Consider the following 71487-nt stretch of genomic DNA (forward strand, 5'->3'; position numbering starts at 1 on the left):
AAGGACTGTTTCAGCTTACAAGTCACAGCCCATCAATGAGAGAGGTCAGGAAAAACGGGAAGAACAATGTTTGCTGGCTTCCTCACAGACCCATGCTTAACTACCTAGCCTTCTTTTCTTTTTTTATAAATAAAAATCACTTTGCTGTAATACACTCAGAAATAAAATACACCGCACAGCTAGATCCAAGTAGTCACTTAAACAAATGCTTGCCCAGTCACAAACTCCATACATCTCAATGAACTTCTGTCTAGCTAGAATGGCTGTTTGGAAGATATGGAGTTCTAGTTAGGGTTTTACACTTTCTCTATCATTTACTTTTTATACACTTACCAACTACAAAAAACACTGTGACAGAGTTGATATCCACCTACAGAATAATGAAATTAGATTCAAATCTCTCATCTTATGAAAAACTCAGTTGGAAATGGATCAAAGATATTAATTTAAATCCCCAAATGCTCACACTTCTAGATGAAAGCATAGGCATCACTCTTTGTGACACTGGGGCAGGCAGGACGCTCTGAGCAGAGCATCAGTAGCACAGGGACTTGCCCCAAGTGCCGACAGACAACTTGAAGGAAACCATCAGCAGAGCAAACAGACAGCCCAAGGAATGGGAGACAGTCTTTACCAACTACACTTCAGACAAAGAACCGAGATCTAGAATTTACATATAGTTAAATGCCAAGGAAGAAATGAAATGCCAAGATGTTAATAATAATCCTCCTCAATCATCACATGAACTGTTTCAAAACAAGAAAAAAGAAAGTAGCCAATAACTGTTCTTGAAAGAGTTCAACATCCCCAGTCGTCAGATAAATGCAAATTTAAACTACTTTGAGACCACACCTCACCCTAGTCAGAATGGCTGTCATCAAGAAATCTGACAGCAAATGCTGGAGAGGACATGGGAGAAGAGAGTCAGTGCTCTGTCAGCTTATTAGAACTCTTATTGGAATTCCTATTAAAACTGATCAATGTTAAAACTCTGAACTTCAGAAATCTTAGCGTAACAATAGCATAGAGAGGGAAAGAAATAGAAATATTTTTTATTTTATTATATGTCTTACATTATTTATGTCTTTCTAATTTGTACTCATACAGTTTATGTTATTTTTATTATTATTTACCAGGAGACACAGGTGATTGATTGCTGAGAGCAATCATTGTTAATTGAGTTCCTTTTAATAAAAGAATGAAAAAAAATTACATTGAAATCTGTTTTGTGAGCTTATGTCTTCTCTAACTCTGGTAACAAGGTAAACTGTGTTTCTAAGTCTAGCAGTAGGAAGGAGAGAGAGAAAAAGAAAGAGAGAGACTTCTGCCCTGAACTTTACATACAAAGGGAACCGAGAAGGCAGCCAAAACCTGACAAAGCCATCATTAGCCTAGTCATCAAATACCATCAGATTTCCGAGAAGGATTAATTTTACCTAAATAAATAGACATACAAATCAAGTAGCTCCCAAATCTATTTTAAAAAAGACTTACTGTGTATAGGAGGGCTACTGACTTTTTGGAGTTGATCTTGTATCCTGCCACATTACTAAAGGTGTTTATCAGCTGGAGGAGTTCTTTGGTAGGGTTTTTGGGGTCGCTTATGTACACTATCATATCATCAGCAAATAATGAAAGTTTGACTTCTTCCTTTCCAATTCGAATCCCCTTGATCTCCTTATGTTGTCTTATTGCTATTGCTAGAACTTCAAGCACTATATTGAAGAGGTATGGAGAGAGTGGACAGCCTTATTGTGTTCCTGATTTTAGTGGGATGGCTTTGAGTTTCTCTCCATTTAATTTGATATTAGCTGTCGACTTGCTGTATATTGCTTTTATTATATTTAGGTATGAACATTGTATCCCTAGTCTCTCCAAGACCTTTATCATAAAGGGGTGTTGAATTTTGTCAAATGCTTTTTCAGTTGAATTTTGTCAAATGCTTTTTCATCATCTAATGAAATGATCATATTTTTTTTCTTTCAGTTTATTCATATGATGAATTACATTGATAGATTTTCATATGTTGAACCAGCCCTGCATCTCTTGGATGAGGCCTACTTGATCGTAATGGATAATTTTTTGATATTTTCTTGGATTCGGTTTGCCAGTATTTTATTGAGAATTGTTGCAACGATGTTCATGAGCAAGATCGGTCTGTAATTCTCTTTCTTGGTTGAGTCTTTGTGTGGTTAGAGTTACCCCGTGATACTTTATGCTATTTGTGGCTATCGGGAAAGGTGATGTTTCTCTGATTTCCCTCTCTGCTTCTCTATCATTTCTGTATAGGAGGGCTACTGATGCAGCCCTGGGAAAAGGACCCTGTTGGGGGACCAGAAACTATTATGGAATACGTAAGATATAACATATAGAATTTATTTCATTTATCAAATATCTTATTTATTAAACATATATTGCCATTCATCTAGATCCTCTAGAAGCTTGGTGTTGAACACTTGGCAAAGACACAAGTATTTAGGCGCAAATCTCTAAGTCAGCTTTTGTTAAGATAAATAGATCTTTATAACTTTAAATTTTTAGCATCACATAGAGTATATTTTAGATCAGAGTTGAATTATATATTCAGTATGTTGTAATAAATCTAACCTTATATTTTTATTATATAAAAGTATCAACTTCAAATATCTGAGATTTGTTATTTCCTTAATTTAAAAGGAGACACAATGAGCAGGAAACTCATTAGGACTAAGAAGTGTCATGATATTTATTCTCTAACTTTTGCAAAGATGGTGGCCAGCCATGTGGCCGCCTACATCCTGATGAGATCACCAGCCAGGATGGAGGAGAGCCATGTGGTAGCTATTTAAAACATGTTTTTAAAAATAATAGTTGGATCTAAGTTATAAGCACATATATGTAGAATTAAATCCAGCTTATATCTATCTATTTAGATATATATATAATATAGAGAGTTAAATTCAAGTAATATATGTGCATATATATATCTTAAACAGGAGTTGAACCATATATGTGTGTGTGCATATATATATCCATGTATATAATTTTAATTATAAATCCTTTGTTGTAAGTTTAAAGCCAAATTTTGTTATAAATTACATAGATTTTATACCATACCCAAGGAACAATCTACAAGTCCTGAGATAAGAACTTATAGCATAATCTTAAGATATTATTTTTTATCTTTATATAGTGTATTATAATGGAACATAACAATTCTCTGCATGACTCAGTTCATCAAAATAGTTATAGCTTAAAAACGCTAGCAAAAACAAGAAGGCTAGGCATATATTTCTAAGTCAGTTTTTGTTAGCATGAATAAACCTTAACTAAGGAGAGACATTTCCTAAGCCAGTACTTTCAAGTTGTCAGATGGCTTGGGTTACCATCTTTTATTAACTTTTAAATATGTTGTATAATAGCTCAAGTATCGGACAATTAGTTATCTTAGTAAATTTCTAAGATACTTTTCCAGTATTAATAAAATATAATTTTTAAAATGTTTCATAGCATTATAAACTTATATGTTAAAGTTATTTCTTTAAAATATCTAGTTTTGGTTTTTATTTATTTATTTATTTAAAGAGGGGAAACAGAGCACAGCCTCAACCGACATAAGGCAAAACCAAGCTCCAAACGTGCAAACAATCTGCAGCTCTGTGCCTGGGATTTAGTCAGTCTTTTGGGTTCTCTCAAGGGACTTGAGAGCACCTCTTTGGTCCCCTCGGCAGCAGCATATACATAGCCTGCCTTCTAGATCTCAGCCTGTTCCCCATGGTCTCTTTATGCCTTTAAAACCATTATCACCTGAGTGATGCTTAAATTACAGCGTTAGCTGCCAGAGCCAGGTATAGTTTTGTATATAAAAGCATAGAGATGCAACCTTAATATCTCATCAAATAAGCACTGTTTTAGATCCTATCTTTTTATGTCTGTCTTTTTATATTTGTCTTAAGACAGGACAGGAATTACACAAAAATCTTATTCCAACTTTAGAGCCAGTTCTTTAACAGCATAAAACAATTTTTGACATTTGGATCCTTATTACATCAGATCCAATTACCAGAGCACCCCAGAGATAAATTCTGAGCTTGGGCAGGAAGTAAGGGCTGCAGCCAGAACACATTGAACGTAGTTGACTCATACATTTAAAGACAAACATTTAATGGCCATATTCATGCATTTAAACCAAACGAAACTTTTCTTATTTTCTCCAGCTGGTATTTCAGGAAGTGGGGCCCCGGGCACCTGAGACAGTGAGGGGCAGAGAAGGCTAGCAGAAACTACGGTTGAGTTCCTGAAACCCTGGAACAAAGAGAGAACAAGATCCAAAGGAGCCTGAGGTTCAGAGGAAGCTTGGTCCGTGGTAGACATTAATTTATTGACAATTACCATAAGGAGACTGACAGTAGACAACAGGACAATAAAACAAAGTTGATGAGACAGATGGAAGGAAGAACGCTGCACACAGGACCACGTAATCCCAAACCAGTCCCGAAAGGCCACAGAATCCCGAGTGACTCAAAGACCTGAAGAGGGGTCAAAGCATCCTCCGTTGCCCCTCTGGCTCAAAGCTCAACAGTGCGTTCACCAGCTCTCTATTGCGCCTCCTGTTTGTCCAGACACCAGATACAGAAACCAGAGATAAACTTACAGACTGGCCAGAACCAGCCGAAAAAAGTTGCCAGTGACTGAGGTGTCTTTCCAGAATTGTGCACAAAATGTTGGGTTCTAGAATCGCACAAATGACATGGAGCAGACCACTGAAGTCTGTTAACCAGAAGCAACTTGGTTAAAAAACACCACAGGGAACAAAACTTCTAACTAGTTATGGCCACAGAGAATTATTTGGTTCTGTGACCCCAGTGAGAAGCTACAAGTGTCTTTTTAAAGTCCAAGGTTATACAGTTCCATGAAATTGTCATAGTTGCAGAACAAAAGAAAGTCATAAATCAAGGCATTTCCTAAGTACATGGAGGGTTGTGTTTCCCTCGAATTTCCCAGAGCTCACTCTGTTGTGGCGCCAAGGCTTCGATTATCTCAGAGTCCTTCCGAGGGTTGTTCAGGGCTCTGTGGGGAGTGCTGGGTCCAGCAGCTGCACAATTCAAAAGATCAGTGATGAGTAATAAGGGTTTAGAGAGCCTTGGGATCCGGTGGGGAAGAGCACTGGCCCTAGGCTGTGTCGAAAGGGGACCTGCACACCTCTGGCTATTCTATGGAACTAGGAACTAGGTTCTAAGAAGAGGTGCCAGGTTTCACCTCTGACCACAGCCTTTCTCAGTCCCAAGGAGCTCTGCAGGAGCTCATGAAGTCAAAATTATTTTCATAGCCATGTCAGACCATGAGTTGCTTTTCTTTTTCCACTGGCATAGTTGGCCTGGATCAAAAGCACTGGTGGTTCAAGCTGCCATGGGCCTGGCAATCTCAAAAACTCCCTGTAGCCACCGGATTCCACTACACAGAGGGAGCAAACAGGAGTGACAGCTGGTTTTATGTAATGTCCGCAGGGAAATTGTTCGCACTGCTCATAGTATGAACTCACAATCCAGGACCTGGAGAGATGCCTCAGTGGGTAAAATGCTCGTAATGCAAACATGAGAAGCTGAGTTTAAATCTTCAGAAACCACATAGAAAGTGAGTATAGCGCTATGTTCCTTTAATCCCAGAGCTGGGGAAGTGGAGACACGATCCCCAGGACTTGCTGCCAGCAAGGTGAGCAGAATTGGTGATCTCTAGCCAGGGTTTAGTGAGAGACCCTGTCTAGAAAAGTAAGGTGGTGAGTGACTGAGGAAGACAACTGAGGTTGACCTCCATTTTTTTTTTAAACACACACACACAGCGGGGAGAGGCAGACATGTTCAACTACACACACATATACATCACACACACAAAACAACCACAGGCCATGGTCACACATCTTTCTAGGACTACATGTAACAGAATGGAAAGAAGATTGTCCTAGGTGGGGTTATTATGATGAAACACTATGAACAAAAGCAACTTGGGGTGGAAAGGGTCTATTTGACTCCTATATTCTGAATCGCAGTCCACTGAGGGAAGCTAAGGCTGGAACTCAAATCAGGCAGGAACCTGGAGACCGGAGCTGATACAGAGACCATGGGGAGGGTGCTGCTTACTGGCTTGCTCCTCATGGCTTACTTGGTCTGCTTTCTTATGGTGCCCAGTACCACCAGCCCAGGGATGGCACCACCCATAAATGACTGAGTTTTCCCACTTCACTAATTAAGAAAATTCCCCATCTTACGGAGGCAATTTACCAGTTGAGGTTTCCTTCCCTTAGATGACTGCAGCTTCTGTCGAGTTGACAAAAGGAGCCAGCACAAAGGTGCCGAGCATTTCAGAGTGCATTCCAAGTTTTTTGTATCTGTTGAGGGTTTGTTTTGTTACCTACTGTGTATGTTGTCAATTTTAGAGAAGGTTCCATGAGGTGCTGGGAAGAAGGCATGTTCTTATATATTTGGATGGAATGTTCTATAGATGTCTATTAAGTCCATTTGAGTCATAATATCTGTTAGTTTCCTCATTTCTCAGTCATTTCTGTCTGGCAGTCCTGTGGTGAGAATGGGGTGTTGAAGTCTCCCACTATTGGTGTGTGGGGTTTAATGTGTGATTTAGTAGTGTTTCTTTTACAAATGTGGGTGCCCTTTTATTTGGGGCATAGATGTTCAGAATTGAGATTTCCTCTTGATAGATTTTTCTTGTGATGAATATGAAATGTCCTTCTTTATCTCTTTTGTTTGATTTTAGTTTGAAGTCTATTTTTTTTTTAGATATTAGGATAGGTACACCAACTTGTTTCTTAGGTCCATTTGACTGGAAATTCTTTTTCCAATCTTTTACTCTGAGATAAAGTCTGTCTTTCAGGTTGAGATGTGTTTCTTGTATACAGCAGAAGGATGGATTCTGTTTTCATATACAATCTGTTAGCCTGTGTCTTTTTATAGGAAAATTGAGTCCATTTATATTAAGGGATATTAATGACCAGTGATTGCTAGTTCCTGCTATTTTTGTTGTTGTTGTTGACATTGTGTGTGTTTTCCTTCTTTGGTATTTGCTGCTATGAGATCATATATAGCCTGTGTTTTGTGGGTATAGCTAACTTCTTTGGGTGGGAGTTTTCCTTCTAGTACTTTTTGTAGGGCTGGATTTGTGGATAGGTATTGGTTAAATCTGGTTGTATCACGGAATATTGTATTTTGTCTGTCTATGGTGACTGAAAGCTTTCTTGAGCAAGTCATGATGATTGTAAATTCTACATTTCCCAACCCTCTCTTGTCTGAAACGTGTGTGTGTGTGTGTGTGTGTGTGTGTGTGTGTTTGCATTTACTTATTTATTGTGGGAATGGACTGAGCACATGTGTGGAGGTTAGACGAGGCAGGGGAGGGTGGCAACCACCACTTTCGGAATGGTAACATCCAACCTTCCCTGCAGCATACAGAAGTGGGTTACTTCTGTGGGCATCCTTTTCCTTCTGCTTAGACACGCTTCTCTTTCTCATTTTGCTGGGCCAAGGTCAGTGGAGAGATAGTGAAAGGCACCTGGATTCCTCAACCACAGAGAGCCCCTCTGTGTCCCTTGCAAATTGAAATCCAAAGGTCTTGGTTCCAATAGTTATAAATAAACATGACGTCATTGGTCTGAGCACCCTACTGGACATATCTTTTGGCTTCCTGCTCTGATCTTAAAGCCCACAAAGCAAGAGCGGTTTACAATGTATCGTGTCCTAGGAAGCCACAGTAACACTCACCTCCTGTTGTCCTGCCTTGAGGTACCCAGTGTCCCCTGCTAGAAACACCCTTCCCCCCTGCCCTGTACCTACCTCTGCCACTGAAAACTGCTCCTCCTTTCTATTCCAGCTTTTTCTTTTGTCTTCCCTGATTTCATTTGGGTTTAGAGATGAATCCATTTCCATTGTAGTTTTTGGATCCACTAATTTATTTTTAAAAGTGTGTGTGTGTGTGTGTGTGTGTGTGTGTGTGTGTGTGTGTATGAACACATAGCTGCCTGCCTGTGTTCATGAGTATGTAGAGGTCAGAGGGAAACCTGCAGAAGTCAGTTTTCTCCTACCACGTGATGGGCTCCTTTACTCGCTGAGCCATCTCACCCTTGCTGTGAATTGTATGCTTCCTGAAGGCAGGGAAGTTGTTCCATCTCTTCTCTTCCCGCGGAGCGACTCCGAGATAGCACACTCCCAAGACTCCTGCCACGAGTGGAATGGAATCTGGAAACCAGACAAAGCTCTATATGTCCAGGGGCATCTTGTGCTGTGGGAGACTCTCCACTAGAGGGTGCCCTTAGCTGATGCCAGAATCAGTTCCCGCCCCTCTCTCCCTCTGGGCTGGGCGGGGTCTCACTGTGGGAGGGGCCTGGTTCTCTATGGCTTCCAAAGTGCCACAGCAAATGTTCCTTCAGATGGTAGGACACTCATACTGGAGGGAGAAATCCTCTCCATCACACAAGTGAAGAAACCAAACTAGAACGGAGAGAGCGGAAAACCTGAAAATGCCATCGTATGGGGCAAGGTTGGAATCAGTCCCTTTCTAGATCCTAGGGTTCAGCTTAGAGACTGGAATAATCCATTCCTTCATTCTTTCAACAAAATTTATTTAGCAGCTACTGTGTGTTCCAAGGGGAGCACATTGGTGAGCTAACCACACACAGTCCCAGCCTCCTCCTGAGCATAATTCTTTGTCTCCCAGGCAACCTAGTCCTCTCCACTCCGGCTGTTTCTTCCCTGAATCTTTTCCTTACCCAGCAGTCTCTCCCCGTGGCCATCTGCTGAAAACTCGCTCATCCTCTCATCCACTTCTCGGGCCATGAACAGCCAGTCCTCAAAGGTGAGGGTTCAGATTCCATATCACCTCTGTGCAACTACCACCTGGGATGGGCTTGGGTCCTTGCTTCTCAAAACTGCATCCCAGGACTGGAGAGATGACTCAGTAGTGTGCCATGGAAGCAGGAGAACCAGATCTTCAGAACCTATGTAAAAGTCCGGCAGTCATGCCAGGACAGCCTCCTGTAAGCCCAGAACCTGGGAGGCAGACATGGGGACCTCCAGGAGAAACTGGCTAGAGAGACCAATGGAACTGCGAGCTCTGTGTTCAGTGAGAGACCCAACCTCAAAAAATGAAATGGAAAACAACTGAAGAAGGTTCCCAGCATTAGCTTCAGCTCCCCTGCTCGCCACAAGACACATCTTACACACACACACTTGCAATGTACACACATGCATGTACACACACACACAATGCACACACACTCACAATGCACATACACACTTGCAGTGCACACACACACGCACACGCACACACACATGCACACGCACACACACACGCACGCATGTGCACACACACACAAGTGAAAAGTGCATTAAGATGCTATCCTTCTGCCTCTTCATCACTACACCCCCAAGGAAAACACAAACCTTGGAACCCCATGAGAGCTGGATTCTGTGGGCGGGGCAGCAGGGGGCCATGAATTCGCTCTTCTACTAGCACTCTTTGCTGGACACCTCTGGAAGGAGCTGTCTCTCGGCTCACGGGAACAAGGCACAGCCTCTTGGTCTTTCTTGGAAGCCCCCTGGGGATGTGCACATTGGACACGTAATTGGGACTCTTAGGGGTTCACCTGGGTTGGTGGGCTTATGACAGGCAGCCTGGGTTCCCCCACCCCACCTCTTGTAACAACAGACCTGGCTTCCTGGCGACCAAAACCACAAGCAGAAAGTAGAGGTGTAAGATACTCACGGCAGGCTGGGCCTGTGTGTAGGAGAGAGAGAGAGAGAGAGAGAGAGAGAGAGAGAGAGAGAGAGAGAGAGAGGCACAAAGGAGAACAAGAAGAGAAAGGGCAACGCGGGTGAGAGAGGCCACCAGGGCACGGCTGCCTCCCCGCACCAGGATGGCACTTCCTACAGGCAGGCGTGTGTAGCAGCTGGAGAAGGCACCAGACATGTGGCTCCTCGTTGGGATCGCTGGACTGCTGACAGCGGCTCTCTCAGGTAGATCTCACTTATGCTAGAGGGCCTGGGTCCTGAGAGCTTGACCTCTTGCTAGCTGTTTCCTCGTGGCCACCTTTGTAGAGCCTTTAAGTTAAGACCTTAACTGGTGTTAAGACAACACCTTGGGGCTTGAGATGACACGGGGACCCCGTAAGGGACCAGAATGGGCTGGATGGTGCTCTCATCCTGAAAGGCCTCCTGGGAGTGAGATGAACAAGCTTTGTGCCTGACTAGGGTCCTAGGCCTGGGGAGGGGAGCACACCACCACCCACCCGTAGGCTCAGGAAGTCCCCCCATACGCCTTCTTACCATTTCACAGGAAGGAAGGAACCACTCCTTTGAGAAACAGGACCAACCGACATCGGTTAAGCCCCATGTTAAGCCCCAGGGTAGGGCTCCCCGGGACTGGAGGCAGAACCCAGGGAGACCCAGGGGACCCTTAGACTGTCATTCTTGGTGACTTCAGTTCATCCTCTTGGATTAATTTGAGATACAAGTGATCAGGAAGGCTCTTGAGGTCCCAAGTTATCCTCTGAGTGCTGAGGTATTCTGGGCTCCTGGGCCAGAGTTCGGGGGCAAAGGCCTGGAATCACCAGACACTTGTGAGGTACAGTAGAGAATGGAGGCCAAGTTACTGGAACAGGCAACAGTCCAGAGACTCAGAGTTCCTGCACTTTCTGGGACTTACATCTGGGGGAGGAAGATGGTATAGAAACAGATTTACGGCCTAAGGAGTTAGGTCTGCCCTACAGCAGGGGAGCCCGGGCAGAGCCGTAGTGATAGCCGGCTGGCTTCAGAGGTTGTGAGCACTCAGGGATATCCAAAGAATTGTCTCTTCTCTGTCTGGATCTGTGGCCATGTTCTCTAAGCTTCCTGGTGTCAGATTGGCTTAGGGAGAAAGTCATTTTACTCTGGAAGAGGGACTTTCACATCTTGCACAGGTGGGGCCTGGGTCTGGCTGTCCTTTCTTGACCAGCCATTCCCAAAGTGCTTACTCTCGGGACTCAGCTGCCCTCTGCCCAGGCGGACTGCAGCTGGTGAAAGGCCTCCTGCCTCTTCCTGTCCGTCAGTGCCACCATCCCTGACCTTCCTAAGAGGCCCGGTACAGGCTCAGGATTAAGTCCTAAAGCAAAAGGACTGCTAGTAGCCCAGACTGGGGCTTCAAACGAACCAGCTCCTTCTCTTTCCACTGCCTCCCAGTAGGAGTGAGGGCTGGGGCTGAGCCGGGTGGATACAGGAGCCCTTTGTGCTGAGGCTGAGGTGGCTGGTCCTAGGTCTGAGGAGAAGGGTCCAGGGTGATGCCCATGGGAAGGCAAGATCTCCGCAGCAGGCCGGTCCAGAGAGTCTCCGTCGGTGTGTGCTGTGCCTGCCTCCTGCACGGAATCAGTACCTCCAGCTCCCTCCTGTCCCCCTGTCCCTGTGTCAGTGTCCCCCCAGCTCCCTCCTGTCGCCGGTCCCTGTGTCAATGTCCCCCTGGCTTCTTCCTGTCCCCGTGCTGATTGCCGATGTCAGTTGACTTTCTTATTGTTACCAATACAAGTTTAGTTTTTTTAAAAAACAAACAAACAAACAAAGCAAACCACTCAAAAAACTTTGTTATGTTGTAAGTGGAAAACTCTTAATATTCACCAGTAATTAAGGGGAAATTAAAAATAAATGGCGGCAAAAACCAACCTGTGGCAATTGAAATGAGGCCAACCAAGCTCCTGGCGCCTAAGGCCTAGACCCACCTTCCCTCTTAGTTAAAGGGGTGATGAGGGAGGGATAAAGACATCCTGGTTAAAAAGTGGTTATTTTCTTCTGAACTTGTCCAGCACTCTGAGCATGAATAGTCCCCTCTTTGGGCAATGTTTGTTCATCAGTCACTGATGGTCTATGTCCCACTGAGAAATGTCCTGAGGAGGATGAACTTTGCAAGTGTAAGGAAAACTGCACCCAAGGTGTCCCCATGTCTCTCTCCTGCTGATGTTAGGGAGGCTGAGACACTGCGTTCTGGGCTTGAACGTTCCTTCCCCTCTGCCTGACCTGGTAGGCCCTGCTGACTGGGCACGGAAATGCTTACAGGGGTGGTGGATCTGTGTGGACCACACGTGCCTGGGGAAAGGATATTAAGAGAAAAGAGGTAGAAAATGAAGAACAGCAAGAATAAAGGGAAGAGAAGGGTGAAGCCTGGTGAGGTTCTGGTGCTCTCTGCTCGGGAACGGGTCCAAGCCTGAGGGGTCCAGGCCTTGTTTGGTTCTATTCTGAGGGTCAGGGGCTGGCAGTTGTAGGTGCTGGCTTTCCTAAGAGCTGTAGGACTCTCCTCTTCTTAGGCCTCCTCAGTTAGGCCTGGTGCCTAGCTCCCCACTCAGTCCCACACAGCTTTCTCTGCCTAGCTGGCCCCAGTTAAGGCTTGGATGTTACTGGGTGACCACGGCTTAGAGAGACAGACCCTCTGGTTCACGATGATGTTCCCTGTTACCCGGGCCGAGTTCTGTGCCTCAGAGCCCTAGTCATCCAAGGGAAGGAGACTGAGATAGTAAAGTAGAAGCCCTGATGAGAGGGAAGACAGGGTTATGAAACTAGTTTTCATCCATTGTTGCTTCCGATTCCCCAGGGCCTGAGCTCCCATCCTTCCCTGGTTCCCACTTTCCTGGTTAGTGGATAAAGTCTTTTGTGTCCTGAAAAGGCAGCTTGTATTATTTTAAAATATTAGAACTTTGGGCTGGAGATGCCACTCAGTGGTTGAGCGTTTGTCTAGTGTGTACAAGATGCCCATTTTGACACCCAGCACCACACATACAGAAATGGTTTAATTTTTAAAAAGTAATCTATTTTTCCTTATTTGCAAATATAAATTTTGTTTTATTTGTAAGCTTGATCATTTCAAGGGGCCTCTGAATCAATCAGGCTGAAGAGAGTAACCTCTTTAAATAATAAATGTCCCTTACTAATTAATTCTAGCTAATTAATTCCCTCTGCTCTGTGCTTTCCAATATGGCAGCCACTGTTACTTCCATCTGAGATGTATCAGTGCAAATCACAGAACAAACTCTGAAAATGAGTTAAAATTATATATATATATATATATATATATATATATATATATATATATAGTGTGTGTGTGTGTGTGTATATATTAATGCATGACACAGCACACATGGAGGTCAGAAAACAGCTTTTAGGAACTGACTTTCTCCTTCTGACATGTGGGTCTTGGGAATGGACCTCAGGTTGCAGGCTTGGCTGTAAGCACCTTTGCCCATTGAACCGTCTTACCAGCCCTTCTTTGATATTCTAAACTGAATTTAGGAATTGAGGGGTTCAAATATTCACACACATCCCTCACTGACCTCCAGTCCTTGCAGGTTCTAGGCAAGTGTTCTGTGTGTGCTAAACTCTCAGACCCGTGAATCCGTTCCCCTTCACAGCAGGGAACAAACTCTTCCCAAGAAAGGGTGTTTTTAGACCTAAGACTCTGACACGAGCAAAGCGACCGCGAGATTCTCCTAACTATTCTAATGAGGTTGGCAGATGTTATCAAATTATCTTGGACTTTTACATTAAACTGTGAACTGAAAGCAGCTGATCCATCGTGTGCACGAGTTCTGAGGACCACATGTCCTCAAATATCACAAACACGGGATTTTTACATACCAATGCACAGAAGTTGACCCAACTTTCACTTTGCGCTCCTCTAGAAATACTAGAAGGTTCTACTTATTTAATCAGGGATGCTATGTAAGGTCTAGCCTCATTGGAAAGATTTGCTGGAGGTTGGGGCTTTCTCAAGCAGCGAGAATCTGTCATGTTGGTGGATTCAGTTGAGGTCGGCTCTTCCGTCATTTTACAAAAATAGAAGGCATGATTCTTGTGTGCTGCAAATGGTCACGCTGTGTCTTTCTGTCCTTCAACTGGGCAGTCCTTCGACCCACAGTTTCTGGGTACATGGATCACAAACCTAATCTTCTATATCTGTGTCCTCACCTGGGCGATTAAAATCCCTCACGTGTCCACTCTTTCATTCCATTCCATATCCCATCCTCCTGCCTGCATTACAGCTCGCAGATGTATCAGTGACACTGGACAGACTTCCGCATCATCTGACTTCTCGTGCTGTCTGGCCACAGGTGACAACTGATAAGGGACGAGTGGCCATCCTGCAGGGTAGTACTGGCACATTTAGTTAGCTGTAGATGGTTTCAGAGTGATCTGAGAGGTCCAAGATACACTGCCGAGAGCTCCCATGCTCGTTCTGGGCTTGCCAAGACCTTCTTTGCTGCCCATACCAGCCTCATTCCTTACAAGAAAGTTCTTGAGAAAGCCAGGCTCTGGCTGCTGGATTCTGAGGCTAAAAAAAAAATCCAAGTTTTCCCCTGAGACAAAAAGAATAAGTAGCTCTTGGTGGGGGTCAGCAAGATGGTTCAGCCAAATCTGGTGACGTGAATTAGAGCCCTGGGAACCACATGGTGGGAGGAGAGAACAGATTCACACTTGTTCTCTGACCTCCATGTATGTACTGTGACACACCCATATACATACGAGAGAGAGAGAGAGACAGAGACAGAGAGAAAGAAAGAAAGAAAGAAAGAAAGAAAGAAAGAAAGAAAGAAAGAAAAGGTGATCAGGACTGATCAGGACAGGGCTGGCAGGTCTAACAGAAAAAGACCAGGTCACCTTGCCCAAGCCTGGACCACAGACTGAAGCTACAAATTTTAGTGCCTGTGCCAGGTCCGAGGCTTGCACTGAGGAGCCCTTGAAGGCTGTCATTCCCAGGTTGCCAGTATCTCCACCCCTTAACCCTTCTTAAAGGACGTTTTAAAGTGGACTCGTGTTTATTCATAGAAGAAAATCCACGTGGCTCACAGGGGAAGCCATTGGAAAGCACCTGAATGTGCTGTCAGTAAAAAGAAATGTCGTGGAAACAGAAAGATGTCACCAGACTCTAGACGCCAGCCATCTGCTTTGCTACTCTCTTTCCTCTAAAGCGGGGGGTTGTGGGTGCCAGGGATGTTTACAACTAGTCCCTCAGGAGGCCCTGTCCTCCATGACAAGCTGCAAGAGAAACAATTCGGTGATGATAGTGTTGAGGTGGCGGCCAACAAAGCCCTTGTGCAAACTTTTGGGTGTGTACTTGCACTTTGGAAACAGTGATCAAAGAAAGGGCAGAGGGGTTGGGCCTATGCCCCTTGGACAAGACTCAGTCTGAAGAAACTGCTCAGCTGCCTGGAACATTCTGGATATAAGAGTGCCTTAACAGGCAGTCCCAGGGTGCTCTGAGAAGCTCCTGCATTTCTTTGGTGAGCCTTAAAATAGGGTTGACACCCTTACTCATGCCCCATGACCCAACTCTGGTTTGTGTATATATCGAGTCAGACAGTTCCTCAGTAGCCAGCCATCAGCCTTAGTAAGACAGCATCTTTGGCTGGCCTGGAACTCACAAATTAGATTAGGGTAACCAGCCAGCTAGTTCCGGGGATCTGCCTGTCTTTCTCCCCAACGCTGGGACTATAAACACATACCCCACGCTCCCCTTACTTTGCATGAAGCCTGGAGATTGAAATCGGCTCCTTGTGCAGGCTGAGCTGTCCCCTCCCAATCGACTCTGGGAAACGGATTCCCTATGACCTGGGGAAGATGGGGAGTCTTTGAAGGGGGTGAAATCAGGATGGGTTTTGGGAACAAGCTCTTGACTTAATGAACTCTGGCAAGTTCCTTCTTTTCTCTGGTGCTGGTTTCCTCCCTGGAAAATGAACACATTGGGCACTAAGGATGGATCTAAAAATCTAAGTATAGCACTGGAGATCACAGGCTGAGAGAGCAGAGATCCAGTAGACCCCCAGCCTCAGGACGGACATAGTGTGTCACAACTCCAGCCAGGACCCTGGGGTCAGACAGGCTTGTTCCCAATCCCAGCTCTGCAAGACTCCAGGGTTGTTTGTAGGCCTGCAGGCTACAGACAGCAATGCCCGGCATGCTTAGGTGGTCAAGCCAGCTTAGATAATACATCCAAAGTTCCTGAGCAAACTGAGGTGTTCATAATTGTTATATTAGAAATATGTCACATGAGGCCAAAGGTGATTAACCTTGTACAAGTACAGAGGACTTAGTCATTAAGCTGGTGCCATCGGCACCGTGAGCTCATTTACCCAGAAGGCAATTCTCTCTCATAGATGCAGAAATGGAGGCTTAGCAAAATCTATAGCTAGTGAGTGCCAGAACCCAAGCAGCCCAGGGCCTTTTCTCCGTAAGAAGCCTGATTGGCATTCTATCAAGCTCTGTGGTCCCAGGGTTCTGGAAGGCCTTTAGCAGTACAGGAGACACGGTGTGACTGTTTTACTCGGCCATGGCTCCCCTTAAGAGAGTTTGCCTGGCAGTGAAGATGAACACCAGGACCAGGCAGAAAAGTGAAGCTCAGGAGGCACCAGGAGCCAAGGGGAAGCTTGCCTGGCAGGAAGTTCCATCTCAGCATGTTTATTCTGCATTGAACCTTGTGCTGTATTAAGATACAAGATACAAAAGTCATCTCATTATGAAGAAGGTGGGGAAATATGCCAGGTCAGCTTTGCCTACTGTGGCCACAGATGCCAGCCAATGAACTATAGCCCCCACCCATCGCTAACAACAACCATTTTCTAAGCCTCAGCTTAGGTGTTTATCATATACTAACTCACAATTCTGGGGCAGCCACCCCCGTTTTAGAGGTAGGGAAACTGAGACTCAGAAGATCATGTAATTTGTCTCAGTGGTGGTTAATGCTAAATTTAAGGGAAAAAAAAATCATGTCTGGTACTGGGGAGATGGCTCTGTGAATAAGGTGTTTGCCTTGTAAACATGGAGATTTGCATTTGACCCCCCAGAACCCATGTTAGAAAACAAAAGCCTGGCATGGTGATATGCAGTTGTAGTCCCAGTGCAGGGGAGGCAGTGGCATGTGGATCCCTGGGGTTCACTAGGCAACCAACCCAGCTAGTGAGAAATGTTAACTGTGACACACTGAGAAAATTATGAGACGTCCTGGGATGCTGCGAGGGCCCCGCAGCTCCTTTGGCCGGGGCCATGTGGCTGAGGCAGCAGAGGAGGAACAAACATGGTCCACGTTTCCTCCCGCCATTTTGTAGGTTCGGTAGCCCGACAGCCTCCTGCTTGAAACACCTGACAAATGCCAATAGTCAGAGAAGCTGATCCACTGTTGAGCAAGCTGTGGGGCTGGGCCTGGCACACATGTGAGATTGGGGACAGGGGTCTTCACCCTGGGGAAGCAACCTCTTGATTTCCTCTGCGAGAGACCCAGCTCCTGGGTCTCCACAAGTCTTCGTGATGAGGCGATCGTAGAAGATCTAGCCTCCACGTTTTCAGTCCACTCTCACAATCTTGGCCTGGCTGATGACTGCAGACAGTGCTGCCAGATGCCCTAAGGGCCTGCTTGGGACTGAAGGCATGCGTGGGCTGTTCAGGAGTGGGGCCAGGCTGGAGAGAAGAAGACTCAGAGCTCAGTCAGGAGTCACCTGTCTCTGTCTGGGTCAGAGAAAAGTTGCTGTTATCTTCAGACAAAGCTGAGCAGAGGTCTGCCCCCATTACAGAAGAATAGAGTGATACCAAAGAGCCCTCAGGTCCTGACAGACCTGGTCACCCGCTCACCCCCACCAGGTGCTGCTTCCTCAATGGGGTTAGGGGGAAGGGTTTTCTCTGCAGACAATATGCTTTTGGCTAGGGTGCTTACCTCTTCCTGGAGGGGTGCCTGGGGCTGACTGGGGGCCAGGGCAGAGGTAACAGTGCATTAGTGAGCCGCCAGAGACCTAGTTCCCACCCTGCTCATCGCTCTAGCCTTCTCTGTATCCTTTCTGGACCTGAGAGTTAAGTTCCTTGGAGAAGCGTCTTCTGTCCAGACGAGACTCTGGACACACAATGATGTCTAAGCGGGAGGAAACCCAGAGAGACCCAAGGAGGAAAGGTGAACCCCAGAATGGGAAGTGAGGTGTCCAAGGTCAGGGTGAGAAGGCACCTCTGCCGGCTCCCAGTTCCCACCCCAGACCTCTTCTCACATTACCTATGAGCCTGGCTCATGCTCAGCTCCCCATCCTCATGCCAGAATAGCTAGGGGATGCTCTGGTCCAACCTGGTCTCACTTGAACACAGGTAACCCTCAGCTTCAACCTGCTGGCCAGCCCCTCTACCCGGTCCATCTACCAGCTGACTCAGCCCAAGTTCTGGCTACTTTTTTGTAACATGAGGGCCCGCTTGTTGGAGTTTCTGTCCCGCCCCGTCCTCCAGCCGTTTAGTCCCAGAGGAAATCCCACAGAGATCTCCATAAGATTATAAAACTGATTGTCCCATTAGCTCAGGCTACTTATTAGCTCTTGTAGCTTCTATTAACCCAATTATTCTTAGTCCAGCCCAGACCACCGAAGAAGCAAGATGTGAGCTGCTCAGATGAGAAAGGTACCAAGCTATGCGGCTAACATAGATGAGAATGGGTTAATATAAGTGATAAGAGCTAATACAAAGCCAGAGTTAATGAGCCAATCAGTTTATAATTAATGCAGACTCTCTGTGTGATTTTCTTTGGGGGCTTACTGGCTGTGGGAACTGGGCAGGATATAAATCCCAACAAGCCAGCCCTCATGTTACACTTTTTAACTTATTATTTTTTGCATTCTCTCCCTCCCTCCCTCCCTCCGTCCCTTCCTACCTTCTCTCTTCCTTACTCTCTTCTTCTATCTTATAAATTTTCTCATAGCCATTTAATTTGAAACTTACTGAAAAGTTTCATTAATAACACAAGACTTCCCATGAACCCTTCACCCAGACTCCCAGCCATTAAGTCCTCTCATTTGTTCTCAGAGTCAGTTTTCTATTATCCATTGCCATTTTCCTAACGGTCTGAGAGCAGGTTGTGGACGTTCTGTCTCTTTCCCTCTAAATACTACAATATGTTTTAGTTCTGTTTCTTAGGTTATATTGCTATTTTGTTTTATTTCTGAGACAGAGTCACAGAATCTTACTATGTTGCCCTGGTTGGGCTCAAGTAATCCTCCTGCCTCAGTTTCCCAAGTAGCTAGATCTACATTCATGTACCATTATAGCCAGCACTAGGGTCTTTTTGTCTGTGAGAACTTAATACCTGTATACAATGAAATATGACCACATATATCCCTCCAGTCTCTCCTCCAACTCCGTTAGCCCCATATCTCTCCCTCCCAACTTTATGCCCCCTTTTATAGCCCAATAAGTCCACTTAGTGCTGCTCGTATGTGCATGGGTGTCGGGACCTCCACTGATGCATGGGGAAGGTACAGCAGCCACATGCTAGAAGAACGATTTCATGTCTTGTAAAAGCCATCGGCTGCCAGCAAGTCCTCAGCAAGGGTGAGGACCTGGGGCACCTCTCCTATCTGTATGGGCGTTTTGGCTGGCTTCACCTTGAGTTTGTGACTACATCTGCTGTGTCCATAGCTACTTGTGTATGTAACTGTGCACATAAACCGAGTTAAGAACTGTCGCTGTGGCAACAGATATATCACATTCAGACAAACTTTCCCATCCTCGAGCTCTTTCATGTTTTTCTCCTTCCTCTTCCAAGATATCTCCTGACCCTTGGCCGCCGTGTGTGTGTGTGTGTGTGTGTGTGTGTGTGTGTGTGTATGTGTGTGTGCGCGCGCACGCGTGTGTTTATATAAAATGTTGCATTTAGGGTTGAACACTTTAGATTTGGGGAGTGGGAAGAAGGCATTCTCTTGCATAATGACAGTATACTTTCCAAAAGCCAGGAAATGACCAAGGACACATTACTGCTCTCCAGACTTTACTCAGATGGTGCTGTCAGTCCAGTAATATCCAGAAGAAAATTCTGTTTCACGTTCCGTGTGAGGCTCTCGTGTCCGTTCTCTCCCACCTAGATGATTTACCAGCTTTTTCTTTCTCTTTCATGACATTGCTCTTCTTGAGGCACACAGAACAGTTGTTCTGTGAAATGTCCCTTATCTTGTTAGTCTAGTGATTGCCCCTGATGGATGTGAAAGGAGAGACCCCAGGGATGTGAGGGAGAGGAGACAGGGTCAGAGAGGTTAGCAAGGATCACAGAACCTGGGGTTTGGAATCGACCCGAGCAGGGGGGCGGGGAGTGGGAAATCAGGGTTTAACATATACAATATATTTATACATATGCACCAAAACACGGACAACAAAGGGGTCAGTAAAGAGCCTGCCACCAAGCCTGAGTGGGCCCTCTCCCACTTAGAAGGCGGTAGGAGTTAAAGGCTGGCAATGCTGTGCTGGGACTTTGGTCTTATTGCTGTTTGTGTGCGTGCACGCGTGTGCATGTGGCTTTGTGTTCACACCTGCATGTGTGCTCTCGCACCACAGTCTATGTAGAGAGGTCAGAGAACAGCTTGCAGCAGTCGGTTCTCTCCTCCCACCATGTGGGTTCTGAAGATCCGGCTCAGGTTGTCAGGTTTGGCAGTAAGCTGAGCCATCTCGACCGCTTCAGATTTTTTGGAAGGATTGGACAGTTAGAAAGGGTGTAATTCGATTATTATGCAATTCAGTGCCCTTTAATCTCTTATCTTAAACTGTCTTCTGAGCTAAGTCTGCTGTGGGAAAGTTTCACTAACTGGTGGGAGCAGTAGTGGGTAAAAGCAAATGGGGGGAGGGTGGGGAGGGGGCTATGTCATGAGGGATAGAAGCACAGTTTGCAGTTGGTAAACAAGGGTGCCCTCTGCTCCTTCAGCCAGACTCCAGCTGGTCCAAAGAACCCTTTAATAACAGAGAAACGAGGCTGTGGAAAGGATCCGGGTCTTACTGCCCAAGACAGCTACAGTAGCTGGCCTCTTCTGCCTACTCTCACCGCTCCCACTCAACTCTAGTGAACGTTCAGAAACAATGTAAACATTAGTCATCCTTATTGTAAAAAAGTTGTAACAACCACATTAAAAAAAGAACGCAGAGGGAGCAGAAGTCTCACCTAGCCCCTTCACACAGCCCACTCGGTCCTTGGAGAAGGGACCTTTTCATTCCCAGAAGCATGGAGGACATTTTGGCCCCTCAGCACATAGGTGGGGGTGCAGAGAAGTAGGCCTGAGGCAGGTTTTCAGCAGCTTCTGCGGAGCTGCTGTTTGTACATGGAGTCTGGGGTCTTCAAGCTAAGCTCTAGCCCGTCTGCTGTGAATCTGGAAAATCCCAGCCCTCTCCGGTAAAATGAGTGTAGCCAGTAGGTCAGCCCCTCAGCTCTGGGCTGTGACAGACCCTGTGGCTCCCTATATGCTTCTGTAGATAATATTTAGTTACCAGCATCTATGAGACTGTTTTAGCTCTAGCGATATCAACACAGTCACAAAATTCTGGCTTTAGAAGGACTTGCTGGTTTATAGCTCTACAATTATCCGGAAATAAAGGCTACGTCCCTCCCTCTTGCTGGTTCCTCTCCTCCCTCCTAGAATTCTCTAGAATTCTAGGCTCCTCCCACCAAGCTGCTGCTGAATTTCTGTTTAGATATGAGTGTAAGGGTGGGTGATTTACTGTCCTGGGGTTAAGTGGCACAGTCCCAAAGACTAGGTGGCCCCAATAAGAGACATCTGTTTTCACACAGCACTGGAGGTTTGAATTAAGACCAGGGTCACGATGTCAGCTGCTGGGATTCTTGCAGAGGGCTATGAGGGGGCATCTGTCCCCATCGCCTCGCTTCTGCAGGTTTGTGTCCCATCTAGGGTGTTCCTTTGACTTGCAGGAACATCACTGCGGGTCTGGGAATGTAGCTCTGTTGGTAGACTACTTTCCTTGAGTGCAACAAGTCTTAGGTTTAATACACAGTGCTGTGTAGACCAGGTGTGGTCGTGCACACTGTGGTCCTAGCACTTGGGAGATGGAGGTTGGGTGACTACATTGAGTTCAAGGCCAGTTTGGGCTATAGGAGACTCTGTCTCAGAAAACAAAACAAAAGGAAAAACACCCTCCAGTCTCTGACTTAACCCTAACATAGCCTTTCCCCTAGGCATTACATCTGAGTTGTTTTTACGAAGACATCAGTAATCTTAGACTAGCAACTGCCTCATGGACCTCATTTTTACTTGATGAACTCTATAAACACTTTATTTTACTTATTTATTTATTTATTTATTTAGGCATTTTTCAAGACAGGGTTTCCCTGTATAACAATTTGGTTATCCTGGAACTTCTTGTGGAGGTCAGGCTGGCCTCGAACTCACAGAGATCCACCTGCCTCTGCTTCACAAGTGCTGGGATTAAAGGTGTGCACCACTACTGTCCAGCTTAAACACTTTATTTTTAAATAAGGTCATATTCTGGGGTAACTGGAGTTAAGATTCCAGTATTTATTTTTAATGGTAAAAATATCACACACATGCACAAACCAAAAAGATAAAAGAATAAGAATGGGTAATTATGGCATTTCTGTGTGTTAGAATAATATTTACAAACTTTCCCCCCCATGGTTTCTCTGTGTAACAGCCCTTGTTCTCCTTGAACTCACTCTGAAGACCAAGCTGGCCTTGAACTCATAGAGATCCACCTGCCTCTGCCTCCCACTTTAATAGCTGGGATTAAAGGTGTTCGCCACCACACCTGGCTTGTTACATTCTTTTTGTTAACTTCAAAATACCTTTCACTATGGCATTTGACAATTTTTTACTCATTTTTATTTTGTGTGTAAGAACACTTGTCTGAATGTGCATGTGTGTGGTGCTTCTTGAGGCTGGGAGAGGGCACCAGATTTTTCAGAACCGGAACTACAGAAGGTTCTGAGCTGCCACGTGAGTGCTGGGACCCAAACCCAAACACTCTTAAAGAAGAGCAAGTTTTCTGAACCATGGAGCCGTCTCTCTAGTCCCTCATTATGGCACTTAAAGAATAGATTGTTGTTTTTTGCTTCTCCCCCAGCCCCTCATGCCTCCACCAATAGCTTTCTCTCTTCTTCTATGTCACGTGTTGGGCCTCACCCTTTCGATCCCTCGTTCCTCTCTAGTGGTCTTCTCTCTAGTCTCATAGGGTCTTCATCTACCTCACAACTTTGAATTTACATACAACATTATTTATATACAAACATTAAAGGGCAGGCTCTGTGTATGAGAGAAAACGTGTGGTCTCACTCTGACCTGGTCGCCTCACTGAATATAGTCTGTTCTAGTTCTCCTGCTTTTTCTGAAAATTTCATTATTTCATTCTTCTTAATAGCCGAGTAACAGTTCCATCGTGTATGTGCACTGGGTGTCCATTACCCACTCAGTCGTGGGTGGGCAGCTAGGCTGCTTCTGTTTCCTGAGAAGAATGTGCAGGTGTCTATGTAATGGGAGAGAGTCTCTTGGGTGTGTTCCTGGGAGTATTGCAGTTCTATTTTGATTTATTTATTTATTTAGGAACCTCCCTACTGATTTTCATAGTGGATATGCTAGTTTATACCCCATCAGAAGCGAATAAGGATGGCCCTTTCCACATTTGGCTTGGATTTTTAAAAGTCGGCACGATGGATGCACGGATTGTCCATGATGCAATGTGTTGGAAGGAGGCAGGCAAGCTGCTGGAACCGCTTATATTCACACCTCAGCAGTAAAATGCAGGATTCCTCACTCCTCAGAGATAAATAGAGATTGCAAATGGCTTCCTAGATCAGGTCTCACATCAACAGTTATGGAAAAAATTTCTAGAGCCTCAGATTTGCAGTATGGGCATGTAAGAATGTCCCAGGGTGGTGACTAAGGCAGACCCTGGGTGACTATGCTCTTTTACTGCCTGACATCAGGTTAGGTTGACAAAACCTCTTGAGGGTCATAAATAGAAAGCAAGGGATTTGAACCCATCTCAGCCTGCCTCTTCAGATCTTCTCAAGCTGTGGAGCTGACTTCTCTCCCCCAAGGACTCCAGAGTTCAAAAACTAAATCATAGCTATGTGTGCTGTTCTGCATCTTTAATTCCAGCCCTCCGGAGGTAGAGGCAGGCGGATCTCAAAGTTGAAGGCTCTATAGAGTGAGTTCCAGATAGCCAGAGCTACACAGAAAAACCTTATCTAGAAAAACTGAAACCAAAACCAACCAACCAACCAACAAAAACCAAACCAAAACAACAAAATCTAAAGAATATACCAGAAGAGGAAGCTGGGGGTGAGCAGAGAGGTGGCCATCCAGCTGGGGCAGACCATCATCCCAAACAGTGGACAGTGATGTCCAGAGCCTGGCATGGCTGCTTTTCAGAAGTTCCCGAGTAGACCTTACACTTTGGCCTTGACAAACATTCCACCAAGTCACTCTCAGCCCCGTGTTGAAGACTTACGGACTTTGTATGAAGGAGCCGTATTGACCAATGACATTCAGAGGCCGAGAAGGCAGCATTGCACCCTCAGCACTAAAGCAAAGATTTGAATATTTTCCCAGAAAGCCTATGGGTTCCCTGTTGTCCCATGTCACTGATGAAGAAAGGAAGGTGTGTGTGTGGATGGGGGTGGAGGGCAGCAGGAGTGGCAGGCACTGTTCTACACAACGGCATCTCACTCACTCTCTGAAAAGGTACATGTTAGCTAGCGTAGGTCGTTAGGCAGAGATCCGACTTCTGTTCTATGACGTCCTCGTTCTTGAGAGTACCTGTCTTTAAGGTATCATTCTTTCTCATCTTTATTTCTCTCAAAGCACTTTGCTTCAAACGCCAAGACGTATTCTTTTTTTTTTTTTTTAATGATCACAGTAATCTGTGAACTCTGCCAGGACAGGCTGACACAGAGCTGGCTAAGAAAAAGGAATCCATAGAAAAACGAGCAACCCACACCTCCCAGTGGAAGAGTTTAAAAGACCTAATAACTAGAAAGATTTGGAGCTGTCACAGAGGCACCCAAAATGTGGCTTACAGGGTGTTGTGTAGGAGAACCATATGGCCAGGTAGTTCAGAGTGCAGGCTTGGATGCAGAGACGCCGGCCATCTAATCCTGGACGTGTTGCTTAGTAACTTATCTCTGCTGCTGAGCCTCAACTCTCTCAGCTGTAACCTGAGATTCCGTGGGTCTCTAACATAGATGAATGAGCACATTACTATACATACAAAGCAGGGGTTCGTGGTGGGCAGTCAGATCCACCTCCATTCCCTAGGCCTAGCTGGACCCTGAACCACTCCAACCGTTAAAGACGCATGGTCGTCATGAAGCAGCAGACTGTGGACCCTCAGTTCATCCCTAGCTCCTCTCTGAATCTTGCTTTACTTCTGACTTCACTGAAAGCCGGGTGGTGGAAGAGAAGAGGACGGCAGGATTATGGGGTCTATGGACACAGGAGAGATGCCTGCGTTTTCTCCTGAGGAGAGATGACACGTAGTGGCTTCTGGATACCCATCATCAAGGTAGCTTTCTCCCAGGAGAGTTCAGCTGTCTTAGAAAGGTCTTGTCATCATCCTTGGCCCCCAACCCGGCCCCACAGCACAGAGACTGTTCAGTTTGCCCAGAAACTGCTGCCCCAGCATCCCCGGAAGGCCTCACTGTAGCCCCCAACCTCCAGTCAAACCAGTGGGTGGGGACAGGCCCTAGAGGTGACACTCGGCCCAGCAGTTTCGACCTCTGCCCCTTCCAGCCTACAGAAGCCAGCTCAGCCTGGCTCTAGACAGCTCCTCAGCTGAAAACATGGGTCCCATGCTATTCCCAGGCCTTTGCTCACAGCATCTCCTGCCCAGCTTGCAGCTTCTACTTCCTCTCTTCTATTGAGGCCACCTGATATATTGGAAGGCGTGGGATCTGGAGAGCAAACCTGGATCTAATTCTCATTCTGTTATCTCCAAGCCATGTGACCTGAGGCTGGTAACTTAATTTCTCTGAGCCTCCTTGTCATTGAAATGGGATGGATTTTTCCTTTTGAGATTTATCTATGCGTGTTTTGCCTTCTTGTACGCCTGTGCACCATGGGTGCCCTGCCCACGGAGGCCCAAAAAGTGCATCAGAGCCCCTGGAACTAGAATTACAGGTGGTTGCTAACTGCCATGAGGGTGCTGGGAATCAAACCTGGGGCCCCTGGAGGATCAGTCAGCTCTTCTCGGCAGCCATCTCTCTAAGCCCTGAGATGGGTTTCCTAGAATTCCCTTATGTGGCGTAAGTATTTCAACCACTCGGCAGAGGGGGCATTCTTGTACATGTGGATATCGTTCACCAGACCAGTAGGAATCTTCTTCCTGAAGGTCATTAGCCTGAAGATCCCTGACCTCTCCTCCAGCCTTCCTAACTTCAGCCAAGCACGGATGTGCACATGCATAACCTTGGGCTGAGGTTGGAGGACCGTACGTGCAAGGCCTACCTGCACTACACAGCAAAGTTTAAGGCTAGCCTGTTAAAAAAACAAAACCAAACACCAAAAGAACAATGGGCTGAGGATGTGGTTCCAAGCAGAGCCCTTACTTACCCAGCATATACTAGACCCTGGCTGTAATTCTTAGAACCGAGAAAACAAAACCAAGATCTTCCTGGATTTGCTGGCTACCCTGCCTCAACGGAGCAGTCCTTGCCCTCCTGGCCCATCGTTCCTTCTCTGCCAGCATCTACATTCTACAGAGAGAATTCTTGGGCCTTCAGGCTGGATGATGCCAGGGTCCCACACCTCCACTTCCTTACAGAAGAGTGGCTGGCCTGGGTTTGGCTCAGGAAGCACTGGTGGAGTGAAGTAAGCCTTAAGGCTCTTCCATCCATCATGAAGGTAACCAGGGTTTGTGTGAGTCACCCTGACTTGACTGAGTGATAATCGAAGGAGTCCAGAATATTCCCAGTCGGGCTCAGATCCTTGTTCTGCCTCTTAGGAGTTCTACTGTTTCAGAAAGTTCCTTCATCTCTTAAATCCTATCTCTTTACCAATAAATTTATCTCTGAGCACCATTACAGAGAGTGAAAACCATGGTTTCCAACCAAGAAAGGGCAAAAAAAGCATTTAGCACACATCGCCGTGACTCCGGAGACTTCCGGGGCCTCCCACTTCCGGGGCCTCCCACTTCCGGGGCCTCCCACTTGTGGATTTATCAGTTCTTTTTCTTTTTTCACTACAATCGCACATAATAAATGTTACAGAATTTTGAAAGTACAGAAAATGCTAATAATTCTACCTTCAAAGGTAGTTCTTACTTATTTATTTCGTATTCATGCCGCAGCTTCCGTGCGGCAGTAAGAGGACAGTTTTTGAGAGTTCATTCCTTCTTTCCACCACATGGCTGCTGGAGCTAAAACTCTGGCCACCAAGCTTGGCAGCAAGTGCCTTACCCACTGAGCCATCTTGATAGCCCTCAAAGATGGGTCTTTACTATTCTATTACAGAATCTTCCAGAGTGTTTTCATAGCTATCGAAAACATACAAGTGTACTGTGTCTTAAACAAGCCAACATCATCCTTATCCTTCAGATTTAAGCTATGTTTTCTTTTGCTACAGTTGCCCAGATCTTGTAAGGACATTATTAATTAGAATGAAAAAGCATACAGATATTATCAAAAGATTCCCTTGCCTTTGCCACCCAGAGCAGCCACCCTCCACGACCAGCATGGTGTGCGCATCTTTTCTTCCATGCTTTTGTATTTTTATTACACAAAAATTCATCCTTGCACAGAGGGCAGTATTAGGATATGAGCTGAATTGTATGTAGATGGCATTCTCCCATCCAAGTACTAACCAGGTCTCACCCTGCTTAGCTTCTATCATCAGCCAAGATCAAGAGTACATAGGGTATAGATAATATGTGTGACTTGCTATGGGACACATGGTCCTAAGCTTCCACCCTGTGTTCTGAAGATGTGCCAATCAACTGCTTCATTCACAGTTAGGTTTTTGGGTCTGCATACAACACAGTACACTTACAACTTGTAGGCTATTAGATTGCTTCTCATTTTCTTCTGCTAACAATGAACATCTTTTGCATACATCAGCATGAAAACACTCAGGATGATTTTTCCTAAGCTACACGCATGAAGGGATGGTTTCCAACACCTTGAGTTTCATCAAGGAATCACCCACCACCAGCCATTTTCTACACTGTTATTATTATAAGGAAAGGGACATCCTGTATATTTAAGGTTTCCCCACCCACCAGACATACATGCATACACGTATTTATCACATATGTTATATATTTGTACTGGTCGATTCAACAAGGCCTTCTTGGGTACTGACTGAGCCAGTTCCCAGAATGGGCTCTTCTTGTGACCTTGCATCAGCTCTGTGAGGTTTTAACACACATGAGGAGGCAGTTTGTGAAGAGATTTGCCTGAGATCACTCCATTGGAAGGAAAAATGAGTATTTGAAAATAAATGTTACTGTTTTTTGAGATCAGGCCTCATGCACCCTAAGCTGGCCTCTAACTCACAATGTACTTAAGAATGACCTTGAACTTGTCACCTTCCTCTCCCCCCTGAGGTGTGCACCACCACATCTGTTGTGTGATGGTGGCAATGGAACCCAGGGTCTCGTGAATGCTAGGCAATGACTCTCCCGATTGAACTACTGTCCAGTCAAAAGAAATGGCACAAGTGAGTAACTGTGGTGCCTATTAGCATCCAAAGCACTTGCCGGTGTCCAGGCTCCTTCACCATTCCTATTACAGAGCCAGCTACAGAGCCCATATTCCTGCTACAGAGCCCATGCACCCTGGCTCCTATCCTAAACTTCTCCAGGTCATGGACTTCCCTTCCCCCAACTTCTCACTCCTATATAACCCTGCCATATCGGCCTTGTGGTCTCTTGGCTCCTGGTTCTCTCTCTTGGTCCTTTCTCCTCTTTGCTCTCTCTTCCCTTCCTCTCTCATTCTCCTCCTCTCTCTCCTCTCATGGCCTGATTCAGTCTACTGGTCATGTTTAGTCTTCTATTCTCTCCCTGCTCTGGACTCTTCCAGATGCCTCTGTCTGTACTCTCCCTCATATCTATAGTAAAAACCTTCCCTCAACCATATCTTGGAACAGGTGGTCATGTCCTCACTTGATACACTACATCTCTAGCTCCAAGGCTAAGTCTTGAACTCACTCGTGCATGATTCCAATCTGCTGTGTAACATCTGCTAGAACAGATGGTCCTCCCCCACTTAGACAGACTCTGTCTAAGATCTCCCAGTGAGCAAGACTCTAGGAAGGGGCCTGGACTTCCTCTACTACTCTAGTCTGATTCCTTAGTGGGAGATCAAAGGTATGAGGCAAAGGAAAAGGCTGCTGGGCTCTCTTAGAGGCAAGGTCTCCCTCTCACTCCTTAGGGATTTTATTTCAAGCGCTCTTTACTTTCGGTGAAGTGGTATCTCATCGTATAGTCTGGTAGCTGCAAAGAAAATGCAACCTGAGCAGGCCTGGAGGCCAAGAAGGGAGCCTTTTCACATAGAGAAACTCTTGTTACTATGGCAACCAGAGCCCACATCTCCTCTTCAGGAACAGAGGATGCTACGTTTGCAGAGTCAGGGAAACCAGCAGCTAAGCTGTGAAGGAGCGGCAGCTCTAATGAGGTTGAGGAGAAAGAGGGGGAGGGAGAGGGAGAGCTTGGGGCTTTGGGGAGAGGAGGGTTGTTCCTGTGCAATACAAAGGCTGAGAGGCTTCATGGTCACCATGATGCCAAGGACAGAATATATAATTAATGGCCCTCTGAGCTCTCAAATCCACTTGGACTGAACTAGAGAAGTGAGGACGGAGCCTCAGGGTGAAGTACGAGGTGGCTGCCATGTGCCAAGTCCTCCACGTTCCACAGACTTCACCCCCAGGGCAATCCCATGTGCATTGTATATTGTGCCCAGCACCAGGTTACAGCTAGCTGGGCTTAATGACTTTGCCAGGTCCCGTAGCTGGTAATTGGCAGTGGTGATCTAAATCACTGTTTGTTTCCAAGGTCCCTCTTCAAAATCATGAAAACAGAATGTCTTGAGAGCAGAGGCCATGACACCGAGGAACTTTTGCTCTGGAAGTGTGCTGCTTTTACTTTGTAGATCATTCCATTTCCTCTCATCGCCTTCACACCCGCCCCAGCTCCCAGCATGAAGCTGAGTTCAGCAAATGTTAATGGGCTTGTTGCCTACATTGGCAAACAGGCAACAGGCTTGTTTCTCAGCGTTGAGAAGAATCCAGCTCACATGTTCTCACTGTCTCCCACTGGGGCAGGGGCGACCCAAACCCTATTGAACTGTGAAGACCCTACCGTAGAGGTTCTGAACTGCCCTCTTCATCAGCCTGGACTCGCTGGCAGAAAGGAAAGGAGAGAAAATCAGAATCCAGGAAGGCATGAAAGAGCCAAGCAGGTGAACATCTTCTGCTGTGTGGTATAGTGACAAGGATGCTTTTAAAAGCTGCACTCTTGGGCTGGAGAAGTGGATTGACTTGTAAGGGTGCTTGTTGCCTAAGCATGAGGACCTGGGTTCAATCCCCTGTAAAAGGCCAGGCATGGTCACATACCAATGACACCAGCATTGTGGCAGTTAGGGGTAGGCAGGGTTATCCCTCAGGTTTATCGGTCATCAGTGACAGAACCCGCCTCAAGAAAATAAGGGAGAGAGTGAAACAATGGGACACAAACACTCACTGTTTGCTTCTGCACAATCATGTGTGTGCATACACCATACATGCATGTTCATGTACCACACACACTTACATACACACACTTACATACATACAAACACACGCATGCATGCGTGTGCATGCACTTGCGCGCGCGCGCACACACACATACACACACATACGCAAAGTTGTATTTCTTTGACTTGAGAGACTGAAGTGCTTTGGGTTTGGAAGCCTTTTGAGCCTCTGACACTCACGTCTCTGTCAGTCAAGTACATAGAGACTTCTGTGCATCCTCAAGTCTTTCATAGGTAGCATGGGTGAATGGAAAATGTAAAGCTTCTGAAGCAAAGTGAACTCATACCGAAACTCCAAACTAATAATGCTACCTTGATCAAGCAGACAAAAGTTAGTTTAACAATGCTTTATTATCTAAAATATTTTCATTTCAACGTATCAAAATAATTATTAGTGAGCCTTTTTTATACTCTGTTTCCCTCACTAAGTCATTAAAATACAGTATGGACTTCATATGTAAAGGCCATCTAAATTTTGGATATTAATTATAGAAATAAGCAATCTGCACTGGGTATGGTGACTTGCACCTGTAATCCCAGCTCTCGGGAAGTCGGGGCAATAGAATGGCTGGGCATCTGAGGGCTAGCATGGGCAACAAGCAAATACCAGAAGAGCTAGCTGTGTGACGAACCCTCTCAAAAATAAGAAAAGAACAAAGACAGGGAGGGAGGGAAGGAAAGAGAAAGAGAGAGAAGGAGAGAGGGAGGGAGGGAGAGAGAAAGAGAAGGAAGAGGAGGGGGAAGGAAAAGGAATTATCTGTATTAAGATTTCATAACTATCCAGTTGAACAAGGAGATTGTTGTACCCAAGTTGTTCCGAGCATTTTTTAAAAACTCTCCAGGCCAATAGAGATGGTTCAGGAGGTAAACACAATTGCCGAGCAGGCCTGGCGACATGGATTAGATGCCCAGAATCTATACACTGGAAGGAAAGACTCAGCTCCACAAAGTTGTCCCCCAGCCTCCACACATGCACTGTGGCATGAGTTCCCACCTCACACAACGATGATGGTGATGACGACAATTTGTCCTTTAGAGAAGCTCTCCAGGGGCTGAAGTGAACTTAAAATGAATAGCGATGCCTCAGACGAAGTGAAATGAAGCTGCCCGCCCCTCGGCTGTACACACCACGTGCCCGGTGCTCTGTGTGCCCTCTGTCACGGGGCCACAGCACAGACAGCTCTCTCGCCAAGCTGATCAGGACAATCTCTAGTCTTTTCAGATCTGTGAGCTCTCCACACACAGTGGCAGTGGCCCAGCCTCTGCAGTGGGATGCCAGGCGTGTAAATATGCTGTTCTGTCTGTGCTTGGGGGCTTAGTGAGTGGCTTCGAATCTTGCCCTTGGTACTGACCAGCTGGGTGTCCCTAGACTGTCTGCTGCACCTCACTGTGTCTGCTTATTTGATAGTGATATAAGACTGAAAAGGGGGCCCATTCTAGAGAGTTCTTGGGAGGCCTCTGGTCCATCTTCCAAGTAAAACAGCTGAATGACGGGTACATCTATAGAACACGTTAAGTGTTCAATAGTTGCTCTCTCTCTCTTTTTAGAGTCTAATCAAATTATCAAAGACTGTAGGGGATAGAAGAGATCAAAATGGTCATCTATTCATTATACCACTGAGAAAATAGAGTTGACAGGCAAAGGACTCACCTAAGGTCACCCAGCAAGTTAACGACAAGAACCAAACACAATCCCTTTCTGCAAGTGCTTAGCTTGGCGTTCTCCCCTCTGCGCCTTCCCCTAGAGAATGCTGACATTTGTGTGGAAAATGCCCAGATCTTGCAATCATCTAAGCTGTTTGTTTCTTCCCCAGGAGGGAGTTGGCTTTGGTTAACCTGGCCATATGGTTTTTTCTAATTTTCTCTGCAGGATTGTGTGACCAGAATGCCCAGATAGCCAGCCCTAAAACTCATTTTATTGGTGCCGTGGGCAGCACCTGGCACATTCATTTGAAAATGGATGAGTGAGTAGGTGAGCTAGCTTTCGTTTTGATGTAGAATACATGGACATTTTAAGGGAACACGAAGCAGGCAGGAACCAGAAAACCTCACAGTAGGAGAATGTGTTTTCTTTCTCCGATGATCTTTCCTCACTGGCAAAGACTGAGCTCCTTCTATTTCTATCCTTTTAGCACTCCTTTTGGGCGAGGCTCTGTGTTCGGTGCATGTGGCCCGCAAAGCGGATATGGATGCTGCCCATGTGTCGCTTAAAATATAGCGGAGCTGTGTTGGCCAGGCTTTCTGTTGCTGTGGCAGATACGCTTGAAAGTGAATTAAGGGGAAAGGAGATTGATTTGGGTTTATAGTTTCAGAGGTGTCCATCCATCATTGCAGGGAGTACATGGCAGGGCAAAGTTTACTGAATGGTTGCCAGCGAGCAAAGAGAGAGGAGGGGAGAAGGAAGTGGGGATGGAGGGGAAGGGAAGGGAAGGGGGTAGAGAGAGCACACACACAGCTGCACTTATGGCTTGCTCTTCTCTCGAAGCCTGTGGCATGATGCCACCCACATCCAGGGTAGATCCCCTCCCCTAGTGAATGAACTCTCTTGGGAAATGTCCTCAGGCACACCTAGAGGTTTGCTTTGCTTTCTTATTTATTTACCTTCCATTTTAAATTCAGTTTTTATATATTTTGTGGGGGTGTGATTGGGATGGTCAGATCAGAGGACGACTTGCAGGAGTCTGTTCTCTCCCATCACGTGGGCCCCAGGTACCAAACTCAGGTTGTCAGGCTCAGAAGCAAAGCCTTTATCTGATTTACCAGTTTTCTAGAGGGTGAACTGCCATTCCATTGTAAACCTTCACCCAGCCATTAAAACCCCTCCATAAGTAATTTATGACAAACATTTTGAGTGTGTGTGCTCCCAGTCAGCTCTCCAGTGGTTTCCAGAGACCTCAGGTGTCTTCAGTTTCGAGAAGAGTGGGTATCCGCTTGCTTTGGCTTTAGAACTTTGAGAAACAAGAAGCTTTTATCTGAAACAACAGCGCATTTGGAGTGCTGTGGTCCCCAGGCCCTGAATGACTAAATGTCATATTGATTCTTTTAATGAACTTGTAATATGGTGAGACTTCTTTCCAGTTTGGGAAGGAGTCACCTGGGGCTCAGAGACATAGAGTCTCAGCTGGAGCAAGGTCTTTCCAACCACTAGTTCTGGATATGGACTCTGAGCCCCATGAGTAACCAGATCCAGAAGTTCCCCTCCCTTCCCTTCTCCTCTACTCTCTCCCCCTCTCTTCCCTTTCCCCTCAATCCAATGGGGGGGGGGAATACACAATTTAGGTGAACTCTCTGGCTCCAATTCATCCCCAACCCTCAAGGCCACTCCTGCAAGCTACAAGCCCAGAGGCAGAGCGCAGGTACGGAGGGCTTCCTTTGCAGCTGTTTCAGATATGTGAACTTGAAGACACTTTCCACACTTCTAACCCTGCTGCCAGCAGCGGCACATACCACACTTCCCACGAGGTTCTTTCTGTAGACTCAATCTCCTTATTTCTCAGTCCTCCCTTCCCCTCCTCTTCCCCAACACGAACCCTTCACCCATCACCTGCTCAACTTCATTAGGCACCTATGCTTTTTTTGGCATCTTGGGTGGAGCTGTGGTCACAGGCGCCCTGGGCTGTAGCTGGTACCTAACTGACACATACGACTGGGAAGGGAAGCGAGAGTCTTCTTACTAAACTTGTTCCAATGCTGGGATGGCCTGGGGGCCTCGGCTTCTCTTTTGGTGTCCAGGCTTCTCCCTACTGCCCTCCAGCATCCCTTCCCTAGGATGCCCATGAACCTTGAAGACACAGGATAAATCAGAGTCCTAGCTCCTCAGACTCTTCTATGGGCTTTGTTGTTCTGATACTGAGGCTCACTACTATGTAGCCAAGAGCAACTGAACTTCTAATCCTCCTGCCTGTGCCTCTGAGGTGCTGGGTTTACAGACATGTACCACTGTCCTGGGTTCTTTTGCAGCTCTGGTTTGATGTTGTTTCTTTCTGAGAAGGTTCTGCTACCTAGCGTGGGCTGGCCTGGAATTCTCTGGCTTCCTCTCGGTCCCGCTGGGTAGTATGGACTTGTGCTGCTCCTGGCTTCCTTTGGACTTTTGTCCTTCCCCTTGGTGGCACCTTCCCCTGGAACCTTCTCCACAGCAGCTCCTGTCCCACCTGGGCTTCTGCTTGGGACCGGACTGCAAAAGCAGCCTCTTTGCTGCCTGGGGTTGCTCTCTCTCCCTTTCTTCCTCTCCACCTCTTCCCCTTCCTGGTCCATTGCTTTCTAGCACACAAAGCACAGTTCAAGGTTTTGTGTTTGGGGAAAATGAAGGACAATTTAAGGTGGTCAGTGAATTCAACATACAACAGTGAATCATTGTGTAGCCAAGGATGACCTTAAATTTCTGTTCTTCTTGCCGCCACCTCTCAAGTGCTGGGATTACGTACACAAGTGCTACTGTGTCCGTTTTGTGCAGTGCAGAAGATGGGACCCAAGGCATGTCAGACACTCACCCCACTAAAGCCTCCGTGCTTTCCTTCTTTTTAATATGCTTGCAGTAGCACTTGCCATCTATTTCATGCAAGCGGTGTAAAAGGAGCTTTGCGTTTCAATGTTTTCTCATTGTTCACAAACATACCTTTTGCACACGTGACTGCTTTATTAAACTAGAGTACAGCCATTGAACGAAACGCTTCCTTCATTGTTTCTTCTCTGTGTCTTGCCTTTTCTACTTAATAGAGCATGAAAATCCCTCAGATCAATGTGGCTCTATTTCTTTTTCCTTCCTTCCTCCTCCTCCTTCTCCTCCTCCTCCTCCTTCTCTTTTCCTGCCCCCAGAATGTGCTAGGCAGACTAGACTGACCTCAAGCAGAAATCCACCTGCCTCTGCCTCCAGGGTGCTTGGATTAAAGGCATGCACCGCTATTTCAACCCTCTGTCTTTCAAAAGGCTGCATACGATGCCATGCTATGAGCAGACCAGACTTTACAAGCAGTGTGCCCATGGACAGACATTTGACTTCATGGGTAGTTTTGTGCTATTCCATAAAAATGCACTGAACACTGCTTTCCTTTCCAAAAAGCACACGTATTTGTTTGTGTGTGTTCATGCCGCGGCATGTGCGTGAGGTCAGAGTCAACCCACTGCAGCAGGTTCTCTCCTTCCACCATTTGAGTCTGGGGGCCAAGCTCAGGTCCTCAGGCTTGGTAGCAAGTGCTTTTACCCGCGGAGCTGTCTCTTCCATCAGCATTGCACCTTGTTAGGTCCAGGCTTCTTAATGGTACAAGGTAAACTCGCCGGGAAAAGCAAACGTTTCTTTTCATGAAGTTTTATTGCAGAAAAAAGGTGACCCAATTTGAAATGGGAACTTATGGCCAGTCAAAGTGTTGGTGACAAGGAGGAAGGATTCCTGCCCTGGGATCTCTGTGAACAGGGATCATGATGAAAGGAAGGCTTGAGGTAGCCTCTGTTCTTTTTCCCACAGCAAGAAATTCAAGGTCACACAAAGCCAGGTCCTTTCTTGCAACCAGGGATGGGACAGTGCCTGTAACACATAGCCCACGGTGCTGGAGTACAGCCAATTTCAATACATTGGTTACAGCTTCCCTGGGAGCTGGCAGCTTCCACTTTGCACTTTCATTTAGTTTGCCAATCAACAAACATTGAGTCCTGGAGGACCCGGCTGGGATCTGCCCTACAGAACTTTCTGGTCTAGGAGAAATAGCACTCACCTTTACGCACAAGAAAGTGGTTGTCCGCCCTAAGAGAGAGATGATACCAAAGGAGCTGAAACCCCCACCCACCCCAAACACGGTTGCATACACACATACTTGGACATAGGACCAGATAAATACAAAGTATCAATCACACGCTGACACACTCACACATAACCCCCAGCTCCACCCCATCCTAAACATGATTTTGCACATGCACACGGACATTCAACCAGATCAATACAGAGTCTCAATCATGTGCTAATACACTTACACATAGCCCCCCAGCCACCATTCCAACCCTCCCTTCTTTTTCCTCCCCCGCATATGCACAAATATTAAAAGCCACACCTGGGCACTGGGCTCATTGCTATGGGAACCGGAATTCTGCAAAATTCTGCAATCTTCATTCATGCGCATCTGAATTCTCGCTCTGAATATTACAGTCGCTGTGGAGTTTGCAATTTGAATTCTGAGTCATTTCCCCATATAGGTCAGGCTGGGAAGCAAAGGACGGAACTGGTGAAGACTGGCAGTTAAAGACCTGATGACTTTCTATCAGAGTGATGGCAGGGCCTAGATAGGAAGGACTGTGTCTCCAAGGGTGCTGCCCCGGGACTTCCCTGGGCCCTAGACAACACAATGAGCAGGGAAATCCAGAGGGAGACAGTTGAGAAAGGTTTATCCTTTGAGAGAAGCAATGGCATTCAGATAAGTAACAGCCTGCTCAAGGGACCTCACAGGGAGGGGGCCAGGGGGACAAGCACCATGTTTCTGCTGGCCTCCCTCTCTCTCAGCTCTTTTATAGCTCCCCATAGCCTGGATCCAACAGAAGCCCAAAGCCCTAGGCAGATGCTGAGGTTGCCTCCCAGGACAGAGTGGACAGCAATGGCACTAAAGGGACAAAAGCCCCCTATCTGGCATTGGCAACGCATTTTTTATCACTTGTGTTTCCCTTTCTGATCTGTAAAATGGGATTGATAACTATACCTGCACTGTGTTGTTGAGAGTAAATGGATTATGATATGCAAGCTGGAACAGGCCCTTAGAGAAAACCAGTTTCTCTGTCATTGGAAAGCACTCTGTAGCACAATGATTCCCACACAGAGAGAGCCTCCCCCACCCCAGGCTAAAGGGAACAAAGGAACCTGAGGCTGAGGACCACATTTTCCCAAAAGCCTCGGCAGGCTCCCGTCATTAGGACATCTTGGTGGCTCCCAGGCTGGAGCTCCCTCACCCACCCTGGCTACTGCTGTTTTGTTTTTCAGGCCTCCCGTCTCCATTCCCCCCTGTCCAGCGTGGAAACGGCAGCACCACACACGTACCCTTGGACCCAGGTAAGCACACCATTTTCCCAGGCCTGCAGTTAACTTTCTGAGGCCAAGCAGACTGCCTCTGGGTTAGTGAGAAAGGACAGTGGACTTTCAGGTACCAAGGAAGCCCTGTGACTCCAGAGAATGCCCCTTCCTCCTGGCCTGGGAACCAGGTCCCATTAGGCTCTCCTTGCTGTCTGAGAACGACTGTATTTGAGAGTCTCATGTATACCACAAGCCACTTGAGGGATTTGTGCAGTGCAAGCCGGGGTTTGTGGTGGGGTGATGAGCACCATCAACCCTGTCTTTCGTTTTCTCTGCAAGTGTTTACTGATGCCCTACTCTGTGCAGAGCTAGCTGTGAGCAAGCAGTGGGGCGCGTTCTGGGGAGCAGGAACAGGTTATTTCTATAGGAAGGTCCCTGGGACCTAAGAAAGGTTCCTATAGGAAGGGCACCCAATCCACTGCAACAGCAGGTCTTGTGTGTCCTCTAGGTTAGAGGTTCAGTGCAGCCCAGGGACTAGGGAAGAACTCTTGGTCCAACAAGGGCCCCTGAGCCAAAATCCTGATTTTCTGTTACAAAGGATGCCACTGGAGACAGGGGTACCAGATAGGGGATTGTGGAACCCAGTCTCTGATTCTCACACTGCGTCTCACCTACCATAAAGCACCAGTTTGGTTCCTGAGCCACACATTTTCTCTAAACTGAACTCTAGAGTGAGGCCTTGATGTGCGCCTGTCTTTCCTGCATCCTACCGGCAGGAAGGCCAGAGAACCAGAGCTGGGAGAGGTGTTGGCCAAGGTCATGAAACAGGGTGGAGGCGGATCCCCCAGTTGTCAGTTTCACCCCCATTCCTATGGGGGAGCAAAGTTCTGAAGAGCTCTTAGTTCAAATTTGACGCTTCCAGAGGAGCAGCTGGGGGTCCGCCTGGTGAACGGGAGCAGTCGCTGTAGTGGTTTTGTGGAGGTTCTACTGATGACGTCCTGGGAGCCTATATGCGTGGTGGATGGAGACAGACTCACTACCGAGGCTGTGTGTGAAGCGCTGGGATGCGGCGCTTTGGAGAAGGCTACCTACCTGATGCCACCCAGGGCCACCTCTGGGAACATCAGCAGTGCCGGGAATACGACATGGGCGCAGGCACCAACTGTGCGATGCAGCGGAGCCAATTGGCAGCTATGCAAGGTGGCGGACCAGGAGTGCAGCAGCGACAAGAGGCTGGTGCGGGTCACCTGTGCAGGTACATGTTCCTGCCCCCTAACTACCCCACAGTTTAGACTTCAACCGCTACAGTCAAACTTTGGTCCCCAGACTTCCACCACCAGCCTCCCAAGTCGTACCAGCTCAAGGGGTTCCATGTCGATGCCCCACTAAATCATGTCATTACCAGATCTGAGCATCACCTCAGATGTGGCCTGCAGACTCCTCCTCAGCTGGATCTCCAGAGCATCCTCTTGGTCCTCTCTGGTCTCCTATGCTAACCCAATCTGTTTATTCCCTGTACCCTTCCTGATTGTGACTATATGTTCACTCTTCCCTCCAGATAGATAAATTTGCCATACTTCCAGGCTGTCTTTGCTCTGAGTCTTGGTGACTGAGATAATACTCATGGCTTTGCCTACCTGGTCTCTAGTCCTGCCTCCTGTTTTTCACATTCCTTCCACATAATCTCTAAGTCACGCCCACGGGGTTCACAGTTTAGAGGGGGCTCCCAATCCTCCCTCTAGGTTATAGCCACTCCCACTCCCACTCTTCCTGCCCCACCTCCAACATCCAAAACCCTCCCGTCCTCAGAGAACCAGGCTGTGCGGTTAGTGGACGGTGGCAGCCGCTGCGCTGGACGCGTGGAGATGCTGGAGCATGGCGAGTGGGGGACAGTGTGCGATGACACGTGGGACCTGGAGGATGCGCACGTGGTGTGTAAGCAACTGAGGTGCGGCTGGGCAGTGCAAGCGCTGGCTGGCTTGCACTTCACCCCCGGCCAAGGACCCATTCACCGAGACCAGGTGAACTGCTCCGGGACTGAGACCTATCTGTGGGACTGTCCGGGGCTGCCTGGAGACCAGTACTGCGGTCACAAGGAGGACGCAGGAGTGGTATGCTCAGGTCAGTCGGTGAGCCTGAAGGAGGTGATATATTTATGATGGGGCATCCTTAGTAGAAGTAGGATTGAAGGCGGAGAGTGTCATATCTACCCCTCCCTCATCACTGTTGAGTCAGGGCTTCTGGTCCCGCCTGTGCTGCTTTTTTATATCCACAGCAATGGCGTTAGTGAAGTGATCTGTAACAACCCCCAGAACGAGCTGCTGCTGTCTGTTCACAGCTCACATTTGAGCAGCCAAGATCTAGAGTCCCACCAGGGGGCTGGCCAGAGCAGGTGGAGTGGGCAGAGGGATCACAGGTGCAAGAGGGACGAAAACAAGGGCTGTCTGGGCTCATCTCTGCGTTGGGGTTCTAAGTTGGCAGCAGTTTGGGCCCACAACATTCTAGCTCGACTCTGTCACCTGCCCACAGAGCACCAGTCCTGGCGCCTGACTGGAGGCATTGACTCCTGCGAAGGGCAGGTGGAGGTGTACTTCCGAGGGGTCTGGAGCACCGTGTGTGACAGCGAGTGGTACTCGTCTGAGGCCAAAGTGCTCTGTCGGTCCTTGGGGTGCGGATCGGAGGTGGATCGGCCCAGGGGGCTGCCGCATTCCCTGGAGGGTAGAATGTACTACTCCTGTGAAGGAGAGGAACCCACCCTCAGCAAGTGCTCCTGGCGGTTCAACAACTCCTTCTTGTGTCGCCAGTCGCTGGCAGCCAGAGTCATCTGCTCAGGTACTCCTTCCCCAGTCCCTCCACCACTAGATCTAATCCACAAATTCAGCCTACAGATGGCTTAGCAACTGCCAGATACTGGCCCAAGAAAGATCATTGCCCTTACCATGCCCAGGCAGACATTACTAATGGATCAGAATGATTTTTTTTTTTTTGGTTTTTTTGTTTGTTTTCCTGCAAGATACTCAACTCAGAACCAAATTCATGGATTAAGTGACTACCAAGGAATTCATTATTATGTGCTAAGTAATTGGTCTCTGTTGATTGGAATGGTTCAGGAGGTGAAGCCAACTTGCTATCCCAAAGGTGATGGTTGCAGGAAAAAAGACAGGTTAGGACACATGGATGGTAATTACACGTGTGACAGCATCTGGAGCTGTAGTCACATGCCAGACACTGCCAGGCTCTTGGCAGCTTATGTCAGTCCGGTCTTACACCCAGTGTAGGAGGAGGCTGCTACTGCACTTCTCCAATTCTAAGACCACAGTGGAAGTCATAACATTGGTGTCTATGGCTTATAAAGACAAAGCAGACTGGAGGTGCAGCTTGGTGGTAGACCACTTGCCTAGGTGTGCCTGACGCCCTGGGTTCAAACCTCAATACCTCAAGGAAGGGAAGAAGGGAGAAGAGAGGAAAGGAGGGGGGAAAAGAAACACCAAAAATCCTGCTGAGGTTGGTGTGGTGAAAGAAACCAAACTTGACACGCTGTCACACAGAGTGAGACCATTGCTCCAGTGACAGAGGCTTTGTAGTATGAACGTGAGGTTCCCCCACCTGCAGGAACCCAGTGTGAGCCTCCCTGTGGGGCTCAGAATCCTGACTCCAGCTTTGCTGTTTAGCAGCAAGGAGGACCGGGGCAGCTCCTCAATGTCTGTGGCTTCAGAATAAAGGGTGCTCTTCTGGGTAGCTGGGGACTGAGATGCTGGCTCCTCAACGTCTGTGGCTTCAGAATAAAGGGTGCTCTTCTGGGTAGCTGGGGACTGAGATGTTGTGGCTTAAGGCCTGTGTAAGCACCACAAGCTAGGAAGCAGATTCGCTAGAGGAGGTGTGGATTATGTTGACGAGAACACAGCTCCCTAGTTCCTGAGGTCCCAAAGAGCAATTGAAAGTTGAGTGGGGAAAGGACACGGTCTGCAGCAGCTTACTGAGGAAGAAGGGATAGTTCTATCCACCCCCATCCTAACTGAAGCCTCTTCCTCTCACTGCTATGGGCATGGTTCCTGTACCCTTAGGCCTACAGTGAGATCCAGGGCGCTCATCTGTCTTGTTCAGTTTCTAGACCAAGGCTTGTTACACAGTAGGTACTCAGTAAACTCACTAAATAAATTGGTGGTACTTTCCAACAGACTCCCGGAGACATCTCAACTTGTCCACTGCTGAAGTGCCTTCCAGAGTTCCTGTCACGATAGGTGAGTGTAGCTGCTCCCACAGTGCAGGTGCCTGTGTTTGCATGTGTGTTCATATAGTCATGGGTGTCTGCCTGGGGACAGCTGATGGATTGTTTCCAGGGCCCCCAATCCCACCGATGAACTAGTCCCTTGGGGGACATCCTGCCATAAAGGACCTATGTGAACAATATACACCACACACATGCACACGCACACCTTGTGAGCCAGAGGGATCCTAAGTGCTTTGAAACCACTTGGGTGCCACACTCCTGGCACCAAGAGCACCAGTCAGTGTGAGTAAGGTTTAGGGTGTGTGGTCTAGTACCCTCCTGCATTATTTCCCAAACCTTTCGGCAACCCCCCCCCCTCAACTGAGGGAAGCCTCTCTAAAATCTGAGGAACAAGCTAAAGTCCAGAGTTAGGGTGACAGCAGTCCTGTTGGCCAGCACTCAGAACTTCAGCTTCTTTCCAGACCTGTACCAGGTCCGTCTGCTAGTCCTGTGTAGCTTGGCCAGCAACCAGGACTGGCTCCTGGGGCTCACATCCCTGCTGCGGGTATGTTCTCTGATTTCATGAGAGTTTCCCAGCACTCAGAGTGGTCTGTGCAGTAAGAGCTATGTGGAGGTCCAGCATTGGCAGCACTCCCTGCTGCTCTGCCTGATCACTTGCACCCTCCTCAGACCCTCAAGATGGGGCAGGACAGGGCCTGGAGGAGACACCAAAGGAACAGAGTTCTGTCAGAGGCCCTGGCTACGGATAAAGAAAATAGACAGGAGTGAGGCTCTAGGAACTGCCCAGGCTATGGAATGAGATTGACAGAACTTGCAGCTCCCATGTCCCTTCTTGAAGTCAGGGTGGGGAGTCACACCTACTGCAGAGAGAGACTAGGCCTCCTGGAGTCAGGTGGGAATCCACTGTCAACACTTCCCTTAGCCCCAGCGGTTTCCTTGGGGTTTACACACCAGAACCCCCACTTTTCAGCATCCCTTCACACTGCTTCTGAGTAGCAAATCAACCTTCCCTTCCTAGCCCAAACCATCCCTGTCAGCAGCCAGAGAGGAAAGGAGGAAAAGTGAGAACTGATGGAGAACTGTGTTTTCCTCTGGGAAAGCAGAAACAGCCAGAGCCTATGGCCCTCCTTACAGCTCCTCCCCTCCACCCAGGCAGAGCCTCCAGGCCTGTGATAATGTCATCTGGTGTAACCCTAGGCTATAATGCCTGACACACAGTGGTACTAGATGATTGTCTGCTGAACAAAGGCTGGGTGCTGAAGGCCGAGAGAGGAGGAGGAAGGGGGGGGGACAGGGAGGGAGGGAGGGTGAGTTGTGGGCTAGTAGCCAAAGGGAAATTTCAGACAGTAAATACATTTAGTCGACTGCTCATTTAATATGCACTTAGAAGCCGATGGGAAGATTTGAATAAAAGACACGGGAGGAGGAAAATGGTGGAAAGGAAGGTGGGGATGCTTCATGAAAGTTGAAAAGGTAAAGGAAGGTGTTAAAGGGGCTCACATCCATTTCTTTTCCTGCCTGAACTGGGTTTCCAGAATCTTCTGTGCCGGTGAGCGTGAAGGACAAGGAGTCTCGAGAGCTGACACTCCTCATACCCTGTATTGTCTTGGGAAGTCTCCTCCTTGTTTCCCTCGTCTGCATAGCTGTTCTTCTCTTGAGAGCGAAAGGACGTTATGGTAGGTGTGACCTTCCCAGAGCTACTGCACAGGAAACAGCAGTTGTGAGGTATAGGCATCCCCCAGTACACGAGGTGTGGAAGAGCCCCGGTGGGAGTGGTCCTGCAAGGACCACCCAGCTCAGGCCTAGGGAAACCTGCTGATGGGAAGGATTTTCCAAGCACGCATAGTAGTAGAGCCTACTAGCGGAGGTTTCTCGGGAGAAGCAGACTCTGCGTTTGTGTTGGGTGTGGGGTGAAGGAAATGTGCCCTTGATGGAACCTGAAAGTCCATCTGGTGTAACAGGGAAAATAAAAATGATGTACAGGCCTTCTGCCTCCCTTCCTCAGCCCTCCCTGCTTCAGCGAACCACCAGAACCTGCCCGCTGCCACCCAAGCAGGAAGTAATAACTATCACGCTGTCCCCATCACCATTCCCAAAGAAGGTAGGATGTCCCCCATGGGGGAAGGCAGGCGAAAGACGGGAGGGTGGACTCTGGAGGGTCACCATTGTTGAGGTTGAAGTAGCACCAACAGGAGGAGCCAGGCCAGACTATACACAGGGTGTGTTGCCTTGAGCAGTCACAGCCTCTCTGACATAGCCGACTTTCTAGTTCAGCCTTGCACCGACTCTGAGCCTTTGAGTTCTGAGCAAATATAGCCAAGTGTTTGAACTGTTGGTTCTCAGAGGAAACGTCATCTCTGCTCACTAGCTAGTAGACATGTGATGCCATTTCTCAAGATGCTTCCCAACCAGATGCCCCACAGGCCCACCACCATCCTCCCAGAACAAAGGCTGGGGTGTGGTTACATTGGTAGAGTACTTGCTTAATACACACAGGCCTTGGGTTCAGTCCCCAGCAGCACACAACCCAGACAATGGTGCACTCCTGTTATGCCAGTACATGGGAGGTGGAGGCAGGAGGATCAGCAGCTCAGGATTATCTTGACTATATATTGAGTTTGAGGCTAACATGGCTTACAGGAGACCCTATCTTTAAAAAAGAAACAAAAAAGATTCTCTTGGGTCTTATTTTTTTTTCATATTCTCTGAGTAAAAAAATTAGAACTGTGGAGATAACTCAATTGGTTGAGGTGCTTGCCTTGCAAACATGAAGACCTGAATTCAGTCCCCAGTGCCCATGCAAAAAGTTGGGCATGGTAGCATGGGGCTATAATCCTAGTGCTGGGGAGCTGAGATAGGCAGATAGATCCCTGGGTCTTACTGGCCACTCAGTCTAGGCTGATCAGCAAGCTCCAGGTCCCAGTAAGAGAACCTGTCAAAATGTGGTGAAGGGTAGTGGCTTGCAGCATATGGCTTTAATCTTAGGTCTCCAGAAGCAAAGTTAGGCAGATATCTATGAATTCAAGGCTAGTCCTGTTGACAGAAGCGAGGTCCAGGCCAGCCAGGTTTACTCAGTGAGGCCATTATCAAAAACAAACAAACAAAAAAAAAAGATTGCTATCTCTTTCTCTCTTTCTCTCTCTCTCTCTCTCTCTCTCTCTCTCTCTCTCTCTCTCCACACACACACACACACACACACACACACACACACACACCCTTTAGGACACACATTTGCCTCCAGAAAGTTTGAGTTCAATCTCATTGCATTGTGAAACAAAATGGATCACCTGCTATTCTGCCCCCTGTCCCTGCCTCTGGGCTCTCAGCCTCTTCCCTTCAGCGTTTTGCCCACCTTGGTGCTGGGTCCTGTGCCCCAATCCTCTGTTCTCTCCCCAGCGCCTATGCTGTTCATCCAGCCCCGGGTCCCTGAGGACTCAGACACCAGTTCCGGCTCTGACTATGAGCAATATGACTTCAGCTCCCAGCCGCCTGTGGCCCTGACCACCTTCTACAGTGAGTGCTGGGCTGGCTCCAGGGGCTTGGGACCTGCAGGAGGGCACCTGCTGGTACCCACAAGACTTTCATGGGACTTCCTTGTTGCTCTCCTGTACTGATTCCGAATGGTCCTAAAACTTTCAAAGTGCCCTGTGACCCTGGCTATCTGCCTGTTCACAGGAGTGTGACCTATGCTATCCCTGGCTGGGTAAGGTCTTAGTACCCTCACCAGGCCCCGCACGTGCATCTAAGGATGCTGAATTTGTGCAAACCCTGAGACTCCAGGTGAGACACAACTCGGGCAAATTCTTACACACTCATCATCCCCCAACCATATCTTACTCCGGCCTGCCCAGTCCCTCCACTGCTACACCAGCACATGCCTCGTAGTCTGTCTAGCTCTCCCACTGCCTGCTGGGAGCAGGACCAGGGAAGATGGCACCTACATCAGAACCCAGGCAATGCTTGGGGGACAGACAAGGCCGGAGGATCCCACACCTCTATGGATCCCCTTGAAACATGTCAAAAATCCTTGAGTGCCACTTATGCCTACTGTACAATCAAGTTAGTACCAGAGTTCGGTCATGTGTGACAGAAACCTTCCAACTACCAGAGTCCTGGAAGCTGAGGGAGTCCCAGATTCCTTCAACGCTGCCGTGACCTTTATCTACGTGGCCGCAGAACGAGCCATTGCCGTACCCACACAGCAGGACAGGAAGGTTATCCTTCACTTCCATCCCTCACTCAGAGCACAAGCCTGTGCTAGCTGTAAGGGGGCAGGACAGGGAGCCTCTGAAGGTTCTGCAGAGGAAGGATGGATGCTATCCCACCTCACAGCTGACTTGGGGTCTCTGGGAGGATCCCAGAGGAGGATCCACCTCCACTGACCCATGGGTGAGGTTTGGTGGCCGTACAGATACAGTGGGACATCTGAACTCAGGTGTATAAGGTGTCATGCTGTGTCCCAGATGCTATGACACTGGAACTCACAGTCACGGTCAAGCTTTAAAGAGCTGACCCACGTTCTTAAGCCTGAGCCTGAGCCTTGAAGCTGCGCAGAATGCAATGATTCTGGGCCATGTGGCTTCTCCACCCAGGAAGTGCCTCCCAGGTCAAATAACAGCCCATTTCTGGACCAACCAAGGGGCGAGCCGCTGAGTTGGTAACAATCTTATGAGGAACATGTGTGGCGCGGGGCAGGGGCGGGCAGCAACCACCTGTCTCCACACTGGTCCACGGTAGACCTGAGATACCATAGATGAAACTCGAACCCTGTCCCAGTCAGGGTTGTCCTCCTCCAGGCTCCTGGTAGGAGACGGACCCCATACCCACCTCACCCACCCTGCTTCCTGCAGATTCCCAGAGGCATCGGGTCACCGAGGAGGAGGCCCAGCAGAACAGGTTTCGGATGCCACCCTTGGAGGAAGGTGAGTCCAAAGTGGACGGGTCTTGCAGAAGATAAGCAGGGTGCCGACACTGCCTCCAAACTCGGTAGCTGAGCCCATCTTCGGATGTACTAGCAGCGACTTTCCTCAACTAGTGTCTCTGGCCTAACATTCCCATAAGCAGTAAGTTCTGCTGAGAGTCTAATTTAAAACGCTCTTGCTTCCTTCTTTCCCTTTTCCTGCCCCAGGACTCGAAGAGCTACATGTTCCCCACATCCCAGCTGCTGACCCCACACCCTGTGTGGCCAATGTCCCACCTCTGGGCTCTCAGTACCACGTGAGGAGCAACAGTGGGTCCAGCACCTCCTCTGGGGAGGGTTACTGCAACAATCCCAGCAGCAAGCCACCTCCGTGGAGTTCCCAGGTGTTTTCTTCTGAGAAGAGTCCCCCCGCAGAGCAGCCCCCCAATTTGGAACTGGCTGGATCTCAGGCAATGTTTTCAGGTAGTTGTATGTCCCCCAAGCGCCCAATCTTATGTCAAACCTACCCAGCAGAGGCGCAGAGCCCAAACTCTGAGTAGCTAGTTGGCTATGTGACCTTGGACAAGTCTCCTTCTCTCTCTGGGCCACTCCTTCCTCATGTGCCTAGCTCCAGACTTGGCTCTCTGGAGTCCTCAGGCTTGCTGCCTGAGAGTAACTAGTTTGGGTCTTCAGCAGGGACGGCAGACGGTGACAGTTCCAGCACCTCATCCGGAGAGTGGTACCAGAACTTCCAGTCACCACACCACAATCCTCCAATGGAGCAGTTTGAATGTCCAGGTACAGGGGCAGAGGCGGGGTCGGGGATGTGAAGTGTGGAGAAATATTTGGAGGTTTCTGTGAGAGGAAATGAGCTCACTGCCACTGGACGCATCCAAGCAGAAACTGTTGGCCACATAGGGGAGGTGCCAATAAGCGGTAAGGCTGATCACACGCACTCATTCACTGTGCACCAGCCTGGGAACCTCAGTTCTGGACTGGGGGCAGCAGTAGGCAAGAGGATGAGCTGATTTCAGATGGTGCCACAGGGACCGAGGTAGGGGGTGGACACAGGCCTGCTCACTGTCCCATGGGATGGCATGTCCCATGACTCCTCCCCCTGCTGACCTGATCCTCCTGGCCCCACAGGACCCCCTGACCCCCAGTCAGATTCCACTGATGAAGAGGAGGACTATGATGACATCGGAGCAGCCTAGCCTGGGTCCCTGAGGCTTACGGATGGCCCCACCCTCTGCTCTCCTGCTCTGCCACCTATCAGCTTCCAAGAGGCTGCGGCCCCTAGCAGAGGTGGAAGGGCATTCTCCCAGACCTTTATCCTCCACCCATCCATCAACCTGCAGGAGCCTGGAGCAGAAGGCATGGCCAACGGTGTGAGCACTGCGCTCTGGGTTGAGCTAGCAGGGGCTGGCCACTTCTGGCAGTGGTGGAGGGCCATGCTAGGTGACTCTGAGGCCTCAGCTCACTCTGCCGTGTCAGGTACTTTGATCCTAAGTCTCAGGAAGCTGCCAAGGGGCTGAGCAGGTCACTCAGTGCTGCAAGATAGGTCCTGGGTCAGGGGCTGCCATTATCACCCAGGAAGGCACTACTGTCTGAATGTAATCACAGAAGCGCCCACTTAGCATGGGACATGGCCTTCCTGGGCACTGTTAGCTGAGAGCAACCAAGACAAACACGCGCTCCCACCCAGCCAGGCCGAGGCCAGTACCTGCCCACCAGGGTTCTCTGAGTCCACCACAGGCACTGGCTGGACCTTGTCTCTATCCCTGGACAATAGAACATTATTCTGAGCTCCTTGGGTTTATAGGGGGTCCCTTCCCAGTCACAGAATCAAGAGATGGGCAGCTCATTGGGGCAAGAGCACAGAGGTCTGTCCTGGAGGGTCAGAGCTCTGAGTCCCCAGAGATCCCCTTGGGTTGACAAGAATGCTTTAGGTGAATGTGGCTATTGCACCCAGGACTTTAAACAGGACCTCCCCACAGCCTCAGAAAACTGGAGGGTTCCAGCCAGGCTATGGTGGCCTGTCCTCAGTTCCTGAGATTAAATGATTGCTGAGTGAAAATGAGGCGTGTTGTGACAATTCCTTAAACTCTGTGCTGTGTGTGCTTGTGTGTGTACTTGTGCGTGTGTGTGTGCGCACGCGCACACACGTGCACAAGTGGCGGCACACATTTCCTCAAGGGTACAGGAGCTCAAGTCCTTGCAGTGGAATGTTCTGGAGGCTCCAGCAAGAATTAAGGAAGGAGGCGACACCATATACAAGTTCATCTGTGCTCTGGCCATCCAGGTTCAGTCCTGAGGGCTATCTGGACACACTCCTGAAGGTTGTTCCCCAAGGGATGAGAGACGGGTATCCTGTGGTTGGTTGGGGACTTGGGAATGCTTCATCCTCCCCCACTCCCCACCATCACCCAGCTGCCTTAGAAGGTAAGCCCAATGCTCTGGTGCCCCCCTAAAATACTCTCAATGCAAAGGTGGCCTAAGAGCAGCGACCTTCCCATGACACTGTCTGTAGGAGACCAGCTGAATGCACTGTGTCTGGGCTCCACACTAGCTGTGGGCAAAGTGGAGGCAGCTCTGATCCATTCGGGCAAAACGTCAAAGCTGTCATCCACTGTGGCCTGGTACTCTAGCCAAATATAGGGAAAGGAGAGCCAGGCCAGCATGGTGCAAAGGATGGAGGACAGCTGTTTCCAGGCCTGTGGGCCAGGCTGGCTTTGCCAGATCTGCTGGCTGTCCGCACCCCCGGGCTGCCCGCACCCTGACAGTCCAGGGGCCTCCCCAGACAGAGTAGATGCTGTGGTCCATGTTGCCTGACTGGGATTTCACACAGGCGCAGATGACTTTAGCCTTACTGCCGTCATTGCTCAATGCCGCCTGCGGACTGTGGGTCTAGCCTTCCTCCGGGAGCTGGGGTGCCGGTTGATGGACCTGCTTTCCGTTCCTGTCCCTGCTGTACCAGCCACAGGCGTTCCCGGGGCAACCGTCCCAGGATGTGGTCGCCTGTGTTGCGGTACCTCCCAGCAAAGTCTCCGACCACTGCGGGGGATTCCTAGGGGAGGAGTCGCAGCTGCAGGGCGGAGCATTTTGCCGATCTGAACCACAGGGAAAGCTTTTTGCTCCACAGTCTGTGTTCTATTAGATCATCCCATAAATCCTGCGCCTCCTCAGGTCAGCAGCTCTCCTGCTCTGGTCCTCTGCTAACAGAAGCTTGACTGCTGGGTGTGCATAAAAAATCAGCGGTGCTAGGGAGGGTCAGGGGCTCTGCATCCAATGGTTCCACACTGGTAGAAAGATTAATAAAGTCTCACATTAGGAGGACTTGGGGAGGAGGGGGGCTGAGGGTGGGAAAGGTCTTGTCCCTGGGTCACTGAGAGGGAATTAAAGGAGTCACAAATATGGTTGCCTTATCTCCAACCCAGCCTCAGACATAGAGGAGACACCTTCTCTAAGCCCAGATCCTCTGAATCTATGAGAAATATAAACCATTGGCATGTCTCTCCTGCCACTTTCCAGTCTCTGGGCAGCAAGGACTTGTAGCAGGGGAGGAGGGGATGGGAACCTGCAAGAAGGCCTTTTTTGCCCTTTTCCACCCCTGTTCCTAAGCAGCAAGCTTGAAGGAGCAGAGGGCAGGGAAGTCACTAAAAAAAGCAAGTGTTTTCCCATCCACTCTTGTAGGACCTTGAGTTAGAAAAGGCCTCAGGGTCTGGTGTGGAACAGAGCCCTCGGGAATCCCACCCAGGCAAAGGGCGTGGCTGCAGAGATGGGGGGGCGCTATCAGAGAGGGGTGCTACCACAGTTTCAGATTCTTGGAGCCGCTAAAGGATGGTGGAGGCTTCCCTAACTCACAGAACCCCTGAGCTAGCTGTGTGAGCGCTCACAGGAAGGCCTTCAGGGGCTGACACCTGAGCAGGTCTGGCAGGATCAGTAGCACTGGCAGTGACATCGGGGAGGATGGGGTGTCTAAGTCTACACTAGACGTGAACAATGACACCAAGGAACTGAGGCTGAGGACAGTCCGGTTCTCAAGCCAGTCCTCTTCGGTGGGTGCTAAGGCTCATAGAGGTTCAGTGTCACACCCCTGGCCACACCCCTAAAAGGTGACGTGCATGAGTCTGGCTCCTGCATACTTGCTCTGTCCCTGTGTGATCAGAACCATAGGGCCCGGCCCAGCAGGGCCTCCTGCCTCTCTCTGGAGCTCTGAGCTGCAGGTGTGTGTGTGGGGGGGTGTACACCAGATTCCCTGCTAGGGAACATACCCTCCTAGGCTCAGGGACACAGAAAGTTTAGCATGCACAGGGGACCAGGCCCTGTGCTTGGGCCCTGAGTGCACAGAGAGCAATGGAAGCTGGCCGTCACCCTTGGGGACTTCACAGTCTGGGTTGTGGATGGTGATGACAAACTTGACAAACAATGGAGGGGAGCAGCGTTTGCCAGGAGGATGTGGTTTCATAGCATCGTGATAACGGCACTCTGAGAAGGGATCATCTATGCCACTTAGAAAGAAACCGAGGCCATAGAGCTTGAGTGGCCAGGCAGAAGCTGCATGGCAGATAGCAAAAATTTCCCTCCTAACACAAAAGACCCCATGTGGAGCCACTTGCTGACACGGTGAGTTCACATCATGTCTAAGCCACAGGAACCTCAGGAAACCTGCTTGGCACCCCCTTGCTCCCAAACAAACCTACAGGGCCAAGACAGGAGGCAGGGCTTTTCTGATCCCTCACCCCCAAGACTCTCCATCCTGGACACCTTGGGCTTTTCCCCATACTGGAAGACTTAATTACTAAAGACTCGGTTCTCACGTGTGATGCTCTAAAACAAACTAGCTATTTTACTGAACTGATCTGAAGTTTTGACCGACGCCAGCACTGAACAGTCTTAAAGAAAGCGTCATCCTGAAGCACTGACGTCACCTAAACACACCATCTCCACCTTGCACAGGATACGACCACATTGCTACAGTAACAGTGGGAACAGAGATTGAAAAAACCAGTGTCTAAAAGGCTGTGGTAGGAGAAAACAGGTAAAAGAGGGGGTGGCTGAACTGGCCACTGAAGGGTGTATCCCAGGGTTTGCAGGATAAGAAAATAAAAATATCCATAAAGGCATCCAAATTTGGGCTGCGCCTCCTGTAGTCTGGGAACGAGTCTCCAGTTAATAAAGACCATTGCAAGTGTCTTGGAGGCTCACGTCATTTCCCCAGGGTGTCGCTCACTGTTCTTGAGGCCCCTGGGGAGTGATTTGATATGAGGAACTTCAGAAACATCTCCGCTGTAGAAAAGAGGTTGTCTGAGGGCCACTGGGAAGGTGGCTTTGGAGCAAAATGGCCAGGAGTAGAGATGGGGGACAGCGGGGAGATTGGAGAAAGACTTGGGGTTCAGAGAGTGTTCGTTGGTGTGGGGGGTGATTTTCTTAACCACCAGTCTCTGGCTGTAACAGAGATGCTGACAGTGGCTTTGATAATGGCAGCTTCAGTCCTGAGCTCGCACACGCCAGGCTGTCCTGGGAACCAGCCCTTCCATATGATGGAGGAAACTGAGGCTGGGAACCAGTCTTTCTGGAACAGTGTGGCCAGGCTCTGGCTGACACTGTGTGGCCTCCTGAAGGTGGCAAGGTCCACAGTAAAGGCTCCTGTCTGTGTCTGCTACTGTGCGAAAGTGAGGCCTAGAGCCTTGCGGCTTTCTGCAAATCTCCCAGTTCATTTACATCTGCGACGTCTGGAGAAGCCCCAGTGGATGGTACACAGTTCAGGAGGAATCGCTGGAGGACTGCCTAGCCAGAGCCAGCACAGACCTGGTTCTGAGGTTCCCTCCCTGGCAGGCTGGCCACAGGCTCTAGGGCTCAAACGCTCGCCTGCAGGGTGGACCTGACAAGCTCTACACTCCATCCTCCCTGATTTGCAGTTGCCACTTCTGCAGATTCATGAAGACCCCTGTGAGGGTCCTCAAGGTGGGCAAGGACACTAGATTGTGGCTTCTCTGCAGGGACCCCTCTAGAGATGACCTTGATACTTTGGCCTGGTCTAGTGAGATGGAACAGGGTCCCCTTGGCTGGGAGGAGCTGGGGAGCCCCTGTGTGAGGGAACCGGTTCAAAGACATCTTAGTGGAAAGTTTGTCTCCTACCACATCCTTCAGCTGTTTACAGGGTGGCGGGGGCCTGGCATCCTGACATGAAAAGAGGCTCACCCCGCACCATCATGGAGGAAGGCCCAAAATAGCAGCTAGGGGAGGGGGACAGAGAAAAGAAAGAATGTCACAGGCAAGGTACATCCCGCAGCCTTGGTGAGTCCTCACCCCAGGCCTGCAGTTTCCTGGCTCACCTGTCTTCAGTCAGGGCTATGAAGCCCAGAAAAGTCTTCAAAGTAGGTCAAGGGGACCTGGGTGGGGCTCTGGGGCCTGATTCAGTCCACAAGTTATTGTCCAGGGTAGAAAAGATGAGTGGGAAGGGCTGGCTGGAGGGGCCAAGAGGGCTGGTCAGGTGGTAGGTCTTTTTGGGTAGGGGCTATGAATGACCCAGAAGAGCCCAGCCATCCCGGCTGCAGGAGGGTGTTCCCCACCCAACCCAGGCCCACCTGACCCCAGTCACCCCCTAAGTCTGAGGAGAGAGAGAGGGCTCTGCCTCAACGATTGCCTCTGAGAGGTCACCAGCTTCCAAGAATACCTCCTACCTCTGCCACTGCTCTCCTCAGCATCAGCTTCCCTGTACAGTGTCATATCGCAGAGGTGAGCAGAGTGAACAAACACACCGTGTTCCTCCATGGCCACACAGCATCCCTCCAGAGACCCGGGCTTCAGTGCATAGAGCTGCAGCTAAGCCCCAACCCTACCCTGCAGCTCCCTTACTGGGTACAACAATCTTTTCCCTGGCCTCCATCTCTCCCCTAGCCTCTACCTCTCACCTGACCTCCATCCCTCCTCTGAACTCCACCCTCTCCTTGGCCTCATTCCTACCGTGACCTCCACCCTTCCCCTGTCTTCCATACCTCTCTCCTGGCCTCCATCTCTCCCCTAGCCTCTGCCCCTTACCTGGCCTCCACCCCGCCCCCCCCCCCGGCCTCCATCCTTCCCCTTGGCCTTCCCCTGGCTCCCAAGTATGTAGCCACTGTGCTTCTGAGAATGAGATACTGAAATATTCACAGCACAGTGACCCCCAATCCTTACTGCTTGGTTACAGCACAGTGACCCCTTTGTGATATGACCTCAATGGTCACCTTTTGCTCCCCCAAACCTGTGGCCTAACCTCTGGCTGGCATCCTGACTTCCTAAACTTGGCTCTGTGCTTTCTGGCCCTGATTCTTTCTACCTTCTCTGCAGCTTGAAGCAGTGTTGGGGAGGGTCAGGAGGGCAATTACAGACCCTCAGACACCCAACAGGAAGGCCTGCCCTCTGCAGGACTATAGACCCTTTGTCAAGAGCAGACCAACCCTCTTAGGGCCTAGGACCAGCCATGTACACACACACACACACACACACACACGCACGCACGCACGCACGCACACGCATGCACACTCACAGTGGGGAAGGTCAGTCCAGAGCCACAGCAGTCAGGTTACCCTGTTAATGGGAGCTGCAGAGGCTCTGGCAGTAGGAAACTATCTAGGGAATCTAGGGAGGGTGATAACAGTGGCACTGGCTCTGGGCCCTGGCCTGTGAAGATCCCGAGTGCCCCTGCCAGGAGTCCTGGGAACTGCCTGCCCCTACTTGGTCCTCCCTGCTTGTCTGGCTCCAAGCCTGATGTCCCAGACGGCTTGGTTAAGTTTATCTTAACCCTTCACCCATTCAAGAGCACATCCCTGCCCCCCAGAGTGCCTAGGGGAGAACCTAGTGCTGTACTCCGCTTCTTGGGGTGGGCTCCCTGCTCCTAGTCTGGGGCATTTTCAGGGTCAGCTCTTTGTCCCACTGTCAACCACCCCAGTGGGGTGAGAATGCATGGCAGAGCACCGCTGATTAAAATTGTTTCCTTGGCCCATTTTCCCTGTGGGTCTTTAAGATTTTATATGTGGAATGCTGGTTCCTCTGGGTACTTTACTAGATTTTCCTTAAATGAACTCATTTTGTAGAAAATAAAATAAAAATCTATTTATTTTCAAAGGGATCTTTGACATTTTACAAAGCGTCCGTCACACACTTCTCGAAAGACAAAATATAAAGACTCAGAAGCAGCTTCCTGTCAGAGGAGACATCGAGGGGAAGTCTCAGAACTTGGGTTTTCCTTGCTAGGAAGGCAATAATGGCAGGCACAAACGGGTGAGGTCTACAGGTCGAATAGCAGGATGCAATCAGGATCAATCTCACGCTCGGAACTATGTTAAGTCTGTAAAGAGATAGTCTTGCTTTTAGAAAACACACCAGTCATCCCAACACTCAGGAGGCTGAGGCAGAAGGATGAGAGATTCAAGGTTCTCCATAGCTACATAGTAAATTCAAGACCAGCCCGGATGATAGGAGGCCCTGCCTCAAAGACAGACAAGAGGCAAGCGTACAGGGCACAGCCTTCCACTAGAATCCTGGCCCATGGCGGTGGGGTTCTAGAGTGCTCAGCAGTGCTGTCAGCATGGGTTCCATGTAAAGTCCAAGCACCTGGAAGACAGGGACCATGTCCTCGGAAAGTAATCTTGGGTGTGGAGCTGTGTCTCCAGTGGAGCTGGCCTCTCTGAATCCCTCACTCCTGGGGTCCCAGAAGTTCAGGGTGTCAACCTGAGAGAAAACAGATATCCAAGGAGTGCCTGCAGAGCGGGAGTAGCTCAGAGCTGGGGAGGAAGAGAAGACACCATCAGAGCTAGGAGACAAGGGGACAACCCCCCTTCCCCCCCACGACACACCCAAGAAAACTGAGCTTCCTAAGTTTGCCCTGACTTTGGGCCCCAACTGGCTCTGCCCCCTTCTGCCCACCAGCGCAGCTTTCTCTCCATCTGCCTCGGGCCATAGCTCCTCTTAAAACAAGAGTTTCTTAGATGGTACAGAGAATTTCCCTACACCCTGAGCTTACTCTTCATTATGAAGCGCTTACATAAACAACATGAATTTGTCACAATTAAAAGAATTAATGGCAGTCAGGCATGGTGGTACATATAAGCCTATAACCCAGCACTTGAGAGCTGGGGGGGGGGGGGCAGGGTAGAGAATTCAAGGCTAATAACAAACCTATCTGATCTCTTTCTGCAATCCCTTCACTGAGAGTCTTGGTCCAAAACCAAGCAATAACTGCCTTCTCCAACCATGTCAGCAGCACACACAGTCACCATGGCGATGCTGACTTGTGTGCCTGCCTGGGTTGCCTCCACCAGCTTTCTCCACTGTGAAGCTGTGGTTTTCCCATCCTGTTTGCTTGGAACACTCTGGGAGGAACTAGTTGTTCACAGTGCACAGTGAAGATTCCATTCCGTGAGCAACTGTAGGAACAGAGGTTCTGCACAAAGGCTCAGAATATTTCCCTTTGCTGCTTCGGATGGTTTCACACGCTGTGCAGGTTTCTTTGAATGCTTAAGGCTCAGGCCCTACAAAATGCTTCTGGCTTTCACAGGGAAGGGGATTGGAAGAAATGGTTCAATTATGTGAACCTGGAAGATGTCACTGTAGGAGAAATGGGCGAGGCAGGAAAAGGCAAATGCCTTAGGGGGTCTTAAGGTAACTAACAGAAGGGAGAGGGTCCAGGGGCAGGTGCCATGGCTGGTGGCATGGAGGGATTGCCAGGGTGTGGGGGGCAAACTGATTAGCGGACGTGGTTTCAGTTCCCCGGACACACAGATGGGTGGCAGTGACGGTTGCAGGCAACTGCAAGCATGTTTAACCTCACTCAACTACACACTTAGCAAGGTTGACGACTGGGCCGCTGAGGGGCCTCATGAGTAAAGATGCCTGCTGCCAAGCTCACTGCCTGCGTTGGATCCTCAGAACCCACGTGATGGGAGGAGAGAACTGACTCTCGCCAGTTGTTCTCTGACCTCCACACAAGCACCGTGACACAAGCCTGCCCCCAACACAAAAGAAATGTGCTTAAAAGTTAATATTTTAAGGAGTTAGATTTTGGTTGTACTACCTGCACTTGGGAGGCCGAGGCAGAGGATAGACAGAAGTCTAAGGCCAGCCTGTGTCAGACAGAGACGTGAACTGGGAAGAATGAAAACTCAGCTCAGATTGACTTCATCAACCTGGATCAAGATCATTCCTAGAGTATTTAAGACCATTATGATTTGGGGTGGGAGGGGGGGTAAGTTTCCTGATATAATACAATCCTTAGTGCATAAGGAAGCATAATTAAAACATTAAAACTCAACTCAGGGTACAGGCTATTTGGGTTCTAGAGATAGGCTACCCTTATTAGCCTAAGGGCCTAAGGAAGAGTCTGGTCTGGTCCTAGTCATACAGATAGCGTAGAGATCATTTGGACTAACACCCACCTCTGGCCCTGGTTGTGGGACTTGGGGAACCCCTGGTTGCAAGGGTCATTTAGATGGCTGTGACCTCTGGTCCTGGTTCTAGGAGCTTGGTGTCGCCTGGCAGATAACACAGATCACCAGGCTATTAATCCCTTCCAGTTCCCAGCTTTCTGGATGGAAGAACAGGTTTTTCATCTTTCCCATTGGAAAGACAGTCCTGTGTGCCTAACATTCCTGGTTTCTCTGGAGATTTGTGGGCTCAAGGACCTTCCACGCTATGCTCCCAACAAGCCTGGGCGACAGTGTGAGACTCTGTCCAAAGAGTGGCAGGTTTTATGTTCGTGTGTCTCCATCTGCAGCTCCACACTAAATGCACACTGCTGCCCCGTGATAATCCAGCACAACAGGGTGTGTGTCTCTAGCCTCCTCTTCCATTTGTAACCCTCCCCCACGCCAAGAGCGGGAAGCCTGACTCCTGCCACCGCCATCCACCCACCCAGTCATTCCACCCAGCGTGTCACTTTGTATTATATTTCCATGTTTTCTTCATTCAGATTATAAAGTATTGCTGGGCATGGTAGTGCCTGCCTACAACCCCAGCACTCAGGAGGTTGAGGTAAGGAGACAATGAGTCGGAGGCCTACCTGAGCTGTATAGTGAGCCCCTGTCTCAAAAAACAAGAAAGAAGAAAAACGATGAATAGATTTTTGAGAAGCAAAGCCTGAGCTTCCTGTTCGTTTGTTTATCTTTTCTGTCCCGTTCCCAACATCTATCAAAATGTCTTACAAAACGACCTAGTGCTTTATGAATGTTTACTCTCTTGAAGAGGTGACATGGGGTGCTAAGTCCTCAGCTGCTCCCAAGGTGGAGCGATCTTCATGGAACACTAAGTGCATGGTCGTGGGGCCTGCCTGGACTGATGAGACCTGCCCCTCAGAGCACAGTCCCCTGTGAAGGGAAGGAGGCAGAACAGCAGCTCTACAGGGGCTACATCTGAGTCGTCCACATCTGCAGATGAAAGGGAGTCTACACTGAGGCCCGCCGCCCACCTTCCTAACTGCATCTGGAGAGCCCTGCTCTAAGGACAAATGGAGACACAGATGGGGCTAATTCCTGCAGCTGGAGCAGAGGAGCGCTCTTTTTGTATTGCTGACCCACTCAATAAAAGCTGAGAGTGAGCCCGCGGCCAGCTTCACTCAGTGGACTCTCAGATGATGGCATTCAGCCCTGAGGCACCCTCATCACCCACAGGGAAGGGATGGGATAGAGAACCCAGACTAGTCTCCATGTGGGGCTTCCCAGGGTCATCTGGTCCACCTCCAAGGCATGGATCCCACTGTAGGTGCAGCCAGGGCAGCTCTTGGGTTAATTGTCTCTCTCTGTTGGTTTTGTTTCTTCCTTTGACTTGTGTTTCTATAAATAGGCTACCCTTCCACCTGAACATCTGTGTCTCACAAAGGTTTCTCAAAAGTTGCAGATGGGTGTCACTGCCATCCTTCATTCCTGCCCTAGTTTAAAATAAGAACCCAGTGTCACCGCTCCCCATCACCTTCCTGCCCCCTTCTTAGTTTGCTGGTATCACCCTGGGTGTCCTTCAGGCTGTAGGTGCTCAGGCGACACCAGAGCTAGGAGTGACACGCCTGGACATGAAGGTTCCTGAGTTCATCACTTTTTAATTAAGCAAGATGAACCAATGAAAAGTAATTAGAAGTGGGGCTTCAAAGGGGCAGTGTGGGCATCATAAACTACCATCCCAAAGGAGCGGTGTGGGCATTGTAAGCTGCTATCCCAAAGGAGCAGTGTGGGCATCGTAAGCTGCTATCCCAAAGGAGCAGTGTGGGCATCGTAAGCTGCTATCCCAAAGGCAGAGAGAGATGGGGAGGGGGGCAGGATCTCGCTATTCATCCCAGGCTAACTTCTAACTCATCATCTTCCTGACTTGGCCAACTAAGAGCTGGGATGACAGACCTGCACCACCACACCCAGCTGAGAAATCGTTTTTATTCTCATCCAGAATGGAAGCCATCCCCCTGCTCCCACATTCTTCATGGTTTTCATTCAGTTTGCCAATATATAACCTGCTCACGTCCAAGGGCTCCTCATCCCCCCTACCCTCACTTGCTCCTTTATCTCTAGTAACAGTGGCAGCCATTGTGATTAGCCCCAGGAAGACTCAAACCCAGCCCACACTGTAGGTGAGATCTCTTTTCTCTCACCATTAGCCTCTCTTCCGGCACCAAGGGTGGGGCTAGGCTCTGCTCCATCCATTCAAGGACATCTGATTTTCCTCCACTAGGACAGCACCCACACAAAAACCAGAAAGCAAAGCTTTGTGTGTGTGCAACGAGTTTATCACCACCGCCATCTCCGCAGCCACCCCCTCCCCAGGATCTGGATCTGTAGGTACACCTCCGGTCTGAGAGGCTTCCTTGGGGGTGGGGAGTTACAAAGGACCTTGGGCAGCATCTAAGCAGTCAAGGGAAGAGCGCTCATTGGCACACAATCCAGGTGGTCCAGCCCTCACTTTCAGGCATGGCTGAAGGAGGGGCTTCCATCAGGGCTTTTTATCAACCTGACCCAACTTCAACTCAGCAGCATCAGAATCCACGACCAAGATGCCCAAACCACAGCAAAGCAGTGCTGTAAGGACTGGCCCTTGCACACATAACCTTCTCCTCTTGCTAAATGCAGGACTGAGGCCCACGGATGGCTGGCAAAGCCCAGGACCCTGCCTAACTTTGGAGATGAGGCTTTCCCCTTTCTCAGGCCCCAAACTGGCCATCCAGAGGCCAATCTGATCTGCAGATGAGCAGATTGCAATGCTGAGAATGAACCCATGGCCCACCCATGCCAGACAAACAGCCTTTTCTTAATTTTTTAAATTTTTATGTTTTTGGAGACAGAGTCTTATTAAACTGCCCAAGATGACCACAGAATGGGTGTCAAACATATGTGCCACCACAGTCCCCAAGCCTTGCACCAGGGTGGGACAGGCATGGGTATAGCACTCTTCAGTTTGCTTTGCCTGGCTTTGCCTGAGGCTTCCACGGGTCCAGGAAGTTCGTGACCTGGGAAGGGGCCAAGAAAGGCATCTAGAACACTGCAGGGTGTTTGTGAGTGAACAGATAGATTGATACAAACTTGTTCCGCCAGGAAGCCTTCCTTCCCCAAAAGGTCCACAGACAACCACACTAGTTATGAAGCTGTTATTAGCCCCTGGTCCTTCCTCATTAAGACGCCTGCTGTCTCAAGAGTCATTTAAAAAGATGGCTTCTGCTGGCAGGTACCAGTCATGCATACCTGAGCATGAATTCTTTCTCGGAGTTCTTAAATTCTTAGGGCTGAAACAGAGGCCACGTTGTCCATATTATGTACTTTTCCAGATTTGAGCCATTGGCCAGGAGCAGGGCCACATGACCGGTAAACACCTTGGGATTTGATGGCTGCACCAACACTGATACAGGCAGTCCATTTGGCCCTTGTACCATAAAAAGCCGGTACTGAAGTCCAGGCAGTAACGCTGGCTCTAACCCAGTTCATCTAAGACTCCTAAAAGATACAAATTTCTGATCACTTGGATGCAACCATCAGTCCTCTTCTCCCGCCTTACGAACAACAAAGACTGCTCCTGGAGGGCACACGGCGTCCGAGCATGACAGATGGCAAGCAGCTCGCGGGCCCTCACGCTCGGAAGCTGTTTTCTACAGAGTCTCGTCTTGTCAAAGGTTCGTGGGAGCAGGATGTGATTCATAACTCACGTCCAGTGTCATATTTTCAAGACTGAAATTTGAAAAGAACACTTACATCATTATTTTAGAATAAACTTAGTGGGACAGAACTGTGATGCCTCCCCCTCCGCCAGCACGTCACGCAGTCCCGGGTCCTTGAGCTCTTCACAGAGCCTTCATCTTTCTTTCTTTTTAGGTTTTTGAGAGGGAGGCTGTGTGGGAGGGTGAGTGTTGACAAGCGAGCAAAACAGAAAACATCCTAAAGTTTGATGGGGAGATGGGTTGATTGGGGTGTCACGACCTCCCCATCCGGGACCAGCACTGGCACAGACCTGTGCAGACTGCTTCACTCGACCCCCCCGCTTTCCAGCGACCCCCCCCCTTTCCAGCGACCCCCCCCCCGCTTTCCAGCGACCCCCCCCTTTCCAGCTGCTGCATTTCTTGTTCTACCACCATCTTAATGATGTAATTGGCCCTACACTGGAAAAAAACTTTTAAAAAATCCACTTGGCTGACTTGTAACTTACATGCAATAAAAGGCATCCACTTAAGCAGACGGGGGTTGGGGTGGTTCGGTGGTCATGAGCACCCTCTGGTCTAGAGGATCTGAGTGGTGTTTCTAGCACTCACATTGGAAGACTCACAGCCACATGTAGGTCCAACTTCAGGGGATCCGACACCCACTTCTAGCCTGTAGGACCTGAGATTTCATTTCTCTTGGGCAAATGCAATATAGGAAATATGTTTTCACCACATAGAAACTGCCGATCCTAGGGAGGGGAGAACCTATTACCGCTGCCTTGCTAACCAGACACGCCGTCAAACTGCCTTCTAACTGACTTAGTTTACACCTGTAGATTGGTGCTGTCCTCACCCTGCACATAGAAGCTTCTCTCTGTGGTGGGCAGCAGCCAGGGCAGAGGCTCAGAACTGGTCAAAGTGCTCCAAACAGGACACAGATATCAACACCTCCCTGGAGATGCAAGTTCATTGTCAAAGAGGGAAGGAAGAATGAGAGAGCTGGAGGACGGGGAGGAGAGCAGTGAACCGCTGTCTTCTGGTGACAGCCAAGGTACGCACTGCTCACCGCAGTCACAGCTGCCCACATAAGATTCCGAAAGGATGAGAACAGGGGAGGGTGTGCTGACATGCTGGGGGTCCCTGGGAGAGCGGGATGGGGGACAGATGGGTGGATGAGATCAAGCTACATTGTGTAGATGATGTCAAAGAAAAGTAAAATACATTTTATTTTTTAAAAACAATTTAAAAAGTCAAAAGACAAGTAAAAAAGATATCAAGAGAAAATAATTATGTGATAAATTCAGCTTTGTGCTTACATTTTTCCGTACATTTTTTTGTTTGGTTACATACGTACCTTTAAAAATATATTATTTTGTATGGTTACAAAAGAAAAATGATGTCAGGTGTTGGTGTACACCTTTAATTCCAGTAGTAGGGGGGCAGAGGCAGGTTGGTCTCTGAGTTCAGAGCCAGCCTGGTCTATAGAGCAAGTTCCGGGACAGCCAGGGCCACACTGAGAAAACCTGCTGGGGACCAAGGGGCAGGGGAAAAGGAAGAGACACTGCTGAAGCTTTTCCAGAGTGGGAGCACATTACACAGCCGGCTGGGTGCTCAACGTGGAGTCTCTGGTTCTGCTTGCAGCAGTCACATGCGGCATACCTGTCTGGAAAAGAACTGTTCTCAACCTGGGAGTCACGACCCTTTCACAGGGGTGAAATAGCCAATATCCTGTGTATCAGATAGTAACATTATGATTTATAACAGCAGCAAAATTACAGTTATGAAGTAGCAATGAAAATAATTGTAAGGTTGGAAGGGGTCGCCACAACAAGAGGAACTTCACTAAAGTTTGGCAGCATTAGGAGGGTTGAGAACCACTGAGTCAAATAGTGATCATTCACCACCCCCTCCCCTGCAACCGTCGCTTAAAATTTAGAGCCACTTCACCTAAAAGTATGAAGAGGTTGAAGGAAGACACATTGAGCCTTGGGGTTGTAAAGATATTTTATAAGTGTTATATGTGTGTGTGTGTTTATAAATATATATAGTGTTTATATATGTAAGTGTTTATATATGTGTTATATATAAGTGTTATACACACACACACATATACAAGGTCTCACTGCGTAGCCCCTGTCTGGCAGGGAACTTGCTACGTAGATCAGACTTTCTTTCAAACTCACAGAGATCTGCTTGTCTCTACCTCCTCGTGGCTGGGTTTAAAAGCATGCACTGCCACACCTGGCTATAAAAAAGCTAATATATATATACACATATATATTATATTACTGAAAATATATATATTACTGAATATATATTAATGAATATATTTCAGATATATATTACTGAAAAGAATCAAATTAGGGCTCCAGATCCCAACCATCAAGGTGTGAAATCCCCTGCATTGTTTGCCAGGTGTTTGTGTGCTTCACGGTGACAAAGGAGATGCACTGCACTTTTTTAACGGGTTATTGTCACTTCCTAAAACACCCTCCTTATTTTCAGGCACAGGACCTGTCAGAGTAAAATTTTAAAATTACGTTAGAAAGGTAAGTGGGGCTGGGGATGCAGTTCAAAGGTAGGATGCTGCCTAGCCTTCCTGAAGAAGCCCTGGGTTCCAACCCCAGCACCACTTAAACCAGGCATAGCAGTGTAGGCTGTAATCCAGGCTGGTGGTGGAGGCAGGAGGATCAAAAAGCTCAAAGTCTACCTTGGTTGAGTAGCAACTTTGAGACCAAACTAAGCTACTTGATACCTTGTCTTGAAAAGTCAAATAAAAATAAAAAATTGGTAAAAAAAAAAAAAACAGAAATAAGACATTCCTTCTCAAAGCTAACAATACACAATTCACTCTTCCGAAATGCCTCAAATGCATTCAGCCCTTCAGCCCAATAGACACTGCAATATGAACACTGAGTGCTTGAAACACATACAGTCTTGAAAAATATTGAAAGTTTTCATCATTTGTCAAAAAATTATTATTATTTACTTTACGGGGGCATTGGGCGCACGGGGGCCTCGGTGCACACATGGAGGTCAGAAGTTGGTTCTCTTCTTCCACCATGTGCTCCTGCCTCTGCTTCCCTGGTTGTTAAGTTAAATTAGCCGTATTAATTGGAGGAATTAAAGAAATGTGCTACTATGTTGGTTAAGGAGGAAAAAATATTTCTCACTCTTGAGTAAATTCTTAGGGTGGGAGGTTATTTTTTTTTCTATTTCTAATCTTTTCCTTTGGAAACTGCTTACATTTTCGTCTGCCCCAAGGCGCTTATCTTTCAAGGATGCACGTGTTTTTAATCCCCGACATTTACAGCAGTGCCCACTCCCAACTGCTCTGAGCGAAGGTTAAAAGAGTGAGCGTAGATGAGGCGCTAACCCTTTTTCCTATTGTTCTTTCTTATCAGACAGCTGAAACGTTTGCTCATGTTGCTTGTGGTTTGCAGAATTTTAATATCTATTTCATTTTTCTTTTGGAGCTTGCCTTGACTCAGATAAACACAGTCTATAGTACCACAGCCCTGAGGATGAAACCCAGAGCCTCATGCGTGCAGGGCCAGCCCCAGGCCACTGGTTTCATCCCAGCCCTGGCACTAAAACCTAATGCCTGGAGGAGAAGCTCCTTTCGCCTGCCTCTCTTGTTTTTTAGCAGAATCTTAGAGCCAGGCAGGGTGATGCATGCCTGTAATCCCAGGACTCAGGAGGCAGGGGCTGAAAGGTCCTGTTTCTAAGGCTGTCTTAGGCTACATAGTTAGACCAACTCAATAAACGAACATCGTTGGTAAATTTTACCAATGTATCTTTGGTTAACTTTGAATTATTTAAATGCACCATCAGCACCACCATCATGGTCTACAAAACTATCTGGGTTAGGGAAGGCTGCTTTTGACTGGTGAGCCTTGAGGTCTGGTATTCAGGGTACCTTTGTTCTTTTGACACCTCCCCTCTGCTCCCTGGGTCTTTACTGGAGTGACAGCAGGCTTTGGAATTCAAGTTCTCCAGCATTTATCATTCCCTGGGACAGCCTCTGAGTGTCAAACTGACAAGCTCAAAGACTCTTGCTTAAATGATTAGTGAAGGGTTCTTGTCTTGTTTTAATATTTATTTAGTCTCTCCCCCACCCCCCGTGTGTCTGTCTGTCTCTCTGTGTGTCTGTGTGTGTCTGTGTACCACGTGTATCCAGGAGTCTCTGGAGGTCAGCAGACCATGTGGGTTCTGGGAACTGAATCTGAGTTCTCTGTAGGAACAGTGAGCTCTTCTTACCTGCTGAGCGACCTCTTTAGTCACCTCTTTTTGTTGAGTTGTTGTTGTTGTTGTTTGTTTTGTTTTGGAGACAGGATCTTGCATAGCTCAGGCTACCCTCAAATTCAGTAGTTGCTGACGATGACCTTGATCTTCTGATCCCCCTGGCTCCACCTCCTAAGCACTGGGATTACAATCAATGACACCACACTTTTTTTTTTTTTTTTTTTTGTGGTGCTGGAAATAGAACTCAGGGCTTCATGCATGTTAGGCAAACAGTCCCCCCAACTGAGTTACACTGCAGCCCAGTTAGGGAAAGTAAAAAAAAATCAGTCCCCTAGCTGATGAACTTGGGTAACACAGGTACCCTCTCATGCTGGCAGTTGGAAGGAGGCTGTTGTTTGAAGTGGCTGGAACACATATACTGAAGGTTTTAAATTTGAGCTCATATTGCTTTGTGATTTCAAATTTTAAGTTCCGTTTCTATTTTTCTTTAGGAGTTGGCTTTACCTTGTGTGGTTTCACCAGGAGAACGACATTTAGAAACTGCTAAGAAACCAGGTGTCTCGCATCTATAAAGCCAGCCAGTACACATGGAAAGCAGAGAGGTTTTAGACAGCTTTAAGATGATGCTCTTTAAAAACTCGGCGGGGTTTTTGAAGCCCATTCCATATGGTGGAATGCCTTGCCCAGTCTTGATGTGTGTGTTGGGGGGCGTCCTGCCTCAACTGAAAGTACCAGAACTTATTGACTCCCCATTACCCCTTCTGAGAAGTGGATTGGGGTGGGTTAGGAGGAGGTGCAGGATGGGGGTGGGGATGAGCGAGAGGAGGGGAGGGAAGGGGAACTGTGGTTGTTACGTTTAAAAAAAACCAAAAACCTTGGCTGGATGGACAAGAAGTTTATCTGAGCGTGGCCTGTGAGGCTTTCAACTGGATGGGATCCTTTCTTATTAATTTTTAAGGGAATCTTAATTGTACAGAATGTAGGTCTGGTTTTCCAGTTTTTAAAAATAATTTTCCAAGTTTTAGACCAAAACCATGTTCCCTTAGTACCTGTTTTGTTCGTTTGCCTGTTTGCTTGATTATTTGGGAAACATTTTTCACTACGCAGACAGTCTGGCCTCACAGTTTGCAGCCATTCTTGCATCTACTTGACAAATGCTGGGATTGCGGACTGAAGTCGCCACAACCAGCCTTCCTTGATGAGTTCTTGTAGCTTATCTTAAACGATCCAATTAATGAGTTCTTTGTTTTTGTTTTTTAAATGAATTTAGGGGTTGGAAAGATGATCAGTGGTTAAGAGCACCGGTCGTTCTTCCGGAGGACTGTTTGAGTCCCAGGACCCACACAGCAGCTCACAAATGTCTGTTACTCCACTTCCAGGGGATTTAACTCCTGCTTTTGGCCTCCTTGGGCACCAGACACATAAATAGTACAGATACATATGTGCAGGCAAAACACCCAGACGAGAGAGTGAGAGTCGAGAGAGAGAGTCTAGGGACTAAAAGCTTTAACACTGCATGAAACCTAAGAGAGAAGGCAAAAATAATCTAAAAGCTCATCATGGATACCTACCTTGTACAATGACAGGTAGGTGTATATATCTACATATTCCCATTCTCTCTCTCCCCCTCCCTGCTGCCCTCATTCCCTCCCTCCACATTCTGCAAGCTGCTCTTCACTTGCCGCTATTCCGTAGACATCCCCCCACACACACGATAACCGCCCATCTCGCTCATTCCTACTCAATGGTCCGCACTAAAATGTTTCCACCTTGCACAGCTGTCCCATTATTTACTGACGAATATTCTCTCTGACGCCCATCCATATTTGAAGTATCTCACTTGGTCACAGACCTCAATAGGCGGCCTGGGTGGAGAACCGGCCTGTACGCCATCCTCTTATCCAGTCCATTCCCGCATCAGAGCCTCGACCAACAACGGGCAGTGGGGATTGCAATACGAAGGAGTGCTTGCATAACCGAGAGTAAACCACACAGCTAACGATCTCCTTTATCTGTAATATTGTGCTGTGCCAACCCTTGGGCTTAAATGGCTCCCCATCTACAAGGTGGTTTTTGGTGTCTTCTTGAGTCCTAAACATGCTGGGTGCATCCCTGTGTTCAGAAGCACAGCTGTGTAGCCTCTGCTTTACAAACACATGTGGGCACACACGCACACAGAGACAGACAGAGACATAGAGAGACAGAGAGACAGGGAGAGACAGGGGTACCCTCAGCTCTGAACTGGCTCTAGGGCACCTGTCTCCACACTACCCACTGTCAACACTGCTCCAGGCCCCATCAGTGTTCAGAACACTGACTTCTTAGCAAAGAGCCTCTGAGGCTGAACAGCAAGCAAGAGAACGGAGTTCAAGGCTGGAAAGATGGCTCCGCAGATAAGGAGCTTGCTGTGTAAGCATGAGGACCAGAGTTCTAATCCCCAGCACCTCTGTAAAAGCCAGGCATGGCGATACATGTCTATAACCCCAGCACAGGCAGATCCCAGAGGCTTGCTGGCCAGTCACTCCAGCTGAAATGGTGAGCTCCAGATTCAGCGAGAGACCCTGTCTCTAAAGACAAGGCAGAGAATGAATGTGTAAAGGAAGACACCGACACCAACTCCTGGCCACCACACATGTAAGTGCACCTACGCACACACATAGGGTAATAGAGGAAGATTTTAAATTAGAGAAAGACCTAGTCTGCTGAAAAAGTCCTGCTCCAACAAAGTTACATCTATTCACACGTTTCTGAGGCTTCCATTTGACTCTGCTTTGAGGCAGACCTCCAGGCACAGAGAGATTTTTTTCAAAGAAACGGGTCCATGAAACTTGCTGCTTATTGCTCATGGAGATGCTGAAACCACTTTTCAGGAGAGCAGAGAGGGTTCTCAGGCTTTGGGGTCACTTCTTTGCTTTGCCTACCAGGAATTTCAGAAGCAATCCCATGCTCCACCCCTTACCAAGTGGGTGGGCCTTATGGTATGAGGCATTATGGCTAGGCTTCCCATCAAATCCATCTTATTTTATACCCTGCTTTCTGTTCCTCTAGGTACTTCATGATTATTTTTGAACATTTTCCAGCATATGCACTGCTAACTCATATCCATGAAGGAAGGAGAGGTAGAACAGATAAGTGTTTTCTTCATTGCACACTCTTCTTTTTGAGTGTGTGTGTGTGTGTGTGTGTGCGTGCATGCGCGCGCGCGCACGCGCACAGTGGATGCCAGAGAACAACCTTGGTCATCCTCAGGAAGGCTGTCCACCCCTTTGAAGCAGGGCCTCTCACTGGCCCAGATCTCACTAATTAGGCGAGGCCAGTTGGCCAGTGAGCCCCAGGAACCCTTCCTACCTCCTGTCTCTGCTTCCCCAGTACTGGGATTATAAGCATAGATCATCATTTTGACCTGGGCTCTGGGCATCAAACCCAGATGCTCCTGTTTGAAGGCAAATGCTTTCCTGCCTGCGCTGACCCCCAGTGCCCCCATTGGACATTCCTACCCATTAAAACGGACCTGCTCTCTTTGCCTAGCAAGGTAAGGTGACAAAGTCAGTGTGCACAGTGAACTATGATAAGCTGGCTTCTGTGAATCCAGAACTTTGCATTCACGACCTACAGGAATCTAAGGGCACAAGAAAGATGGTCAAATCAGGCATACATCCCTATCACAGGGCACAGCCAGCACCCTCCTTCTGATCTTAAACATCTGTGCCAAGCTTTGCATCCCTCAGCTGGTGCCTGCCTCCACTACAAAGCCCTCACTGACCTGAGCATCCAGAACTGGAGGGCCACTCTTCTTCCACTCCATTCCTCCTTCAGCCTTTCAGCACTGTTCGGCCCCATGCCACATCCCACCTCCAGGTCCCTCACTAATGCTGCTTCTTGAAATGTTAGTCTGGTTTCAAGAGAGATCACCGTCCATTTCCTGCTCGGCTGCATGCAGCCTTTCCCTCTTAGCCCATGCTCAGCTAAAGCTGTGGAGCTGGCTGGGACCAGGACAGAGAAGTCCCCACACTGCACTATCTGTGATGAGTCCATGTTCAGATCATCCCCAGCACCCAGCCCAGCACCACGAAGCAATGGCTCCCAAGAAACAATCACAGAGATCACAGGGCAATGTTTACTGCGCATGCCCCTGGTACCTGGAGGGGGACTTGGCCTCCATCTCTTATCCCATGAAGTGTGGAGGATCACTGAGCCCACCCAAGCCTCTAGGGGTTTTACTTCCCTTCTCTGTTTCCGCGCCTCCTTGGGTGGCTGTGGTTCTGCTGTGCTGAGGGGTGTCAGTCACATACAAATGCCAGGCATGGATAATGGCATGATTATCGAGTTACTGTGACCGTGCTCAGCATGAACGGGACTCAGCCAGAGTCACAGACGGTGCCGTCTGGCTCTATCACTCTGCCTAAATTTCCAAAGCCCGTCCAGAGTCACAGACGGTGCCGTCTGGCTCTATCACTCTGCCTAAATTTCCAAAGCCGGTCCAGAGTCACAGACGGTGCCGTCTGGCTCTATCACTCTGCCTAAATTTCCAAAGCCCGTCCAGAGTCACAGACGGTGCCGTCTGGCTCTATCACTCTGCCTAAATTTCCAAAGCCCGTCCAGAGTCACAGACGGTGCCGTCTGGCTCTATCACTCTGCCTAAATTTCCAAAGCCCGTCCAGAGTCACAGACGGTGCCGTCTGGCTCTATCACTCTGCCTAAATTTCCAAAGCCCGTCCAGAGTCACAGACGGTGCCGTCTGGCTCTATCACTCTGCCTAAATTTCCAAAGCCCTTCTGCCGTTCACACGCTGTCAGCGCACATTTTTCTGAACCGTCTTCTCTGTACAAACGCCACAGTGTCGCTACGGGGAGAGAAGAGGCTTGGCCTTCCTTTCTGTTTTATTTTGTAGAGAGATGTTGCCCTGCAGTCATAGGATGTTACCTTAGCCTGGTTCTTTTTTTTTTTTTTTTTTTTTCTTAGAATGAATGGGCTGATTCTGGCTATGCTATCCCTGGCCCTCTAGGTGTTTTCCTCTTATTTCCTGTGTGTGTGTGCGCCTGCATGTGGAGAAGGAAGATGCTTCATGATGTACAGAGGACAACTTTTAGGATCTGAGGATTGAACACAGGTCATCAGACTTGGCAGCTAGTACTTTTTCCTGTGGGCCACCATCTCACTGAGCTCCCTATAAGTGGTTTTAAAAAATAAATAAAACATCAGAATCTGGGGAGCCTCTCTTTGTCTCCCACAAACCATTCTGCCCTGACCCCAGTCCCTTATCCTGCCGCATGACTCTGTTTCCCCATGTGGCCTCCCTGGATTCTGCCTCATGCCTGGTTGTGGCTTTTCCTTGGCTCATCTGTAATGGCCTAGCCTGCTACTGGGGTGGGAGCTTTGTTTTGTTTTGTAACCCAGGCTGGCCTGGGACTCATTATGTAGCTGAGGAAGCTCCTGCCTCCATCTCTGTCATCCTGAGCTTGGCTGATGCGCTGGGAATCCAGGTCTTTGTGCGCACGGAGCAAGTACTCTTTCTACTGAGCTCCAGCCCAGCTCTCAGCCTGTTACAGTCAATGGCAGCTTCATCTAAGTGGCTCTTTGTTTGGTGCCTTTCTTTTAGCTCCTTTCTAAGTGACACATTAGTCTTTACCCAACAGAGAAGCCTGGAGTGAGCTATTTTAAACCCGTACGTTTTTATCTTCTTCTAAATTGAGTTCTTTCAGCTAGTACATTTAAAGCAAGAAGTGGAATCATGTTTTTCCTGGTTTAAGTGTAGTATTCAGTGAAAGCACCTCAGATATGTCCCCCCCCCCAAATGCATCTATGACATGAGGGCAGCTTTGAGCCGAATCTCCTCTGCCTTACGGCAGGGTGCAAACTTTCTTTCATAAAAGGAATTCCAATTGTAAAGGTGTCCCATTCTCCCACAGGGAGAGAAGGGGCACTCTGCACCACTGGGGGCTGGACAACGCCTGCCAAGGGACAAGGCTCCAACTGGAATCGGCAGGGCACGTTTCTCTTCCTACATATTTACCACAACCAGCTGGTCCTAGAGCCCCGTCTACTTCCTTCTCCAGAGCTGTTGCCCAGAGTGTTCTGTGCGCCCCAGGTTTCACCCCTTCTGTGGTTTCTACTTCTTTCCATTCATACATGAAAAATACAATTTTTTCTGATGTGAATATTTTTCTCTGCCTGATTCTTGGTCCCTGACTGCTGAATCAAAAAAAAAAAAAAAACAGAACAAAAGAAAAAGATCTTTTGCAAATAAAACAAAACAAAAACCTACCTCTCCTGCATAGTCACGTGCTAACATTTTAAAAAATGCACAGACATATGAACAAGAACATAGAAATTACCTATGAACCTCCCCTCTACTTTCGAGACCAGAAATGCCTTATTTCGGCGTCACTCACCCTAATTCCCGGCTCTGCACATTCGCATGCCAGTTACCACAGAACAGTGTGAGC

The 71487-nt window shown here is 48.4% G+C and overlaps 1 protein-coding gene across 1 annotated transcript; it reads left to right on the forward strand.

The window, feature by feature from the left end:
* Window positions 1-9848: 9848 nt before the first annotated feature.
* Cd6 (CD6 molecule) lies at window positions 9849-48686 on the forward strand. The gene is made up of 13 exons (XM_041661766.1): window positions 9849-9998; window positions 37490-37558; window positions 38442-38774; window positions 39329-39640; window positions 40049-40351; window positions 41698-41760; window positions 43286-43426; window positions 43756-43851; window positions 45147-45263; window positions 46601-46672; window positions 46879-47133; window positions 47344-47448; window positions 47797-48686. The coding sequence occupies exons 1-13, from the start codon at window positions 9950-9952 to the stop codon at window positions 47862-47864; spliced, it is 1983 nt and encodes a 660-aa protein (XP_041517700.1). The 5' UTR covers window positions 9849-9949; the 3' UTR covers window positions 47865-48686.
* Window positions 48687-71487: the final 22801 nt, after the last annotated feature.

The sequence above is a fragment of the Microtus oregoni genome, unplaced genomic scaffold, assembly GCF_018167655.1.
Source record: "Microtus oregoni isolate MIOR12 unplaced genomic scaffold, Mior012 000012F_ref0000307, whole genome shotgun sequence".
In the NCBI taxonomy this organism is placed as follows: domain Eukaryota; kingdom Metazoa; phylum Chordata; class Mammalia; order Rodentia; family Cricetidae; genus Microtus; species Microtus oregoni.

What these genes read in the sequence shown, in the direction of transcription:
- Cd6 (XM_041661766.1), top strand. Translation starts at nt 9,950, where the DNA reads ATGTGGCTCCTCGTTGGGATCGCTGGACTGCTGACAGCGGCTCTCTCA. An exon ending in GCTGACAGCGGCTCTCTCAG is followed by an intron (nt 9,999 to 37,489) that starts GTAGATCTCACT and finishes TTTGTTTTTCAG; the next exon opens with GCCTCCCGTCTCCATTCCCC. An exon ending in GGCCCTGACCACCTTCTACA is followed by an intron (nt 45,264 to 46,600) that starts GTGAGTGCTGGG and finishes TGCTTCCTGCAG; the next exon opens with ATTCCCAGAGGCATCGGGTC.